This window comes from Solanum dulcamara, chromosome 10 (assembly GCF_947179165.1).
Source record: "Solanum dulcamara chromosome 10, daSolDulc1.2, whole genome shotgun sequence".
Taxonomy (NCBI): Eukaryota; Viridiplantae; Streptophyta; class Magnoliopsida; order Solanales; family Solanaceae; genus Solanum; species Solanum dulcamara.
In genome coordinates, this window is record NC_077246.1 from 19,908,873 (window position 1) to 19,980,961 (window position 72,089).

Below are 72,089 nucleotides of genomic sequence, written 5' to 3' on the forward strand. Positions count from 1 at the left end.
CCAACTAGCCACAAAAAAAAAGATGGAGCGCCTATCCCTATATTGTGATATAATGTAGGAAATGAAGTATGCGTTAGTACATTTGAATGTTCTAAGTATGTAGGAAATGCAATACATAATAAAATTATATTGTGCAAATAAACTTTTCAAATAGCATGATAAAATAATTAGTAAATTCATAAGTAGTCATAAGAAGGATCTATGCACAATAAACCATAAGAGTGTCATATAAGAGTAAAGGATAGGATTACTCATTTAAAACATCATAAAGACCATACATATTTATAGTATTAGAAGTCATTTTGAGAGTCATAAGTCTTTGTGAGAGGTACCGTTAACCGACATATAAGACCATGTAAGCTATAATACGAAATTCTGATGTAACTCCCACATTGGGATGAGAGAGCCTACTTGCTAAGGTAGACTCCGTGATGCCCAAGTGGATCAACTAAGCTATTAAGGAATCAAGCCTCAACTAACAGGTGACCCTTTCTAAAGAATCAAGCCTCTACTAACGAGTGATCCATCTTCCTACGGTGGCACGTACTTATGGAATAATGGAATTTCTACTAACGGTCTCATGCCTCTACTAACGGATGCGCCTCTATCCAAAGGTCCACTCTATGCTAGGTTAACTTTCAATGGAATATTATGCATAGTATATCATAGGTTTGTCATAGATCATAATTCATAAACTTATTCATAATAATAGCTCACTATCATGTGATTCATGTAATATGGGTGTAAGCCTTCTATCATTACATATCCTTTTTCCATAAAGAGTATCATTAGGGTCTGAAGTCACCCTCTTCATAAATCTTGCTTGAACCATCATTAAAACATCATTTAAGACCTTGCATGAGTCGTTCATAATCATTCATTGAAAATCCCTTAAAATTCCATGATCATGACTTAAACTTGAAAATAAGGTAAAAACATGAATATATGATCAATTGGCTTGAAAATCATGAAATTTGATTGAAAACATGAATGATTATATACTTTATCTCAATCCATACATAATTTATGAAAATAATATCAATTGGACATATAATTAAAAATATCCATAATCCATAACATAAATCCTAAAGATCAGTGTAGGAAAATTCATAGAAAAACTCTTCAATTCTATGCAATAACAATTAATTTATATTAAAATAGATGCATAATCATAATTTAAATTATAATTCATGTAATTGAAATAGAGATCATAAAACTCATAAAAATACATACTTAAATTTATCAAAAGGGTGAGAATTTGTTGGGCTCCATGGGTGAAACGCACCCTTGGATGAATTACACACATACCTTGAATGAGAAGATCAAAGAAACTTAAAGAAATTTGTACTTTTGATGGAGATCTTGAGAAAATTCCTTGAATGACTTCAATGGAATTTTTAAGAGCCTTTGTAGAGAGAGAATTATTTGAATAGGTGAATTGTGATATAATGAAGAAGAATAGGGGTTTAGGGTAATTTATAGGGTCGAATTAGGTCCTAAAAATATCCAAGTTCATTAACCAATAGTTAGGGGAATGTCTAAAGTGTCTCCACCTAAAAATTGAATTTGGATAAAAAATTTAAACCAAGTCCGCGATACAGACTTGTTCCTTGATAGGTCAATTTTGAGTGAATGAGAATTTGGCCAAATTTTAATTCAGAGAAAATTTGTACTATGGGGGAGTAGGTCCGCGACGCGGAACTGTCACACACCCTAGTGGAAAACAATTTTTGGAAAGATTTATCTTCCAGGATTATTGACCTAAAAATCCACCGATGCTATTTTTGTAATATTTAACCTTATTATACATATTCCCATCTTCAAACGCCCGAGGTGTTACATTATACCCCCTTTGGAACATTCTTCCTCAAATGAGACTCAAGCTAGAATGAATAGAGCATGGAAAGAGGACTATCAACCCAATATGAATACAATGACACCTTTTAAAATGCATAAACTATGAAATTTTCAACTCAATCATAAAACATAGTCTAAAATCGATTTCATGAACATTCATGCATATGAAAATATGAGGAGGACCGAAATGTACGGATTCGTAAGAGTAGACGGGAGGATCCATCACTTCCACTAACATGGAAACTCAACCACTTAGGCTCTAAAGTGAATCATGGCAAAGAGAATCATGAAGTCGATCCATACTAAGGGTAACATCGAATCGAAGATCTCAAAACATACCGGATAAAGTACCATACTAAGTTAGTTGACGAATATTTCTTCTTCTATTATGTCGCTGGACAATTCTTCCTCTTATGTCTAATTTCTCCACACACATAGCAACCACCCTTGTCGGCCATACACTCTCCTAGGTGACAAAGATGTCTTTTCTTTTTTAAATTTGGCACCGTATCACTAGCAAAGAATGAACCACTATCAGTTCGATCCCTCTTAGCTTCCCTCTAGACCTTTCTTTTAAATTTTTTTCCTCTATTTGCTCAAAATATGTCATGAGCCTAAACATTTTCATCTCCTTGATAAGCAATATGGTTCAGCATTCTTTCATCACCAATTCTGACACTCTCAAAATAAGCTTATTCACCCGGGCAAGGGAGTCGGCTACCAAATATGGGCGCTTACTTAGACAACTTTGTGAACCTGAGAGCATACTCCCTCAAACTTATATTACCTTGTTTAAGATTAATAAACTCCAACACTTTCGCCTTCCTCAATTCTAAGTGGAAAGAAGCGGTCAAGAAATGCAACCTTGAAGTTCTCCCAACCTATAAGACCTCCTTCAACCTTTCGTCATTCCATTGATTAAGTAGGCCACCAACTCCGCCTTCTCTAGTGAAGACACCCCCGTAATAGTAACAATCTTATGCACCTCGTCAACAAAGTCTTAGGGATCCTCATTAATATTGGACCCATGAAACTCGGAAGGGTTCATCCTTGTAATGTCCCTAAACCTTGAGGCCGGTGTAACCATATTTGGAGGAGCCACAACCCCTTGGTTCACTTGAGTAGTCATCGCATGGGCTAGCATAGACAAGGCAATCTAGAATTCATCATGGTTAACTTGATCGGCAAGAGGATCATTAGGATCTTGAGGATATTTTCCCTCATTAGCATCAACCCTTTTTTGATGCAGAGATCCTCTTGGAGGTATTTTTTAAAAATTGCAAAGAACAATTGTTAGGAGGGAAAGACTTAAAGTACACTCTACCACACAACATAGATCATGAAAGAAGTGAAGATTTCTTAAAACACCTCATAGCCCCCTATTCATAGATGTGGAGCGCTTAACACCCATAAATAAGACTCTACTTGATGCGGCATGTTGAACTCCCTAGGACACTTCAAAATCTTATGCTCTGATACCAAGTTTTTCATAATACAAACTAGGGCCTAGATGTGATACGATGACTAGGAGTTCTGAAGAACCCTAATCAAGCATCTTAGCATATCATAACCATACATAAGGTAACAAATAAGTGGAAACTTATAAAAAGTCCAAGAACATGGCATAGATAAAAAGAAGTAAGACGACATAGACTCCATAAATATATATCCAACAGGCTTTTATAAGACTACATAGGTGGGGACTAGGACATGTTCCTAACTCACCCTCAAAGAAAGTAATAACATAACATTTAATAGTCTCAATTTACCAACATAGTCTAAGAATGACAAAAGGAAAGATAGACTCAATTTGTCCTCGAAGCATGAGAAATCACCACATAATCTTCAATGGATTACCAACTAGCCACGAGAAAAGGATGGAGCGCCCATCTCTACATTGTAATATAATGTAGGAAATGAAGTATGTGTTAGTACATTTGAATGTACTAGGTATATAGGAAATGCAATTCATAAGAAAACCATGTTATGTAAATAACCTTTACAAATAGCATGATAAAAGAAGTAGTTAAATCATGAGTAGTCATAAGAAGGATCAATGCATAATAAACCATAAGAGTGTCATATAAAAGTAAAGGATAGAATTAGTCATTTAAAACATCAAGAACCATACATATATGGGATATTAAAAGTCATTTTGAGAGCCATAGGTTTCTATAAGAGGTACCGTTAACCGATATATAAGACCATATGAAATATAACATGGAATTTTAATCTAACTCCTATACTAGGAAGAGAGATGTTGCTTGCTAAGGTAGACTCTGTGATGCCTAAATGGATTCACTAAGCTATAAAGGAATCGAGCCTCAACTAATGGGTGACCCTTTCTAAGGAATCATGCCTCTACTAATGGGTGGTCCCTCTTCCTACGATGGCACGTAGTTATGGGATAATGGGATTTCTATTAACGGTCTCATTCCTCTACTAACGGATAAACCTCTATCCCAAGATTTACTCGGTGCTACGTTAACTCTCAATGGAATATGATACATCATATATCATAAGCTAGGTTAACTCTCAATGGAATATGATACATAGTATATCATAAGCTAGGTTAACTCTCAATGGAATATGATACATAGTATATCATCAGCTTGTCATAGATCATAATTTATAAACTTGTTCATAAGAATAACTCACCATCATGTGATTCATGTAATATAAGTGTGGCCTTCCATCATTATAAATTCTTTTCTATAAAGAGTATCATTAGGGTCTTAAGTCACCCTCTTCATAAAACTTGCTTGAAATATTTAAAATATCATTCAAGACCTTGCATGATTCGTTCATAATCATTTATTGAAAATCTCTTGAAATTCCATGATCAAGACTTATACTTGAAAATAAGGTAAAAACATGAATATATGATCAATTGACTTGGAAATCATGAAATTTGATTGAAAACATGCATGATCGTATACTTTATATCAACTCATACATAATTTATGAAAATAATATCAATTGGAAGTATAATTAAAAATACTCATAATCCATATGATGAACCCTAAAGATCAATGTAGGAAAATTCATAGAAAAGCTCTTCAATTCCATGCAATCACCATCAATTTATATTAAAATAGATGCATAATCATAATTTGAATCATAATTCATGTAATTAAAATAGAGATCATAAAATCCATAAAATTACATACTTGAATTTATCAAAAGGATGAAAAATTGTTAGGCTTTATTGGTGAAAGGTACCCTTGGATGAATTACGTACATACCTTGAATGAGAAGATCAAGGAAACTTGAAGAAATTTGGGCTTTTGATGGAGATCTTGAGAGAATTCCTTGAATATCTTCAATGGAGTTTTTCAGAGCCTTTGTAGAGAGAATTATTTGAATAAGTGAATTGTGGTAGAATAAAGATGAATAAAGGTTTAGGGTAGTTTATAGGGTCAAATTAGGTCCTAAAAATGTCAAAATTTATTAACTAATAGTTAGGGAAATGTCTAGAGTGTCCCCACTTAAAAATTGGATTCGGACAAAAAATTTATACCAAGTCTACGACGTAGACTTACTCCCTAATAGGCTAATTTTGAGCGAAAGAGAATTTGTCCAAATTTTGATTCAGAGAAAATTTGTAGTATGGGGGAGCAGGTCTATGATGCAGACCTATCGCGCACCTTACTAGAAAACAATTTTTGGAAAAAATTATTTTTTGGGATACTTGACCTAAAAATCCACCTAGGCTATTTTTATAATGTTTGACCTTATTATAACATATTCCAACCTTCAAATGCCTGGGGTGTTACAAAATTGATTTGAGTGATTATTTTTATCATGTTCTCATCCCATTCATGGTTTATTTCTAGTTGTTCTTTGATCAGTCCAACATTGAGAGGAGACATATGGTCCTCTCTTGTGTGACATGTGTAATTGATTTTAGTCATTTCATCAAGAAACACCGATGCAATGACAAATGGTTGGCGTGTGATACCACCCCTAATAAGTTGATCAACCACACATTTGTTCACCGTATCAAGGCTATGATAGAAATACTGCAACAACACATTATTCAATAGCTTATGAGTAGGATATTGCAAGAGAAACTTTTGGAACCTTAGCCAAGTCTCATAAATCGTTTTCCCATCAACACGCTTGAAGTTTTGGATGTTATCCCTCAATTTTAGCATCTTGGAATGAGGGGGAAAATGTTCATAAAAGGCTTTCGTGAGCTCATCCGAAGAAATGATTGAATCCCTCAGTAGCTCGGCTAGCCACATAGTTTCTTCCACTATTAGAGAGAAGGGAAACAACCTCAACTGAATAGACTCTAGTGAGATATTCTTAGTAGAGAAAAGGATGCACACATACATGAAGTTTTAGATGTGGTCATGAGGGTCCTATTGAGCGAGTCCTCCGAAGAAGCCCTTCATTTGTAGCAATTGCAACATCTTACCAGTCATGTGGAAGACTGCATTACCTACGGGTAACCATTATTGCATCGACACTACCTATTTGATCAATATTGAGATCATTCATGTTCTCGATGTCATTATTATGACCATGCAGACTCGCAGTGTTACTCCCATGAATGCTCATATCATCACCTATCAAATACAATAAGAATAAAATAATAGTAAAGGAGTTCAATGACTACAAACAAACTAGATCACAAACAAACTTCAATAAAAGAACTCTACATTGTTCCTTGGCAACAACGACATTTTTTATAACGCTCAAATACACTTTTTATAATTCAAAGTATAGGCGATCATTGTCAATAAAAACACCTAACTAAGAGTCGGGGTTGAATCCCACAAGGAATGATTTTAGAAAGGAATGGTTTTAGAATAAAATTCAAGTATGAAGTACATGAGTGCTCTAAATTGTTGTAGAGTTGGAATAATTAAAATGTGACATAATATAAATTCATAAGTTTCAAATATCAATTAAAAGAGTTTACTAGATTATCGCTAACAAGAACAATAGTAACGGAGTTCAAATAAGTTTTAGGAGACTTCTTGGGTAGGTGCATAGTTAGACATGTAGTATGAATGTGGGTAAATGCACAACTCAATATTGTTAAATATCAATAGATATGCTAGGTTAGATAATCAAACGACAAGTATTTTTCAATCACTAGTTGTCTATCTATGTAAGCCCTCTCGAACCTAAACATGGGTACGAACGTAAATTAACCCAATCCTTAGCATAATATCCTCTTAAGAGAGAGATTTACAATTGAAAAGAATATATAAATAGCTATTTTCTAATTAACCACTTCATATAACCTTCTCAAGCCAATATGAAGACACAACATAGAATTACGTTTGCAACCATAATTTGTAAATGAATACATGTTAAATTAACAAAACCCATATCGAATTAACAAGTCTTGTGCTGATACAAAAATCCAAATTCAAAACTACAAGTCAACTACATAAGCAACCCCTAGGAGGATGGGGTTTAGCTATACATTGCAAAATTAAAATAAGTTTTACCAAAATAATTGTCTCTCATTGATTTCAACAAGATTTCACTTCAAATTCCAAATGCCCAAGCTAGATTTCCCCAAATTCACCCAAAAAGAAATATCAAAACCCCAAGAAAAAAGAATGTTCTATTCACTGAGTTCACAGTAGTGGCAGAGTACCATATTTCCTCTTTTTTGGAATATTTATATGTTCCCCAAAAATAGGATAAAAAGTCACACCTGGACCACTTTGGGACGTTAGTTGTGCTGCCGAAGTGGTCAGTAAGTCACCTAAGGGAAAGGAATATCGCACTTCAAGTCAACAATCCTTCAGTCCTTAGGCTGAATGGTTGGCGAGCTCGATTGAGACCGTAGATAGATTCAGCGGGTTGCCAACTAGAATTCCAATTTACCATTTTCCTGCTTAATCTACTTAGAATTTGCAGAACTTTTGAGCGAGATCAGTTGAGCTCGCCGTCCAAGTTGGTGGATCGTCTTCTTTTCATCTTACTCGTTGTTTTATTCCTTTACTTGAATAAAAATCTTCAAGTTCTTTCTATGAGCATGATCAAGCTCGTCTTCTACGTTGGCGAGTTGCCTTTTAGGCTTCTAGCTCACCGACCTTGTTTGACAGTTTTCCTTAACTTTCAATCCTCTTTGGCGATTAGAAAGTTCACTTAGCGAGTCGCCAAAGGATTCTTTATGAGTTCTAGTTCTATTTTTCCATATTTTTGCCATTTTTGGCTCTTTTCTTCAAAGTAGTTTCAATGCCTTGTCCTTGATCCCTTATATCTGCAAATCAACACTTTAATGTCAATTTTGGAAACAATATAGGCAAAAAGGACACTATTTTATTAGATTTTAAGGCCTAAATGAGTTGAAATTCCCAACTTATCAGTAGTGTTCATGGAGTTGATGAATGGAGTGTTTCATCCGTATCTAGACTCATTTGTGATTGTTCTCATTGATGATATATTGGTGTATTCTAATACAGAGGAGGATCATGATTGATATTTGAGGTTGGTGCTTCAGAAATTGAGAGAGCACAAGTTATATATGGAGTTCTCCAAGTGTGAGTTTTGGCTTGATTCTGTGGCATTTCTGAGACACATGGTATCCAATGAGGGTATTAGGGTGGATCCAGCCAAGATTGAGGCAGATAGAGGTTGGATTAAGCCTACTTCCCCTATTGAGATTTATAGTTTTATGGGGTTGGCTGATTATTACAGATGCTTCATACAATGATTCTCTCTTATTACAGCTCCTTTGACTTGACTGACTCAAAAGGTAGTAGATTTCCATTGGTTCGATGAGTATGAGGCGAGATTTCAAAAGCTCAAGACTTTATTGACTTCAACTCCTGTTTTGACTTTACCCGAGGAGTGTGTGGACTTCACCGTGTATTGTGATGCTTTCGAAGTTGGTTTAGATAGAGTGTTAATGGAGAAAGGGAAGGTAGTTGCCTATGCTTCTAGACAGTTGAAGGCTCATGAGAAAAAGTACCTTACTCATGATTTAGAGTTAGCGGCGGTGGTGGTTGTATTTAAGCTATGGCGCCATTACTTGTATGGTGTGCATTATGAGGTATTCACTGATTATCAAAGTACTCAGTACATATTCAGTCAGAGGGATCTGAACTTGAGACAGCGTAGATAGCTTGAGTTACTGAAGGACTATGACTTGACCATCTTGTACCATCCAAGAAAGGTCAATATGGTGGCTGATGCTTTGAGTAAGAAGGCTCATAGTATGGAGAGTCTCGATATGATTAGTGTTGACAAAAGTCTCTTGGCTAGGGATGTTCAGAGGTTAGCCAACAGCTTCGTTCGATTGTAAGTTTTTGAGGAGAGTGGAGGTTTTTTTGCTTTTATTGAGGCTCGCTCTTCTTTAGTAGAGCAAATTCGTGAACAATAATTTGATGATAAGAAGTTAGCAGATTCATGAACGATAATTTGATGATGAGAAGTTATATCTCATTCAAGACAAAGTGTTGAGGGGTGAAGCCAAGGAGGCTAGACTTGATTCAGATGGTGTTTTGAGGATCGAGGGTAGGATTTGTGTACATAAGGTGGGTGACTTGATCAGATTGATTCTACAAGAGGCTCATTGTTCTCAATATTCTATTCACCCGAGTATGGAAAAGATGTATCATGAATCTTAGCTAGCAAACTGGTGGTGTGGGATAAAAAAAGACATCACAGAGTTTATTTTCAAATGGTTGACCTATCAAAGGTTCAAGTGTGAGCACCAATGGTTTGAGGTGTTACTCAGAGGATTCATATTCCTACTTGGAAGTGGGAGAAGATCACCATGAATTTTCTTATGGGGTTGCCTACCACCGTGAGTGGTTATGACTCCATTTGGGTGATTGTTGACAGACTAACCAAGTTTGCCCATGTGATTCTAGTTTGGGTGAAGTATAAGACAGAGAAGCTAGCTAGTTGTACATTAGTTAGATTGTTCGGCTTCATGGGGTGCCTATATCTATTGTTTTTGATCGGGCTTCGTTTCTTACTTCATACTTCTAGAGGGCATTACATCATGTTTGGGTACTAGGCTTGATATGAGTACAACTTTTCACCACACACTGATGGAAAGTCCGAGTGGATATTTCAGGTATTGGAGGATATGCTTCAAGCCTGTGTTATTGATTTTGATGCTAGGTGGAATCAACATTTTCCCTTAGCGGAGTTTACCTACAACAACAATTATCACTCCAGCATTCAGATGGCCTCATTCAAGGCGTTATATGGTAGGTAGTGTTGATCTCCCATTGGGTTATTTGATTTAGCTGATATGGACTCTTTAGACACGGACTTTCTTAGAGATGCCATGGAGCAGGTTCATATGATTCAAGGTAGGCTCTTGACAATCCTGAGTAGAAAAAAAAGCTATGTAGATAAGAGAGTTCAACCATTGGAGTTCATGGAGGGTGATCATGTTTGGCTCTAAGTGTCTCCTATAAAGGGCGTGATATGGTTCGAGAATAAGGGCAATCTTCTCCCTCGATTCATTAGTCCATTTGAGATTGTGGGGTGGGTGGGAGAGGTGGCTTATAGATTAGACTTGTCACCTAGCTTATCAATGGGAGATCCTGTGTTCCATATTTCTATGCTCTAGAAGTATGTTTCAGATGAGTCCCATCTGATCTCCCTTAATTCAATAGAGTTGGGCCCAGCTTTGACTTTGAGAGGAAGAGTCTATAGACATTATAGATAGGTATGTCTGTAATATTAGAACCAAAGAGATTGCTTCAGTAAAGGTATAGTGGAAGCACCATTTAGTCAGAGAGGATACTTGGGAGTCGGAGGATGATGTGCATGCCTGATATCCCTAGATTTTTGAGGTTCCAAGTACTTTCTTTTACTTTGTGTTCGAGGAGGAACATGGTTTTGAGTGGTGGATGATGTAATGATCCTGAAGATCATTTTTGATAATTTTAACAAAATGATTATTTTACCCCTTCGAGTAATTATCCCAAGTCATGTTTGATCAGTATTCAAAGTTGGTTTTATAAAATTCTTTGAAAAGTTATGGTTTTTGGAAAGATTTGAGTTTTAAAGGCTTAAGTTGGTAAATAGTGGTATTCGGTGTCATTTGAAGTTTCGAGTCTCAAAATTGGATTCAATCGATTCCATCAGCTCTAGAATGTGGAATTTGGTCAGAGTAATATCGAGGATTTGAGGTCTTAAGTTGAAAATTAATTATTGAGTTTTTGAGTTTAGAGTTGACTTTGGTCAACATTTGGAGTTCGGATGCTTAGATAGTATTTTTGACAATTTCATTTGATTCAGGGGATGATTTTAGGCCTAGAAAGAGTTTCTATGTATTTTTCAAAAACTCTAAGGGTGTTTTGGTCTTTTTGAGGTGTAAAGTTAGTTTGGTTGCGACTTATTAGATTTTGGGTCATAGAGACCTCAAATTTGATTTTCAATGGTTCCATTGATCTAGAACACTAAATTTAGTATAGTAACATATATGGTTTGTGTGTACGAGATTTCTAATGAATTCCGAGGATCGATTCAGAGATTTTGTGACTTGGTGAAATTCTGGGTTGTTGTGTTCTGGTGCCTTCGCTTTTGTGATGGGGTGTCGCTTTAGTGAACTCCGCTTTTGTGGAGACCCTTCCCTTTAGAAAAGAGGGTAAAACTTTTCGAGGCATCGCGATAGCGACCCAGGTGTCGTGAAAGCGACGGTCGCAAAAGCGGCATCTGAGAGGTTTTGGTTCATTTTCACCATTTTTGACTTTGGGAACACCAGAGAAGGTGATTTCAAGTGATTTTTTTTGAGGATTTTATTGGGTAAGTGTTCTTAACCTAAAATCTATATTACCCATCGTTTATATCATGATTTCTACTTCGAATTAAGAATTTTGAACCCCAAATTTTGGGAATTTCTTCAAGAACTTCAAATTTCTTAAAATGGTGATTATGGGCTGTTTTGAACTCCATTTTTGAAATAGTTTTCTCTAAAAAGTTCCAAATGCTTTGAGGATCATTTTCATCCAAATTGTTTTTCAAATTTAAACCCCATTTTCGAAATAGATTTTTGAGCCATTTTGACCCTTTTACTTGAATTTCATGATTTTGGTGCCATTAGTTCCGTAATTTGAATGTGAATCATTATTTGAATAGATTGTGATATTTTGAACTCTTTTTGGAAATAAAAATCTCAATTTAGTGATTGCTCGAGTATCGATTAAGGTAAGTGAACTTCTAAAACTCTGTAAATCTTGTAGATTACTTGAACTTGCTTTCGTATATGTTTTAGGGAGTAATGAGAATAAGATTTTGGATGATAATCATGTGAATTGTGCTTAATGAAAGATCGTGGTAATCAAAAGTACTATGTGTGCTATGATATTTTTCGGAAATGTGAACCTCTTGACTTGAACTTGATATGAACTTGATGAAATGCTATTGTAGCCTTTATGTGGTTATGAACTTGATAAAATTGTCATTTGCTCATTGTTGATTATGGGAATTGACTTGGACATACTTGTTCACCGATTGATCCTAATTATGAGTGAAGCTGAAAAAAAAAGCATAAAATGATTGAACCAATACATCACCCATTAACTGTCCAATAATTACTAATCTGATACTAGAACAATCGATATCTTATTGGTTGGCTAGTGAATCACTATATTTAAAAATCAATATCCGATAAGGCAAATCGTTAAGCATAATTATTCACCCGATCCATCCTGTTACACCTCACCCTTTTAAACTCAGAATGTTTCATAAGTTCCTTGGACATTACCATATGAACTGGATATGCTACGACACTATCAAATGACTCCAACGAAGGGAGGATGTGATACCCCATGGTAGAGAAGGTTGGAAGGGGAATCATAAGAATCCGGAAGGAATAGGAGGCCAAGTAACGAGTCGTAGGACTCGACTTATCTACGCAAGCTACTAATTTAGAAATCTTACATACGTGAGTTACTTGATTACATACCAAACTTACGTAGCACGGATTACATAGGTACATAAAATAAGACGAGATTACGAGCCCACGAGGAAGGGAAAAAAAGACGACACGTGGTAGCCAATGAAGAAGAAACACATGGCAGCACCTCAAGCAAGCAGGTGACCCACCTGCTTGGGGGTGGTGGACCCCACTGCCATGTGGCAGCCCATAGTTGGCAGCATGATACGGTGGCCCAATAGGGGCTGGACACGTGTCACCTCTTGGGGTTGACATGTGTCACACCCTAAAGCCACATATATATGTTGATATATATCATATACTTCAGTTATCCATCAAAACATCAGCCAACTTAGAGAAAAAAAAATGTGAGGGAGAGAAATAGAGAGGCAGACATGGTTCTTGAAGTTTAAAGGTTAGTTTTCCAATTTTCTTCCGTGAATTAATTATATACGGTGTACCTTAAGTACATGGATATGTATATATATATTTTAAGACCTTCATGGAAGTAAAACTCCAGCTTTGCAATTGGAATTTGGAAGAGAAAATAGGAGAAAACGCTAGTTAACAAACCCGTTTTTGGAAGGGACAGTGGTTAGTAATGTTGGTATAACTTCTTGTGTATAGATTCGTTTCGAGTGATTTAATATGTTTTGGAAAGGTATTTCGTGTTTCTATAACTTTCATTCAGACTCCAAAATCCAGTTCTACTTGTATCAGCTCGACAAATGGTGATGAAGTGTAGAGGAGGTACTGCTCAGATTTGGTTTTGGAAATTCTACAAGGACAGCTGTAAGTATTTTGGTCATATCATTTTGTACAAAATTGATGTAGGGATGATTTGAAATTGTTTGCGACCCTAAGACATATGTCTATAACTTTCATGAAGGACGTAAATCCTGTTTCCCTCCATTACCCCTTTGAAATAAAGCGACAAGGTAAAACAGTAAGCTGTCCAGATTTCACATTTTGGATAGTTTTGGCAAGTTTGACAAGTGTAACGTAAGGTAAGGCCTTTCTTTTCAAAATTGGAGTTTATGGTATTGTTATATGGTGTATTAAACCCCTTGTATGCTGCTGGAAGTTTAAGAATGTCGTAGAAATACTCGACGTTCGAAATAAACTAAATTGGAGTCGCTAGAAGTGAATTGTCATCAAAATAAAGTGTCGTTCTTGTGAGTTGCTGCTGCAGGGGTGTGGCTTGTTGTTGTAGGGCCTAAATATGTCCTAATTTGGGTTAGGGTGCTGCTGGTAGAAGCCACATGACCCCTCGTTATGTATAATTAAAGGTGTCACAAAATAAAGGCTAGACGCCCTATTTTGATATCGTATTTTTAAATAAGTCGTTTGGAGTTTATGTTGTATATTGTTGGTATGAATTGCTGCAGGTTGTTGTTGTTGGTTGGCTGTAGGTCTTAGGGACCTGATTGGAAATTTGGATAGGGCACATTACAGGGGAGGTGCTGCCCAATTTTCATCGACGCCTTAGCGAATAACAAAACTAGTCGGGGAAACGACTAAGGAAATAGATTCCATTGATACTAAGGTGTAACCTAAGATGCTGGAAAGTTAAGAGGGGTTGATATTTATATTACTTTCATGTTGAAGAGGTTCAAAGGACGGCGAAGCAAGCAGGATAAGGAATAATTCAGATAAGGTATGTAAAGCTTTCTCTTGGCATGTTTAGGTATAAGCTCGTACAGCTATCTTTCTTTCCTTTTAGCAAGTTTTAGCCTTAAGTGAATTGTGTGTGGAATGTGGGAATAATTCCATTCCCAAAACTCCAAGTACGCCTCATAACCCCTATCCACTGCTTAGTTTTAGAATTTCGGTAAGGATTGAGTATTGCCTGGTAAGGCTTCTACGTGTTAAAAAGTAGTGTGTGGAAAGCTATCTCTCATTTTCCTTGATACGTACTTGGTACAAAAATGAGATTATGATGCCATAATGATTCACCGAGCTCTATAATGGGCCGGGTATGAAATATGTGTATGAAGGTCATCTAAAACAAAGTACATACTACATAAAGCTTATTCTATTTCTTCTTTTGGGCATGTCTTTGTCTCAGTTGTAAGTTGAATATGATCTGAGCTCTTGGGTAACTCCATCCTCAAACATCTCTTATTTACTTCTGAATATAGAACTCCTACAGTAGTCGAACTATTTTCCTGGAACTTTTATATGTTAAAAAGGTAACAAATATACAGGCTTCAAGTCTTACAGACTATTTGTTAACAAATATTTCTGGTTCCATAATCAATTTGGCTTTACTTTAGTACATGTCTAGGAGCCCCGAGATTATAATTGATATTGCCCATAATGGCATTTAGAAGTCACTCGACATGACTACACTACTACTCGAGTCCTCCGACAAAATTTTAATCTTCTTATACGGTCAAGTCTCTAATAATGATTTAAATTGCATATAGTTACTCACTACTCTACTCGTGTATATCGTAACACTTCTTTCCCTGAGTCCCGGGCCAGGATATGTTCTCGTGCACAGTTCACTGCATTATTCCCTGAGTCCCTCAATAGAGGGCCAAGATACGTGTATAGATATATGATGATGTGTTGTAATAAGGTGGTGATGGCACTGGGGCCATGATGGTTTTACAGAGATGATTTTACAGAGAGGATTCACCGGACCCCCGAAAGGGACGGCTATATGATATGACTCTAACATGCATGTTTTTGTAATTCACAAAGTACAGGTACAGGTTTCTGAATTGATATCTTATCCCCTGTTTCTCTATCTCAGATATGCTTCCAGTTGTATTATATTATGTTTTACATACTTAGTACATATATCGTACTGACCCCCTTTCTCGGGGGGGCTGCGTTTATGCCCGCAGGTACATATACAGATTTTGGGAGTCCGTCAGCTTAGGATTCCATGCAGCTCAGTTGGAAGCGGCTCCATGTATCGCGGCCTAGTTTTTGGTACTGTCCACAGATGTATAAAAATTATTTCATCTATTCAGGGGTACGGCGGGGGCCCTGTCCCGCCATATGTTGTCATTTATATGTTTAGAGGTCTGCAGACATGTATATGTGGGTTGTGTATGTCAGTTTGATTCAGCTGGGTCTACATGATATATGATGTATATTATTATGTTATGGCAGCCTTGTCGGCTTGCGTGCCCTGTCATGTTGTGATACAAACGAAAAGGGCTACAGTTTATGAAAATGTTATCGCCCAGTGGGGCTCTGTTACATGATATTGTCTTATTTACGATTCAATGTGACCTCAGCTAATAGATATGTGTACGGGGGGTCCAGGTCGGACCCCAGTCGCGACCTACGGGGTTGGGTCATGACAGAAGTGGTATTAGAGCAGTTCGTCCTCGGAGTGTCTGCAAACCGTGTCTAATAGAGTCTTGGTTATCGATGTGTTGCGCGCCACATCTATAAACAGGAAGCTATAGGACATTTAGGATGTTACCTTTCTTCTACATCTGAGATCGTGCTTTAGATCTGAGTCATAGGAAAAATTCCTTATACTAACCTTGGATCTTAATAGAAGGACGACACCAACAGAAGAAAGTAATTGATGACATGGAAAGTTACAAAGCATGCAGCTAAGTAAAGTAAAGCCACGAAAGATATTCGTCGGGTAAGGTATTGAAATATAAAGTTGAAACCTGAAAGGAAAGCAAACAGAAAGATCAACAAATGTAGTTTGAAGTTGGACATATGAGGTAAGTCCAATATTTTTATATTATTGTTGACGTTGAAAGCCCTGTGTGGCTGTGATATGAGATGACATTGAAAGCCTTGTGCGGCTGTGATATGATATGTGTATATATATATATATATTGGCCCTGTGAGGCATTGTTGGTATTTTCTATGTGCAGGTTTTGGCATAAGTAAGAAATGTAGAGGAAACTCTGTCGAAATTTTCCCAGAACAAGGAAAAGGGAATAAAACATAGTTTTATAACATGTCTGAGAAGTTGATACCAAGTACCCCTACTGTGTTCAACTAAAGCTGTAAGAGGTACCCTTTAGGTGGTCGATAAAGGGCACCCTTTCCACTTGAAGAATTTTATTTCGGAGGAACAAAGGCTTAATTAAGTAGTAAAGTTCAGACTACGGTATCTTCAGCCATATTTGTATTGTAAGAATATACACAGAGGGCTCAGGGTGAAGGATAAGATGTCCCGCGAATGATTTTCACTCTTTTTGAAAAAAAATACCAAGCCCTCAACTCCTAATTGTAAATTAGATGAGTTGTTCATAACTCGAGGATAAACTCTGAAGGAGACCAGGTAGGTCAAGTATTAGAAGAAGTACTGTGATGTTTAAGAGGTTCTGATTTCTTCCAACAATGGTTGGAAAATGATGTACGATAATAGTTTATAATTTGCCACCGACTAATTGGGGAAAGAAATTCTAACAGAAGCACCTCAAAGAGATGTCAGGAACCAAATATATATACGAGTTAAAAGGGGGATATGTAAGTATGAACTGAACAGTGTGATACGAGTATGCAGGGATAAAGTGGAACCACTAGTAAGACGCACATAGTACGCGTTGCCTAAGTTAAAGGCCTGCATTGAGAACACAGTAAGAGCATGGGGCTTAAGATATAAAAGAAATGACGCGTGTACACAATGTCGCCCCAAAAATAGTGGAACCCTCAAGGGACGAGGATGGCAAACTTAAAGAATAATTGGAACAACTTCCATTCATCCCAAGAAACAAAGGATATAGGTTAGGACAAAGCCACTACTTTAAGAAAACCTGGAATAGTTATTCCCAAAATACTAGTACCGCCTAATTGAAATTGGAATGACTACAAGTACATACAGAGGAAAGCACGAGTACCTTGTAAAGGGGGGAAGTTAATGAGAAAATGGCAAAAGTAAGGTAAAGGCAATCGATATGGTAATATATTTGAGATGGACGTCTAAACTTCAATAAGATATCCTGCCGAACCAAGTTAGAAAGGTCCGGAAGCTACCAATAATTGGATGGAAGCCAGAATGCTATATAAGGTAGCGTTAAGAAGTTTGTGACGAGACCTTGAACAACATAACACCAGAAGGCGGCTGCGTATAAAAACAGAAGAATGTACCAATGAAAGGATATCGAATAATTCAAGAGACACTACAAAGGATAACGACAGTATGCTATACCAAAAGCCAAAATGTTGGTTATAGAGTTAGTCACAAATAATGTTGCGATAGATAAATAACGAAAGAAAAAGGAATAGAAAGCCTCCTGTGGTAGAAAATAAGGAGAACACAAAGTGAATAAAGGATCGTGGAGCTAAAGGTCTACGCCGATACTAGATGCAAGATAACAGACGAAAGGACAGGGCAAAACATAAAGACTCGCGAGACAACGCTGAGGTAAATCTGGAGCTAAGTTGAGTGCCCGCACCTCGTGGAAAAGGTTCCAATGAAACGCGACACAAAGACTGCCCATAGAGGTCACCCATCTCAATATTACTCTCGCCCCAGCACGCTTAACTTCAATATTCTGATGGAACTTAATGCGTTAGTGCTGGTGGGATCGGGCGAGATAGAGGAATCTGAACTAGTGATGGAGAAACGATATGAGATTATGTACCCAGAGTATTATAAGATACGTTAAGGAAATTGTAACAAGGGTTTAAGCAAAACAAGAAGGATTAGCTAATTGCTAATTGATGACGCACTCGAATGCCACAACTCATCAACATAGAGCTAGTTAATGGGAGGGAAACTGCGGAATAGCTATATGGGCCAGTGGGCGAGGGAATTTTGATACCACTTGGTAGCCAACTCTGAGGGAGAAAAAGCAGGATCCAAAAGATCGAATGTCAGTTAAAGTTCTGAAAGAAGTCGAGAAGGACAATACGAGGCTAACGGTTCCCAGATTATCAACGTCATTATGAACCTATTTTGTACTTTGTAAGAGTAGGGTGCTATGTGGGTTATTGTGAGTAGGCTAACGAATCAGCTTATTTGCTTCCAAGCAAGACCACCTATGCCGCTAGAACTAGGTGAAGTTATATGACAAGGAAGTAGTAAGGTTCCGTGAGGTTTCCTCATCTAATATCCCATATAAAGGGACTTCAATTATAATTAACGCCTTGAGATCAGTCCAAGAACAGATCAGGAGCACAGACGGGTCTTAGTACCGCATTCCTCCCTCTATCTACTAAATAGACTAAGTGTACTATTAGACGCTAGAAGATATGTCACAAGCCGGGAGACTAACTTCGAAGGTAGCCGGAATGATTATCCCTCACTTATCAAGTTACCTACAATAATAATTACTACTCCAGTATTCCAATGGCCCCGACATGATTAAGCAAGCTATTGACTAAAAGTCCAGAGTCGGCAAGAATGATATACAGATAATCGACATCGACATACGGAGTTCAAGTTGATGATTGGATGTTCATAATGGGGTCACCTAGAAAAGGAACTTGACCCAGAATATGTTAGACTGTATCAGGTTGCGCGTAAGGTGGGCAACGCGGCTGGTAAGTTGAGCTTACCACTTGATTTGGAGACCATACGCCCAGCCTATCAGATATAGATATTTCGTGAATGTACTAGAGATCCACCCATATAAAGTCTTATAAATGAAGTCCATGAGATAAAAGAGTTATCCTATGAGGAGAAACTTATTGCCGTCTTCGATTGGCAAATTAGAAGGTTGCGAACTGAAGACGTGCCTTCCGTCAAGGTACTGTGGCAAAATAAAAACCAGAAAAGGGGATGACCTAAGAAATTAAAAAGAGGACATAAAACACCAGGTAAACAGGTAACCCCAACTCCTGAAACTCGTATACTAAGTACTTCGATGGAAATATGTGTAAGGAGATAGAAACGAATCCCCCGATGGTCTGTATAAGTTCTAAGGGAAGTTTTGTTTAACATTTGGGGACGAATGTTCTAAAGGGGGGAAGGATGTTACACCTCACACTTTTAAACTCAGAATGTTTCATAAGTTCCTTGGACATTACCATATGAACGGGATATGCTACGACACTATCAAATGACTCCAACGAAGGGAGGATGTGATACCCCATGGTAGAGAAGGTTGGAAGGGGAATCATAAGAATCCGGAAGGAATAGAAGGCCAAGTAACGAGTCGTAGGACTCGACTTATCTACGCAAGCTACTAATTTAGAAATCTTACATACGTGAGTTACTTGATTACATACCAAACTTGCGTAGCACGGATTACATAGGTACATAAAATAAGACGAAATTACGAGCCCACGAGGAAGGGAAAAAAAGACGACACGTGGTAGCTAATGAAGAAGCAACACGTGGCAGCACCTCAAGCAAGCAGGTGACCCACCTGCTTGGGGGTGGTGGACCCCACTGCCACGTGGCAGCCCATAGTTGGCAGCATGATACGGTGGCCCAATAGGGGCTGGACATGTGTCACCTCTTGGGGTTGACATGTGTCACACCCTAAAGCCACATATATATGTTGATATATATCATATACTTCAGTTATCCATCAAAACATCAGCCAACTTAGAGAAAAAAAAACGTGAGGGAGAGAAATAGAGAGGCAGCCATGGTTCTTGAAGTTTAAAGGTTAGTTTTCCAATTTTCTTCCGTGAATTAATTATATACGGTGTACCTTAAGTACATGGATATGTATATATGTATTTTAAGACCTTCATGGAAGTAAAACTCCATCTTAGCAATTGGAATTTGGAAGAGAAAATAAGAGAAAACGCTAGTTAACAAACCCGTTTTTGGAAGGGACAGTGGTTAGTAATGTTGGTATAACTTCTTGTGTATAGATTCGTTTCGAGTGATTTAATATGTTTTGGAAAGGTATTTTGTGGTTCTATAACTTTCATTCAGACTCCAAAATCCAGTTCTACTTGTATCAGCTCGACAAATGGTGATGAAGTGTAGAGGAGGTACTGCTCAGATTTGGTTTTGGAAATTCTACACGGACAGCTGTAAGTATTTTGGTCATATCTTTTTGTACAAAATTGATGTAGGGATGATTCGAAATTGTTTGCGACCCTAAGACATATATCTATAACTTTCATTAAGGACGTAAATCTTGTTTCCCTCCATTACCCCTTTGAAATGAAGCGACAAGGTAAAACAGTAAGCTGTCCAGATTTCACATTTTGGATAGTTTTGGCAAGTTTGACAAGTGTAACGTAAGGTAAGGCCTTTCTTTTCAAAATTGGAGTTTATGGTATTTTTATATGGTGTATTAAACCCCTTGTATGCTGCTGGAAGTTTAAGAATGTCGTAGAAATGCTCGACGTTCAAAATAAACTAAATTGGAGTCGCTAGAAGTGAATTGTCATCGAAATAAAGTGTCGTTCTTGTGAGTTGCTGCTGCAGGGGTGTGGCTTGTTGTTGCAGGGCCTAAATATGTCCTAATTTGGGTTAGGGTGCTGCTGGTAGAAGCCACATGACCCCTCGTTATGTATAATTAAAGGCGTCACAAAATAAAGGCTAGACGCCCTATTTTGATATCGTATTTTTGAATAAGTCGTTTGGAGTTTATGTTGTATATTGTTGGTATGAATTGCTGCAGGTTGTTGTTGTTGGTTGGCTGTAGGTCTTAGGGACCTGATTGGAAATTTGGATAGGGCACATTACAGGGGAGGTGCTGCCCAATTTTCATCGACGCCTTAGCGAATAACAAAACTAGTCGGGGAAACGACTAAGGAAATAGATTCCATTGATACTAAGGTGTAACCTAAGATGCTGGAAAGTTAAGAGGGGTTGATATTTATATTACTTTCATGTTGAATAGGTTCAAAGGACGGCGAAGCAAGCAGGATAAGGAATAATTCAGACAAGGTATGTAAAGCTTTCTCTTGGCATGTTTTGGTATAAACTCGTACAGCTATCTTTCTTTCCTTTTGGCAAGTTTTAGCCTTAAGTGAATTGTGTGTGGAATGTGGGAATAATTCCATTCCCAAAACTCCAAGTACGCCTCATAACCCCTATCCACTGCTTAGTTTTGGAATTTTGGTAAGGATTGAGTATTGCCTGGTAAGGCTTCTACGTGTTAAAAAGTAGTGTGTGGAAAGCTATCTCTCATTTTCCTTGATACGTACTTGGTACAAAAATGAGATTATGATGCCATAATGATTCACCGAGCTCTATAATGGGCCGGGTATGAAATATGTGTATGAAGGTCATCTAAAACAAAGTACAGACTACATAAAGCTTATTCTATTTCTTCTTTTGGGCATGTCTTTGTCTCAGTTGTAAGTTGAATATGATCTGAGCTCTGGGTAACTCCATCCTCAAACATCTCTTATTTACTTCTGAATATAGAACTCCTACAGTAGTCGAACTATTTCCCTGGAAACTTTTATATGTTAAAAAGGTAACAAATGTACAAGCTCCAAGTCTTACAGACTATTTGTTAACAAATGTTTCTGGTTCCATAAGCAATTTGGCTTTACTTTAGTACATGTCTAGGAGCCCCGAGATTATAATTGATATTGCCCATAATAGCATTTAGAAGTCACTCGAGATGACTACACTACTACTCGAGTCCTCCGACAAAATTTTAATCTTCTTATACGGTCAAGTCTCTAATAATGATTTAAATTGCATATAGTTACTCACTACTCTACTCGTGTATATCGTAACACTTCTTTCCCTGAGTCCCGGGCCAGGATATATTCTCGTGCACAGTTCACTGCATTATTCCCTGAGTCCCTCAATAGAGGGTCAGGATACGTGTATAGATATATGATGATGTGTTGTAATAAGGTGGTGATGGCACTGGGGCCATGATGGTTTTACAGAGATGATTTTACAGAGATGATTCACCGGACCCCCGAAAGGGCCGGCTATATGATATGACTCTAACATGCATGTTTTTGTAATTCACAAAGTACAGGTACAGGTTTCTGAATTGATATCTTATCCCCTGTTTCTCTATCTCAGATATGCTTCCAGTTGTATTATATTATGTTTTACATACTTAGTACATATATCGTACTGACCCCCTTTCTCGGGGGGGCTGCGTTCATGCCCGCAGGTACATATACAGATTTTGGGAGTCCGTCAGCTTAGGATTCCATGCAGCTCAGTTAGAAGAGGCTCCATTGTATCGGGGCCTAGTTTTTGGTACTATCCACAGATGTATAAAAATTATTTCATCCATTCAGGGGTACGGCGGGGGCCCTGTCCCGCCATATGTTGTCATTTATATGTTTAGAGGTCTGCAGACATGTATATGTGGGTTGTGTATGTCAGTTTGATTCAGCTGGGTCTACATGATATATGATGTATATTATTATGTTATGGCAGCCTTGTCGGCTTGCGTGCCCTGTCATGTTGTGATACAAACGAAAAGGGCTACAGTTTATGAAAATGTTATCGCCCAGTGGGGCTCTGTTACATGATATTGTCTTATTTACGATTCAATGTGACTTCAGCTAATAGATATGTGTACGGAGGGTCCAGGTCGGACCCCAGTCGCGGCCTACGGGGTTGGGTCGTGACACATCCCATGACTAGCCTTATTGATAACGATCAAAATAGTCTTCAACTAATTGGGAGGAAATGAAGGAATATATATCTGCAAGTTACAAAATACTATATTTAAGGAAAAACTATTTTAGTTCATTTTCATTTTTTTAAAATTAATTACAAAAGATAATATTTACGGAAAAAATATTGGTCATTAATTTCATTAGAATTCTTTTTCGATTTTAATTTTGTATATCTAATTTGTTACATATTATTAGAAATCTTATATTATATATCAAAAACTAAAAAGTTCCTATTAAGACTAATAATAACAATTCTTAAATGCATTATTTATTAAATTTTCTCTAAAATAATTAAGAAGAAGATGATGGATGGGGAGAAAAAGCTGAACAAAATAAATTTTGTATGAATTTACTTATATTTTGGGTATTAATGAAACTTTTTGAGAATAAAAAAATAAATGGGAAAAGGGTCAAAATGCCCTTAAACTATGTGAAATGAACAAAAATGTTATCCGTTTATAGTTTGATTCAAAAATGTCTTTGTTGTCAATACTTTGGTCCAAAAATGTCTTTGCCGTCGATAGTCTGATTCAGAAATGCCCCTATTATTACTAAATGTGTCAAAAATGCTTTTTTGGAATAAATATATTATTTTTTTTCATTTTAAACACATCTTGTTCCGAGTAAAAAAATTCTTTTAAAAAACTCTTTTTTAAAAAAAACTACTTTAACTGAATAAAATGTAGGAAATAATTCTTTTTGTTCTTAATCTCATTTTATCAATTAAAATAGAATAATTTTATGTACCTATATATATAAGATCATAAACCCATCATTAATTTTTTATTTAGATAACAATAAAAAAATTATTTTAATAAACTATGAAATATTTTTATATTATAATTTTTTCTAAATTAAAGTAGGATAAATATTTGATAATAGAAAAACATTATTAGGAAAATTATTTGTTCAATAAATAAATAAATAATATATTTATTTGAAAAAAGCGCATTTTTGAACTATTAAGTAATAATAAAGACATTTTTGAATCAAACTATTGACGACAAAATATTTTTAGACCAAATTATAAGCGGATGATATTTTTGTTCATTGGACATAGTTTAAGGACATTTTTGACCATTTTTCAAAAATAAATATAGGTTTAAATCGGAAGAGAGAAAATAAGATATTGAGTGTAATTTTTAGGAAATTTTCAGATATGACAAACCTTCTAAGCATAATTACTCTATATGGATATAATTTTCCTAATTACTTATAATGAAAAACATAAATTTGCCATTATACAAATGTTGTAGCGAATTATTCAAAAGCTGTAGCGAATTATACAAACTTTATACCCACAAATTATTTGTATAGCGAAATATACAAATACTGGTATACATATATATTTGTATATCTGGAAAGAGAGATTGAGAGAGAGGAGGAAGGAGGAGATCAAGATCGAGAGAGGGAGGAGAGACGCGAGCGAAAGGCGAATTGTATATGTATATCTGTCGAATTGTATTTGTATATTTATCAAAAATTTGTATATATGTATCTAATATACATATGTATTTGTATATCTAGCAAGCGAGATTGAGAGAGAGGCGAGTGAGTTTGAGAGAGGTGAGCGAGATAGAGAGAGGGAGGAGAGAGGCAAATTATATATATATATCTATCGAATTGTATATGTATATTTGTCAGAAAAAATATATAATGATAACTGATATACACATATATTGTATATCTAGTAGCGAAATTTGTCATATCACGTAAATATGTTTATTACGAGCCATAATTATTTTAAACTATACCCTAAACAGGTAATATAGCAGTAAGGTTTGTCGTAGTACTTAATTTTCCGTTTATTTTTTCCAATCTAATGGCTGAAGCCCAAACTTAGCCCAAACACAGAGAGAAGGTTTGGAGTTTAAACTAGGGTTCCAAATTAAGTACGATTTTCCAAATTTCATCAATCTTTGCCGAGAGTCTCTGCCAGCTCCTGCCGCCTCCACCGCTCGCCAGGTGAGTTTCGTCGTTATTTCTTTTCGTTTTCAAAAGAAACAACTGAAGAATAAGAAAAATCAGCTGAAAAGAACTCAACTAAACACACTATAATGGAACAATCAAGCTAATAATGGAATCCATTGATGGGCTTTATCTTTGGTAATAAAGTCTGTTTGGTCTAAGGGAAATGTACAGGCCTGCGTTCTTTGTCCACCATGGATTCTGAAATTTTTGATACTATATTTCTGTGCCCCTTAGTCTCCAAGGTAAATATGGAATTGATTATTTGAGTTTTTATTTGATCCGATCCTGGATATTTTAGTAACTTTAGAAAAAGGGAAAAATGTATTGGATATAGATTCCGAAATGTTGATTTATCTTTTTGTCACGATTTGAGCTGTTGAGTAGCTCAATTTGTGATGAACACGAGAAAAAAAAACAGAATTTAGGAAAGGAAGAGCAGAATTGAGAAAGAAATTGGATATTCATATATTTGATAAAAAAACAAAAATCCAGTCCAGCTAATAAAGGCAATGACTAGCTATCGTACAGGTGCGACATTGTATTCTGTGAAAAAGAAAAGGACAATACATGGGACCATTAAGCAAATACTAAAATTAATTAGCTGATTTAAAATATCCATAAATAAGAATTTATTAATGCTACTATTTTGGTCTCCACTTCAGCAAACTTGAGACTCCACTTCCATATTGGGCTCGAATTCACTCCCCTTCTACTAGTCCATATCATGATATTCCACCCCTTTAGGATCCTTGTTCTCAAGGATCACAATTTGGAAACTGGGATATTAGGAATTTGTAGTCCTTTCAAGTCGACTCCTCTGGAAGTAGATTAGCCCACTGCACAAGCACTTGTGTAACTACTGAATTGCCTTTCTTCACTATTCTCCATCCCTAAGATGGCCACTGGTTCTACCATGGATTGTCCGTCCTTTGAACACATTGGAGGATCAATAATAGAAGTAATGTGAGGACCAAGTTTTTTTTTTTTGGTAGAGAAATGTGAAAAACTGGGTGGATCATTGCTATAGAAGGTAGTTTTAATTCATAAGCCACAATACTTTGCTTCTTGATCACCATGTAAGGACCATAGAACTTAGAGGCCAACTTCAAATTGCTCCTCAATGCAATAGTAGCTTGTTTGTAAGGGTGCAATTTAAAATATACCCAATTTCCAATTTTTCAAATTCCCTTTCAGTTCTTTTCTTCTGAAATTCCATGCTGAGCCTTTTCTCGATTTTCTTTAAGCACTTTGGCCATAAGCTGCCTTTCCTGAAGCCATTGGTCTACTTCAACCATTTTGGATTGAGACCAACTCAAAGGATAATTGTGGTGGATCATAGACATATAACATCTTGAACGGTTCTTCTTAATGGCTGAATGATAATTGGAATTGTACAAAAACTCAGCAAGTGAAAACCATTTATGCCACTCCCTTGGCTTGTGGTTGCTCATACACCTCAAGTAGTGTTCTAAACATTTGTTCACCCTTTCAGTCTTTCAATCAATATGAGGATGGTAGGTTGAATTGAAATTTCAACTCTGTATGGTATCTTTCCCTTCAGACTTGGTAAACCTTCCACAAAATCCATAATGATGTGGTCCCAAGGCTTATTTGGTATAAGACGTGGCAGTAGTAGGCCAAGATTAGCCACTTGTTCATCCTTACACCTCTGGCAAATGTCACATGCTAGCACTATCTTATGGATGTCAAATGACATGTTAGGACAATAAAACACAACTTTAATTCACACCTGAATGACTCCCTATGCCTGATGAGTAATGTGATGAACTAACTGTTATCTCAGATTGGTCTTGCTGCCTACCGAAATTCTTCCCTTGTATCTCAGCAAGCCTTGTGTCATAGTAACATCAGAGACTGTAGAAGGGTCAACTAGCACCTGAGCCATAAGTTGAGTCATTTCAGTGTCATCTTCATAACTTGTGCAAATATCTTCCACCTATTTAGGTTGAACCTGAGAAATTATACAATAAGAGGTAGATATAGATTCTTCTTGGACCCTTGATAATGCATCAACTAGTGTATTTTCAACTCCCTTTTTATAATGCATCTCAAAGCTCAAACCCTCCATGAGTTTAGTTACGCCCTTATGTTGTAATGAAGTGGTTAGCTTTTGCTCCTATTAGGGTGCAGGTAGTGCCTCCATTAGTCCACTGCCACCAACAAGGCTATGAGCTCTTTTTCATATGTAGACAAGCCTTGATGCTTAAGGCTTATTGACTAACTTATGTAAGACAATGGATGGCCATCTTGCATGAGAACAACACCTACCCTGTGCCACAGGCATCCACCTCCACTCCAAATGTCTTGTTGAAGTCAGGTAGTGCCAATGATGGTTTACTAGACATAGCAGTCTTGAGCTCCTGGAAAGCTTGAGTAGCCATTGCATTCCACTCAAATGCACCCTTCTTTAGTAATGAATTTAATGGTTTGTTGATTAAGCTAAAGTTCTTGACAAATTTCTTATAGTAGCCTTTGAGTCCTAGGAATCCTCTCAATTCTTCGAGATTCTTAGGTATTGGCCAATGCACTATAGCAATCACCTTGGTAGGAATAGTGCCTACACCTTGACCAGAAATTACATGCCCTAGTTACTCTACTTGAGGTTGAGCGAAGTTACACTTGGATCCATTAGCAAACAACTGTTTCTGCTTGAGTAACTCTAAGACAGTGTTCAAGTGGTCTTTGTTATTATCTAATGATTTGCTATAGATGAGGATGCCATCAAAGAATACTAGGATGAATTTCCTTAAAAAAGGGCCAAAATCTTGATGCTTCATGGATTGAAAAGTAGTAGGTGCATTGGTGAGGCCAATATGCATCCCTTTGAACTGCCATAGACCATGATGGGCCCTGGAAGCAATTTTGTGTTCATCCTTAGGTTTCATTCTAAGCTGATAATGTTTTGACCTTAAATCTATTTAAGAGAATAGTGTAGACCTTGATAGCTCATCCAACTAGTCCTATACCATTGGAATGTGGTACTTATTTTTCACAGTCAATGAATTCAATCTTCTGTAGTCAACACATGACCTCTAGGAATTATCTTTCTTCTTAACCAATAATGCAGGAGAGGCATAACTAGAATGACTAAGTATAACATTCTGAGAACTCAACATATCACATACTATAGCTTCAATGGAATTCTTTTGATCAAAAGAGTATCCATAGGGTCTGAGGCTAGAGGGTGGGTATTGCTGATCAGGGGTATGGTGTGGTCGCATACTCTTATAGAAGGCAATCCTTTAGGTTCCTCAAAACACATTTTGGAGTTCTTCAAGCATTGCAAAAATTGTTCCAGGAATCTGAGCATTGGTTGACTTTACAAGGAATCTCTCAATCAGGCAGATATCATTCATTTCTCCTCTACTCTTGCTCTACATTTTGTACAACCCATGATCATCCCTAGTAATCATTCTAAGTTCTTCCTGATGCCCTCACAGTGTCACCCAATGATCATCTTTATAGAAAAGTGATGCTGTGTGGCCTAGTATGAAGAATGATAGGAGAATACAGATCCAACCAATCCATTCCCAGAATGAGATCTACTCCTCCCACTTTCATAGATCTCATATCAAAACCAAACCATTCTTCTTGCATTTCCACCAAAATTGTGGACAGTAACCCTCACACAACATTTCTTGGCCATTGGCTAATCTCTTAGGACTGGGAAAGGGTTCAATGTCCATTTTCAATGTTTTGGCTATGTTAGGATCCACAAAACTGTGGATAGATCCTAAATCAATCATGATCTAATGGCACCCTCTTGATATATCCTAAGATCTTAACAGTTGAAGGTGAATTATCAAAGGCCAACAACACACACAAATATTTCCATCACTTCCTTATCACCTCTTTGAACATCTTCCTTAACCACACCACTGGTGTCCCCTTCGTTTATCAGTGCTTGAGTGGTCTCTTCTTGTTGGTCTTCATCTATCAGTGCTTGAGTGGTCTCTTCTTGTTGGTTTTCTGTGCCTTTCCAAGTAATGGCATTCAATGATTTAGGCTTGCATTGGTGTCCTGGAAAGTACTTCTCATGGCACCTATAACACATACCTTTTTCTCTTAGATCTTCTGACATGGGGTTTGGTTTGAAGGGAGCTAAGAAGATTGACCAGGTCCATTATAGGGAACTAAGACCCTTTGGTTCTGGGAGGGTTGTTGATAAGGAACACTATGACCTTGGAATCAGGTGGGAAGGACCTAAGCTGCTCGAACTCAGATGTGGGTGTGTCCAATACGGGTGTGAATCTAGAGGTCGGATACAGATTCATGTATGGATACGAGTGCGGGGATTCGGCTAAAATTAATTCAAATATCTAAAATAGAGTTGTAAAACCTAAATTATGAGATTATGTGGATATCTTGTGGAAAAAATATTGATCAATAGGAGAATATTGAAAGGAGATAAAAGGAAAGGGAGTGACTAGAAAAATTTATACATACAAGGTTTTTCATTTTCTTCAATTTCACCTTAGTTTTTGTTTTGATTACATAAATCATTGCATGCCCAGAATTTCTCCCTCGAATTCGGTTGAAGTAACCAAAACTGGGTCACCAGATCGGGTACAGATCCCACACCCTCACCCACACCCATGTCGTGTTGACACGGGTGCAGCACCGAAAGTGAAGAGTCCGAGCAATTTAGGGAAGGACTGATATGAGGGAGTTCCGGGAGTAATTGACCTGGATAAAGCCCTAAAGGAAGTTCCATAGGCTTTTGCAATTTTGAAGGCATCCATCAAAGAAGTGGGGTTTGTCATATCAACCAAAGGTATAATTTCAGATTTCAACCCACTGATATAGCTATGAAGTGACTTCCATTAAGCAAGGGATTAATCAGCAACATATAGGATTTCAGTTCATCAAACTTCTCCCGGTAACTAACTACTCTACCAGTGTGTTTAAGGGCAGCCCGGTGCACTAAAGTTCCCGCTATGCGCAGGGTCCAGGGAAGGGCCCAACATTTGTGGTTGTTAAATTTATCCACATTGTCCATAGGTCTGACATTGCCAAATCTGCGAGACACTTCTACACAAAACACACTTCTACACAAAACGTCGACCAATTAGTACTACTCTTCTCTAAGATGTGGCTGTTGAACCACACATAAGCCTTCTCCCTCATTGAACTGATACATAACTCTGTTTATTATTTTGGTCTGGGACTTGGTATATTTTGGAAAACGGCTCACATTTACGTAACCACCCCTTGGGATTTGTCCCATTGAACTCTGGGAAATTGATTTTGGCATTTGAAAGAACTAAGAGTATTTCGTGGTTGTGGACAAAAGTGTTTTGCATGGGTAGAGGAAGCAGAGGGGGGTTGTTGGGATTCGTATGGACCATTGGGGTTACCGTAGTAGCTATGGAGGGAGAAGTCAACACCAATGAGACAGTAGTCACAACATGTGGACACAGGTTGAGCTGTTTGGGGAAAGTAGTCCAACTAGATAACTAGTAGGAATCGAAAATGGGGATACCTGAACTCGCATGTTCGATCCTTGGCCAGTATCATAAACAGTCATGTGACCTTGAACGCTTGAAGCTACGGACTGTGGAGATTGTGGTAACTCAGGTGGAGCCTCAATGCGTCGAGCTCCTTTGAGGTGTGAAATAATCAGCTCCAGCTTCTTGTTCGTCTCCTGTGTTTCCTGCAGTTGAGAGGAGAACAATTTCTGGTTTGTTTTGAGAGATTCGAATCGTTTTTATCAGCTGCCATGGATTGAAGCTGTCTCCAACTTCTTAATACCCTCTTCTAAACCTTTGAATTTCTGCTTATCAATCATCTTTTGCCTGAGAATCGGAATGGCTCTGATACCACTCTCACGATTTGAGCTGTAGAGTAGCCCAATTCATGAAGAACACGAGAAAAAACAGAATTTAGCTAAGGAAGAGAATAATTGAGAAAGAAATTGGATATGCATATATTTGATAAAAAGCAGAAATCCAGTACAACTAATAAAGGAAACGACTAGCTACCTACAAGTGCCGCGTGACATTCTGTTGCAAAGAAAAGGAAAATACAAGGGACCATTAAGCAAATACTGAAATTAATTAACTGATTTAAAATAACCGTAAATAGGAATTTATTAATGCAACTACTTGGGCCTCCACTTCAGCAAACTTGAGACTTCACTTCCATACTGGGGCTCGAATTCTCTCCCCTTCTACTAGTCCATATCATGACACTTGTTTGTTCCCTTAGTCTCGAGATTATTATAGGAATATCCTCAAATTGAAGCCTAGAGTAATTAGACAAGCAGCTCTATATAAACTTTTGTAGTTCTATATCTGCAGCTTTATGTTTCCTATTATATTTGTTGTAATTGTTAGCTGAACTATCTCAAATTTTTTAGGTGCAAGTGAAGACCATGATGCAAACTGAAAGTGCTTTGTCAGTTATGGGGCCAAGGCCGATGGAGTTGTCTGCTGTGCTTCCTAGCGGTCCCCAAGGACTTGGACCAAATGGAAAACCACGGACATCAAGCTTGGAGTCACCAATTATGTTGCTTACTGGACATCAAAGTGCAGTATATACTATGAAGTTCAACCCAGCAGGAACAATCATTGCATCTGGTTCGCATGACAAAGAAATCTTTCTTTGGAATGTACATGGTGATTGCAAAAATTTTATGGTCTTGAAAGGGCACAAAAATGCAGTTCTTGATGTTCAATGGACTACTGATGGATCAACAATAGTATCAGCTAGCCCCGATAAGACTATTAGGGCATGGGACGTAGAAACAGGGAAGCAAATAAAGAAAATGGCTGAACATTCCTCATTTGTTAACTCATGCTGCCCAGCTCGGAGGGGCCCTCCTCTTATTGTCAGCGGATCTGATGATGGCACTGCTAAACTTTGGGATATGCGCCAAAGAGGAGCCATTCAAACATTTCCAGACAAATTTCAAATTACAGCCGTCAGTTTCTCTGATGCCTCTGATAAGATCTGCACAGGTGGTATTGACAATGACGTGAAATTGTGGGATTTACGAAGGTGTGAAGTAACTATGACTCTCCAGGGCCATCAGGATACTATCACTGGTATGCAGCTGAGTCCTGATGGGTCTTATCTTCTTACTAATGCGATGGACTGCACACTTCGCATATGGGACATGCGCCCTTATGCCCCCCAAAATCGATGTGTTAAGATCCTGGAAGGCCACCAACACAATTTTGAAAAGAACTTGCTGAAATGTAGTTGGTCTCCTGATGGAAGTAAAGTAACAGCTGGGAGTTCTGATCGCATGGTTTATGTCTGGGATACAACATCTAGGCGCATCCTGTATAAGCTCCCTGGACACACTGGATCTGTTAATGAATGTGTTTTTCATCCTAATGAACCAATCATTGGATCTTGCAGTAGTGATAAACAGATCTATCTTGGTGAGATTTGATTGGTGTTACTACCTTCTCTAACCTTCAGCTAAATATCCAGGATGTGGTGTAAGTATCTACTCGCAGATTTGGGAACTAGGTGAGGCTTTATGAGTTGTAATCAAAGTTTGTAACCTTCTGTTGTCTATGGGAAGACATCTGAACTGAGATATCATGATATCCTAGCTTCATTTGGAGTAGTTGATAGATGTTATTGGTGATCGCTGCAAAACGTAGGAATTGCACTGGGTAGTTGCTTTGAGCACCCTATTTAAAGCGTAGCCAATTTTTTTTTGAAGTATTTAAACTTTAGCCTGAAGTCTGAAACTTCAGATAAAAGTGTTACTGCTACATCTTCCCTCTCCTCCTTAGGTAATGCGATATTCTGAGTAATATATATTCCACCGTATTAGATGACAGAAGAGTTGAATAAAACATTAACTGTAAACTGTGAGTAAACAGCAGTACACATCTAGTGCAGCATTCAAATCAGAAGTTGACCTACGATTTTGAATTCAGTTTTGCATGTTTGAGGTTAAATTTATAAACTTGAAAACTATTTTTACAGAGGGGTCCTAAATGCAACTATGTATATGCACTTGCCCTCGTAAAACTATATTTTGCCTTGTAGACAAGAAGCTCTGAATGTTGCAACTTTCATGATTCAAGACATTGCTTTGTTTAGTTATCTAAAAAGAAGATATTATGTAGTTGCAAAAGATTGTGGTGATCAGCGGATGGCTTGCATTTTGATTTAAAGTGTTCATATTGGCTTTGTAGTCGTGTTTGAAAGAAGCAAAATGTGAAGTTGAGGTTCACAGTTTGGTTGGATTTTTCGGTTTTGGGCCTGTTAAATTGAGTTCTATTTTCACTCCAAAAAATTATCTCATAATTTTGATATTTACAAAATTTACGTTCTTTGGGAGCTACTCCTCCGTCCATTTTTACTTGCTTACTATATTAAACATAAATGTCCATTTTGAGTTATCCAGCTTAGAAAAACAATAGATAACTTCTGATATAGTTCCTAATTTACCCTTATTATCAACTATAATCATTTTCCAGTGCATTTAACGAGCACATTCAATTTGTTATATTCAAAGGAGATCATAAAATTGTTGTTCCTATTCACGGCTCCTTATGAATTGTACTAAGATAACATTAGAAAAGTAAAAGTAGACGGAGGGAGCAACATTTAACCTCCAGTTGCTTCACTCATCAGCAAGAAAATTGAGCTCCAACGCTTTAGTTGGATTCACTTTCCAAGAATATAAAATTTGTCCAGGCTTAGAAAAAACCTAGGAATTATTTTCAGATAAAGACGTACGCAATCAGCTATTTATGATTCAATTAATTAGCTACTAAATAACTTTTATATAATATACAAATAAAATCCTAGTAAGTGTATTTGTGTAATCTGGTCTGGAGAGCTGGAGTATAAAAGTAATAAGAATAGTTACAGAATTATAAAGGGAAAACGGCCAATCAAAAGCAAATTAATTACTTTTTTTTAAAAAAATAACTAAAATATGGCCTAAATGGCCTTAATTGATCTCAAAAAGAAATAAACAATGTACACAAAAGCTTAGACAAAAAATCGCCCAAGCCAAAAAAATAAAAACACATAAAAGACAAAACCGAAAAGGAAATAAAGGAAAAGAAATAAACTAAACTTCATATCTCCAACAATGGAGAAAATCCAAAAACTTCTCCGACCCATCGTCTTCCTCTCTATCTCCGGCCATTGAAGATGACCTCAATCTCAACAGCTTAAGGGTCCGATGCAGATGATGAAAAAGGGACGACTTCCTTCATCTTAGCAAAGTGCAGAGCTGATGGAAAACGAGCTTGGATAGACTACATCTTAGGTGCTAAAAATTCTCACTAGCGCAATGAAATCTTGTCTAGTGTAGACTTCGTCAACTAGTTTTAGCTTAGATTTGCTTCGGCAAGATGAAGGTACCCTCCTTGACTTCTACAGGTTGTCAGTTTTGGTGAGGAGTTCTAACAACTTAGATCTTGTTGCAGTGAACCCCTACTAATGCATTGACGGATCTTCAAAATTATTCAAGCATACTCTCCGATAAGTGACTCCTACCCTTTCACACCTTATGAACTTGTACTTTCCCTAAGTCTTTGGAATCTGACAGATTGATCTCCTATGGAACTGATACCACTGCCTAAATTCCTTCGATTTAAGGTCCATACTATTCTATGTTGGTAGATGTATTGACATACTATTTGCCTTTGTTTCCTTGCCTCCACATGATACACTATATTCCTTTATTGCTTTACAGAGCAAAGGATTTGTTCTGTACTTTAGTAATTCGTATGTTTGGAACTTGTTGTGCATCTAGTAATATTAGTGCCTTCCCTTCTCTCGGAATCTTCTGAAATGAATTGAATATTTTAACCTCAGTTTCTACAAAAAAGAAGATTATGTTAGTGAAAAAATCAGCCACTATGTTACGCTCCCTCTTCACTTGCTTCACCTCCACATTTCCATTTCTCATCAACCACTTAATCTTCTTAATGAGCAGACTGATGCACCAGGGACTTCCCATGTTACATCCAATATTTTTGCCAGAGTGAGTGAGTCAGTTTCCAGCATGACAAGGGTTAACTATTGAGCCAAATAGTATTGTAAACCTTTCTCCAAAGACGTAGCCTCAGCCTCCAAGCTAGTTTTAACCCCCAAATTATGAGTTTCTACATAAATGAATTCACCATTCCAGTTCCTAATACAAAATTCCCCAGCACTTGGACCTGGATTTCCTTTAGAAGCTTCATCTGAGTTACACTTATAGCATCCTACATTAGGAGCCTTCCAATAGATCACCTTTGGAACGATACATGGCTTATACACTTCTAGAAATCTAACCAAACTAGGTCATTCCTTTGGGATATTTCTAAGCCAAGGATATCCAATAGTGGCAAGTTGATAAAGATTCTGGTTTATTTCAGACAACATACTATAGACATACATCTTATACCCATGTTTCAATTTGTTCCCCCTCTTCCAGATTTTCCACCAGATCATCCTAGGGATAACATTAAAAAAGGTTTCAGCTTAGGTACACAATCAACCTTCCACCATTTATAAATTGTGTCCTTAAGTTGGATAAAAGGTCCATCAACCCCAACACTAGCAAACATTTTCCATAGCTTCTTTGCACTTGGACATATTACAACAGGTGTTGATAACTCTCATTAGCCATTAGGTTACAACAACACTGCACCTCCTCTGCAATATCCATCCTGATTAAAACTTCACCTATGGAAAGTCTCTTTTTTTACTAACCTCAAGAAAAAGAGAGAAATTTTGAAAGGAACTCCTTTTTCCAAATATTCAGATATTCTTCCTGTTCAATCATTGGAGTCCTCAAAGCATTCCATACTGATTTGACCGAAAACTTGCCAGAAGAGTTTAGCATCCAGTATGGCTGATCCCTTTCACCAGATTCTTGCACTATACTAATCTGGCTAGTGTCAGGACCCGACCTAAGACCTAGTCATAACACGACGATCGAAATCCCGAAGGGGCTCCAACCAAGCCTTTTGTCATATCACGCGACATACATAAGGTAAAATAGATGCGGAAAGATCATAAGAGAGTCTAGAATATGAAACATAATGAAGAATGTCACTTGACAACATAAACTCAAAACATTTGTCTAACTAGATGCCCCTACTCATGAATATGGGCGGGGCCAAGACATTCCCTAGCTTACCCTCATAGTAAAGAAAGAAATGTCTTTTGAAAGTAAGAAAACAACAACTCAAAGCTAGTCCTCGATAGATGTGGACTCACCACAACTCCTTTGATAAGCAAGCCCAACTAGCCACGTGGATGAATACAATACTCAATCTCAACCCCTATATTATGAGATAATGTAGGCAACAATATGCATTAGTATGTTTGAATGTACTAAGTATGTGGGCATGATATGCAATATAAATCATAAGATGCAATGATTTAGAATATGCATGATAAAGAGGATAAGTAAAACCATGAGGAATACTATAATGATCAAAGCATTTAACAGACGTAACCGAAGATCATACAATAACATAATACTCATATACATATGTAGGATAGAAATAATAACCGACAATAAGACCATGCGTGCTATAACATGAAATCCCGATATTACCCCTAACATGGAATCCCAATGTTACCCCTACATCAGAAGAAATCTACTTACCAAGGTAGACTCTACCCCGCTAGGCGGGTGATGTACTATATGGATCCAATAACTAAGCCATAAGACAACCTACGATGGCACATAATTTATGAGACATGAGGTTGCTACTAAGGCTTTTGGTAGGGTCCCCACCTCAAGTCCACTCGGTGCTAAGTCAAATTCAAGAAATACATAATATAGGAAAAATACTTAGCATATATCATAACTTGTTCATAAACTTCCTAATTCATTGAATAGCTCATTTCATTACATAATTGCAATGTGAGAATTGACCTTTCACATTACAATTCATACATACATAATTCATATCATTAGGTCCTACGTCACCACATAGGGCCCTAAGTCACCTATCTTCATGAGGATTATAACTAGATCATAATTCATACTTTAATTTAGACTAAAACTCATATACATAATGAATTTGATTGAAAACTATAAGGATACCTTGAAAACATTGGACTCCTTGGACATAATGCATGTAATTCATCATAGGAAATAGCTTTATGCATAGGCTTTCATAATCTGAAATCATGTAATTTACGTAGAAACATACTCATAATTATAATAAACAATGATTTAAAATAAAATTGAAGCAGCCCAACATAATTCATCAAAATTGAAGTTCAAAAGTAATGAGATTTTGAGATTTAAACCTTGGACTTCATGAGTGGAAGGGACTCATGAATCAATCCACACATACCTGCATTGAGATTAAACTTGAATTTTAGAAAGGAGTCTTGATCTTGAAGAAACCCTAATGGAAGTTTGATGAACTCTTGAGGAACCTTGGGAGAGAAGTCTAGAATTTGTTTGGGAAATAATGAGGGAAAATAAAGAGGAGTATCTAGGATCTAATTCGTAATGAATCTAGTCCTTAAAAACATCCACATACATTATTAGAATGTAGGGAAAATACAAAACTACCCCTCCTTAAAATTCCAATCGGGCAATCCTACGACTTAAGTCTACGGGTCGTTAGTATGGTGACGAGTCATCTTTACGGCTCGTCCTGTAGGTCTTGAGAAAGGCCTAAAAATCGAGCCTCAGTACTTTTATTACAAGCCGTGTTTGCGACTCATCGTCGTCTTTACGGGTCGTCAAAGGGGTCCGTCTTGCATGTCTAAAATCCTGCAAGTTGGATAGAGTCTGAAGTTTCATCACGACTTGTTTCTACGGGTCGTAAGCTTCTCTACGACTCGTCCTGCCAAGTCATAGACAAAGTCCTGAGGGTGACACCTGTAGGTCATCCTACCTTGCCTTGATGACTTATTTCTATGAGTCGTCATTTTCTCTACGAGTGTCAATGGACTTGTCAACCCAACTTTTGCCTTCGCCAAATTTCCAATTACCTTTTACGACCCGTAATAACGTATACGAATCGTAGATTGACTCATGGACTTGGGTTAGTTTCAAACTCCTTTGAAAGAAAAATTTTCTTTCGTTTGTCTTTTCGTATTATGGGGTTTACAATATCTTCCCCTTAGGAACATTCGTCCTCGAATGAGATTCAACTAGCATAGAAAATGATATGAAAAGAGGACTAGCAACCCAACATGAATATAGGTACATCTTTAAAATGCATAAAACATGTAAACATCATACTTATCATAAAACATGGTTTCTAAAACTTTATTTTCATGAGCATGCATGCATATGAATGACATATGGAACTTAAACGTACGAGTTTAATCGATTTGATCATGAACAACTTAGTACCTTTAGGATTGAGTGGAAGGAAATAGATATAGATAACGCTTCATCATGTCCACTTACGCTTCCCACATAGTACTCTCTACTTGTTGATTCCTCCACAATACCTTGACGGACACAAAATCTTTATTCCTCTTCACTTGTCGGTCTAAGATTTCCACCAGAACTTCCTCATAAGTCAAATTCTCTTCAATGTTCACAATTTCCAAAGGCACAGTGGAGTTTGGATCATCCACAATTTTTCTCCACATTGATGCATGAAATACCAGATGAACCATACCCAACTCAAATGGCAAATCTAACTCATATGCCACTTTACCAACACGCTTCAATATTTTATAGGGTCCTACATATCTAGGACTCAACTTTCCTTTCCTCCCAAATCGTGTTACACCTTTCATAGGTGAAACCTTTATATACACCCAATCATCCACATTAAATTCAAGCTCTCTCCTCCTAGTGTCCGAATAGGACTTTTGACGACTTTGAGCCGTCTTCAATCGTTCTCTTATGAGACTTTAATTTCACATAGCATCAACCACCAAATCGATACCAATTAATGCCATTTCACCCACTTCAAACCATCCTACCGAAGATCTACATCTTCTCTTATACAAGGCTTCAAAAAGAGCCATTTGGATGCTAGAGTGATAACTATTATTATTATAGGCGAACTCGATTAATGGCAAATGCTCATTCCAACTTCCTTTCAGATCAATCACACATACTCATAACATATACTCCAAAGTTTGGATCGTTCTTTTAACTTGTCCATCGATTTGAGGATGAAAAATGGTACTTAGCTTAACTTTAGTATGAAGACCTTTTTGGAATGAATTTCAAAAATATGAAGTAAATTGAGTACCTTTATCCGATATAATCGACAAAGGAACACTATGAAGTTTCACAAGTTCACGAATGTATAACCAAGCATAATCTTCAGCACCATAAAAAGTCTTAACCAGTAGAAAATGTGCCGACTTAGTCATTCAATCCACAATGACCTAAATAGAATCATGTTATCTTCTAGTGCGAGGCAAACCCGTTACAAAGTCCATATTCACATCTTCCCACTTCCAAGTAGGAATCTCTATGTTTTGATCTAAACCTCCCGGTCTTTGATGCCCAACTTTAACTTGTTGACAATTATGACACTTAGCCACAAACTCCTCTATGTCATTATTTATGCCATTCTACCAATACACCTCCCTCAAATCATGATACATCTTGGTGGATCTCGGATGAATTGAATACTGAGAGCTATGGGTATCATTCAATATTAACTCTCTAATCCATAAACATTAGGAACACACAAATGTCCTTGATAACGTAGTACCTCATGTCCCTCTTAGAGAAAGACTCAATGGCTTTTTCGGCAATCGACTTCTTCAATTCAATCAACACCGGATCATTGTCTTGTTTGGCTTTAACATCCGCCACAAAAGACGAATCCGAGCCATTATATACTAGGACACCTCCATCATTGGAGTCAACCAAATGCACACCTAAACGTGCCAATTGATGGACGTCTTTAACCAACTCCTTCTTACCTTCCTCAACATATACAACACTACCCATGGACAACCGACTAAGAGCATCGGCTACAACGTTTGCCTTACTCGGATGGTACAATGCACTTATGTCATAGTCTTTTAGATTTTTAAGCCATCTTCTTTGCCTAAGGTTCAAGTCCCTTTGGCTAAACACATATTGCAAACTCTTATGGTCAGTGAACACATCAACATGCACCCCAAAAGATAGTGATGCCATGTTTTCAAAGAAAACACAACTACTGTAAGTTCAAAACGATGGGTTGGATAGTTCCTTTCATGTATCTTAAGCTGCCTAGAAGCATAGGCTATCACCTTACCATATTTCATTAAGACACAACCCAATCCAACACGTGAGGCATCACAATAAACCACAAACCCATCTGAACCTTCTAGTAGTGTCAAAATATAAGACATTGTGAGATGATTCTTCAATATTTAGAAGATCTTTTCACATTCATCTGACCATTGAAATTTCACCTTCATGTGGATTAACTTAGTCAAAGGAGAAGTAATAGATGAAAATCCTTCAACAAATCTTTTATAGTACCCGGCTAGACCCAAGAAACTTCTAATATCCGAAGGGGATAATGGTCTAGGTCAATTCTTAACCGCCTCTATTTTTCTTTGAATCTACTTTAATCCCATCACCGGACACCACATGGCCATGAAATACAACTTCCCTTAGCCAAAACTCGCACTTACTAAATTTGGCAAATAATTGCTTCTCCCTCAATGTTTGCAACACAATTCTTAAGTTACCCATATGATCTTCTTCATTTCGAGAATAAACCAAAATGTCATCAATAAACATCACCATAAACATGTCCAAGTATGGTTTGAAAATACAATTCATCTAGTCCATGAAGATAGCGGGAGCATTAGTCAAACCAAACGACATTACTACAAATTCAAAATGATCAAACCTTGTTCGAAATATCATTTTGGAAATATCACACTACCTTACCTTTAATTGATGATAACCAGATCGAATATCAATCTTAGAAAAGTAACTTGCTCCTTGTAATTGGTCAAATAAGTCATCTATCCTTAGAATTGGATATTTGTTCTTTATGGTGACCTTATTCAATTGTCGGTAGTCTATGCACATTTGGAGTGACCCATCTTTCTTCCTATCAAACAATATGGGAGCACCCCACGGTGAAATACTTGGCCTTATAAAACCCTTATCCAACAAATTCTTCAATTTCTCTTTCAACTCCTTAAGTTCTACTGGAGCCATATGGTAAGGAGGAATAGAAATAGGTTAGGTATCAGGAAGGAGATCTATACCAAAGTTAATTTTTCTTTCGGGAGAAATACCGGGCAAATCATCGGGAAACACATCAGGAAATTCATTTACTATAGGGACCAACTCAAGAGTAGGAGTTTTGGAATCAATATCCCTAACTCGCACAATATGATAAATGCACCATTTGGAAATCAATTTCCAGGCCTTAATACATGAGATGAATCATCCCTTAACCACGAATCATTACCCTTCCATTCAAGGATAGGGTCGTTAGGAAAATGAAACTTAACCACACGAGTCCTACAACATATAGATGCATAAGTGGCATGTAACCAATTCATACCAAGAGTGATGTCAAAATCGGTCATGTAAAGTTCAACAAGATCACATGAAATAAGTTTGTGCAAGACCGACTTGGGACAATTTCTATAAGCTCGCTTGGCTAATATCGAATCACCCATGGGAGTATAAACCAAAAAAGGTTCTAAAAACACATTGGGGAATAGATTAAATCTCATAGCCAGGTAAGGAGTAACAAAAGACAAGTTGGCACTCGGATCAACCAATGTATAAACATCAAAGTTAAAGATCCATAATATAACCATGACTACATCAAGAGTCTCATCCACATCTTGCCTAGCATGAAGAGCATATAATCGGTTGTTGTGTTGGCCACCCTTAGGTTGAGCTTGGGGCGCCTTGTTGCACTTGGCCTCCTTGTGGACGACTTTCTCTACCTTTGTTAGTGATATAAGGGACTCAGATTGCTTATGACCCGCCTTGCCACACCCATCATAAGCACCCGTTCCCATAAAGCATTTCCTTCCATGATTCTTTCCACACTTTTCACATTTATAAAAAGAAGGGCTACTAGCAATCATACCTATCCTCCTTGAGCTTTAGGGTATGGGACCCTATCCTTAGCAAACTTCTTCCCCGAACCTTGGACTTGTTAAGAGTGGCCATTACTACCACCACCGGTCCTGGTATTAGAGCACCTACCTTCATACCCGACCCTCTTAGAATCCTTCATTCTCATCTCATTGAGCTTTTCTCCATTAATTTGTTCAGCGAAAGTCATGAAACGAGATATGTCCATTTCTTTCACAAGCATGGCTATATGACATTCTTTAGCAACCAAGTCGGACACCCCCAATATAAATTGACTAATTGGGGCACGTAGATCGGCAATCAATGAAGGAGCATACTTGGATAGCTTAGTAAACTTGAGGGCATATTCCTTCATTCCCATATTGCCTTGTCGAAGATTTATTAACTGTTACACCCCACACTCTTAAGCTCGGAATGCCTTCTAAGCTTATTAGAAGTTATCATGTGAGACGCATAAGCTACGACACTATCAAACAACTCTAAGGAAAGGCAATATGATACCCCATAGTAGGAAATGTTGGAAATAGGGTCATGAAAAGTCGGAAGGAGTTGGAGGCCAAGTAATGAGTCATAGGACATGACTTACGTGTGTAAGCCATCACCTCGGAGGTCTTATATACTTAAGATACTTGAGTACACATCGAGCTTACATAGAAAGGATTACATAGGTCCTTAAAATAAGACGAGATTACGAACCCACGAAGAAGAAGTAAGCAAGTGATTCACCTACTTGGATTAAGTAGGTGATGCACCTACTTGACACATGGCAGCACGTGAGAGGTACACATGGCAGCGAGAGGGGGCAACACGTGGCAACAAGAGAAGGCGCCACGTGGAAACCTAGGAAGGTGACACGTGACAGTAGGTGATCCACTTACTTGGGGGTGGTCCCTACTAAGGACACGTGGCAACCCCTAATTGGTTGCATGGTTACATTGGTCCAATAAGGGTTAGACACGTGTCACCCTATGGGAATGACATGTGTCACCTCCTAAGACAATCTATATATGTATGTATTGTGACTAAGTACTTCAGTTCTCAGCCAAAACTTCAGCCAAAGAGCAAGAAACAAAAGAAACGTAGAGAGGAAAAAGAAGGCAGCCATGGTTTGGAGATTTCAAAGTAAGTTCTAATTTTCCTCCGTAAATTAATTATCTACGGTGTTCCTCAATAATGTGGAGGTGTATATATGTATTTTATGATGCCTACGGAACCATGTCTTCAGCCCTACACTTGGAAAAGATAGGAGAAAGTTGATGAGAAAAATGCTAGGGGCAAGAAAGGAGGGCTACGGGTTTGGCCACTTTAAGGTGAGCCTCCGACTTTCGTTTCGTGAATTAATTATTTAAGGTGTCCCATTGTTATATAATGGTGTTTGATAACATAAAATTCCAATTCGGGACAACGAGGAAGCGATACAAATAGTCTGCTAAAGTTTCAGCACGACAAGGAACTTCCGAGGCTAGTTTGGCGAGTTTTGGCCAATTTCAGGTAAGGTAAGACCTATCCTTTCAATTTGGAGTTTATGGTGTTGTTATGAAGTGTGTTAAATGTTGTGTAAGTGTTTGGAAATATGAAAATCCAATAAATATGCTTGACGTTCGAAACAAACTAAATTGGAGTCTCTATAATTAAATTGTAGTTGAAGCAAGGTGTTGTGCTTGTGGTGTGCTGCTGCAGGTGTGTGGTGGTGTATTGCAGGGCATAAAATTATTCTAAAAGAGGTGTGGGGGATGTTGGTTTCAGCCACACGACCCCTCATTTCGTATAATCAAAGGTTTTGCGAAATAAAGACTAGAAATCCTATTTTGGTATCGTAATTTTCAGCAAGTTGTTTGGAGCTTATGTTATGTAATGTTGCCATGTTTTATTTGTATATGAGCTGTAGGTTGTTGTTTTTAGTTGTCTGTAGTGATTAGGGATCTAATTGGAAATTCGGATAGGGCATGTTATAGGGGAGGTGTTGTCCGATTTTCGTTAACTCCTTAACTAGCTAAAGAACTAGTCGAGAAGACAAACGAGGAAATGAGTTCTATGAATACTCGTGTGCAACTTAAGATGCTGAAAATTCAGGGATGGTTTGTATTCGTATTGCTTCCATGTTGAATAGGTTCAAAGGACGACGAGACGAATGTGATAAAGAGTAACTCGTAAGAGGTATGCGAAGCTTTCTCTTGGCATATTTTTGGCATAGGTATGTAAAACTATCTTTATTTCCTTTTGGCATGTCTTAGCCTTAAGTGAATTGTATGTGAAATGAGGGGATAATTCCATTCCCAGAACTCCAAGTACATCTCATAATCCCTATCCACTGCTTGGTATTGGAATTCCTGCAAGAATTGAGTATTGCCTGTTAAGGCTTCTACGTGTTAAAAAGTAGTGTGTGGAAAGCTATCTCTCCTTTCTCTTGATATGTACTTGGTATGAAAATGAGATTATAATGCCATAGTTGTTCACCAAGCTCCAGGATGGGCCGGGTACGAAATATATACATAATGACCACAAGAAGGAAAGTACAGGCTATATAGAGCTTATGCTCTTTCTTTTTTGGCATGTCTTAGTTGTAAGTTAAATATAATATGAGCTCTGGGGTAATTCCATTCTTAAGCATCTCTTATTTATTTCTGAGTATTGAACTCCTGTAGTAGTTGAACTATTTCCATGGAAACTTCTATATGTTAAAGAGGATACTCGAGATGAACACACTACTACTCGGGTCCTCAGACAAAAGCTTAACTCTCTTATTTTGTCGAGTCTATGATAATGTTTTAAATTGCATATAATTACTCACTAATATACTCGTGAATATTGTAACCCTTCTATCACTAAGTCCCAGGCCAGGGTATGTTCTCGTGCATAGTTCACTACATTATCCATCGAGTCCCTCACTAAAGGGCCGGGTACACTATACGAGGATATGATAATGCAATGACATGAAAAACTCACTGAGTCCCTCACTAGAGGGCCAGGGTACGTATGTATAAATATAATGATGTGTTGCAATAAGATGGTGATGGCATCGGGCCTATGATGGTCCTACAGAGGTGATTCACCGGATCCTCGAAAGGGCCGGCTATATTGTATGACTTGAGCATGCATGGTTTTATGATTCATTGAGTAAAGGTACAGGTTTCTGATTTGACATTTTATCCCCTACTTCTCTATTTCAGATATGCCTTTAGTCGTATTATGTTATGTTTTACATACTCAGTACATATGTCGTACTGACCTCCTTTTTTCAGGGGGGCTGCATTTCATGTCCGGAGGTACATATACATGTTTTGGGAGTCTGTTAGCTTAGGATTCTGTTTGGCTTAGCTGGAAGAGGCTCCATTATATCGGAACCTAGTTTTTGGCACTGCCACTTATGCATATCATTATTTTATTTATCCAGGGGTACGGCGGGGCCCCTGTCCCACCATATGTTGTCATTAATATATTTAGAAGTCTGCAGACATGTATATGTAGGTTGTGTATGTCAGTTTGGTTTAGCTGGGTCTACATGATGTATGGTATATGTTATTATATTATGTCAGCCTTGTCGGCTTGCATGCCCTTTCGTGTTATGATACAAATGAAAGAGGCTACAGATATATGAAATGCTATGACCCCTTGGGGGTTCTCTTGTACGTGCCATATTGTTTGTAGTCCGATTTGACTACACTTGATTTATATGTATTACGTGTCTATAATTCGACTTGACCACAACTTATAAATATGTATACACCTGGACCCCAGTCACGGCCTACGGGGTTGGATCGTTACATTAACTCCAACACCTTAGCTTCCCTTAGTTCAAGAGGGAAAAAGAGATCAAGAAAAGCAAGTTTGAAGGCTTCCCATTCAATAGGACCTTCATCCACTCTCTCTATCTTCCATTGGGTATGCCATACTTGTACAACACTCTTAAGTTGATAGGCCGCTAACTCCGCTTTCTCTTTGAACGACACCCCAATAATGCTCACTATCTTGTAGACCTCATCTATGAATTCTTGTGGGTCTTCATCAACCTTTGAGCCATGAAACTCCAGAGGTTCATCCATGCAAAGTTCCTCACTCTTAACGCTGAAATAGGAACATTGGAAAGAGCCGCAACCCCTTGGTTGGCTATCATTTGGGATAGCATAGTAATGGAAATCCTGACCTCCACATTAATCACTTGATCGGGTAGGGGACCATTGTCTTGAGGAGTCGGAGGAGCTTGGGCTTCATTAGTATTATTTCCCCTTTGCAATGGTGTTCGTATTAGAGACATGATTTTGAAAATCGCAAAGGAAGAAATTTAGGGAAAGGAAATCTTAAGGGAAACTCTGTAGCATGACATAGATCATGAAAGAAGGGAGAATTTCCTAAAATTTCTTATAGCCTCATATCCATAGAGGTGGCACGCTTCATAACTATGAATAAGACTCTACTTGATGCGACATGTTGGACACCCTAGGACACTTGAACCTTGTGCTCTGATACCAAGTTTGTCACGATCCGACCTAGGACCTAGTCGTAACATGGCGATCGAAACCCCGAAGAGGCCCCAACCAAGCCTCTTGTCATATCATGTGGCATACATAAGGTAAAGTAGATGTGTAAAGATCATAAGTGAGTTTAGAATATGAAACATCATGAAGAATTTCACTTGACAACATAGACTCAAAACATTTGTCCAAGTAGATGCCTCTACTCATAAATATGGGAGGGGGCCAAGACATGTCCCTAGCTCACCCTCATAGTAAAGAAATAAATGTCTTTTGGAAGTAAGAAAACAACTCCTCTAAACTAGTCCTCGATAGATAAGGACTCACCACAACTCCTTTGAAAAGGATGCTCAACTAGCCACGTGGATGAATACAATCTTCATTCTCAACCCATACATTATGAGACAATGTAGGCAACAATATGTGTTAGTACGTTTGAATGTACTAAGTATGTGGGCATGATATACAATATAAATCATAAGATGCAATGATTTAGAATATAGATGATAAAGAGGATAAGTAAAACCATGAGGAATACCATAATGATCAAAGCATTTAACATATATAACAGAAGATCATACAATAACATAATACCAGTGTACATATGTGGGATAGGAACCATAACCGACAATAAGACCATGTGAGCTATAACATGGAATTCAGATGTTACCCCTACATCGGAAGAAAGGGGAATCTACTTGCCAAGGTAGACTCTATCCCACTAGGCGGGTGATTTACATACGCTATATATGGATCCAATAGCTAAGCAATAAGGCAACCTATAGTGTCGTTCATGGGACATGAGGCTGCTACTAAGGCTTTTGGTAGGGCCCCCACCTCAAGTCCACTCGGTGCTAAGTCAAATCCCATGGAATACATAAATATAGGAAACATACTTAGCATATATCATAACTTGTTCATAAACTTCATAATTAATTGAATAGCTCATTTCATAACATAGTTGCAATGTGAGAATTGACCTTTCACATTACAATTCATACATACATAATTCATATCATTAGGTCCTAGGTCACCACATAGGGCCCTAATTCACCTATCTTCATGAGGATCATAACTTGAACATACTTATAATTCATGATCATAATTCATACTTGAATTTAGAGTAAAACTCATATACACAATCAATGTGATTGAAAACCATAAGGATACCTTGAAAACTTTGGACTCCATGGATATAATGCATGTAATTATTCATCATAGAAAATAGCTTCATGCATGGGCTTTAATAATTCGATTTGAAATCATGTAATTTACGTGGAAACATACTCATAATTATAATAAACAATGATTTAAAACGAAATTGAAGCAGCCCAACATAATTCATCAAAATTGAAGTTCAAAAGTAATGAGATTTCATGAGATTTTGAGATTTAAACCTTGGACTTCATGAGTGAAAGGGACTCATGAATCAATCCACACATACCTGCATTGAGATTAAACTTGAATTTTAGAAAGGAGTCTTGATCTTGAAGAAACCCTAATGGAAGTTTGATGAACTCTTGAGGAACCTTGGGAGAGAAGTCTAGAATTTGTTTGGGAAATAATGAGGGAAAATAAAGAGTTTAGGAGTATCTAGGATCCAATTCATAATGAATCTAGTGTTTAAAAATATCCACATACATTATTAGAATGTAGGAAAAATACAAAACTACCCCTCCTTAAAATTCCAATCAGGCAATCCTACGACTTAAGTCTATGGGTCTTTAGTATGGTGACGAGTTTTCTTTATGGATCGTCCTGTAGGTCTTGAGAAAGGCCTAAAAATCGAGCCTCAGTACTTTTATTATAAGTCGTGTTTGCAACTCATCGTCGTCTTTATGGGTCGTCAAAGGGGTCCATCTTGCAGGTCTAAAAACCTGCAAGTTGGATAAAGTCTGAAGTTTCATCATGACTTGTTTCTATGGGTCGTAAGCTTCTCTACGACTCATCCTGCCAAGTCATAGACAAAGTCCTGAGGGTGACACCTGAAGGTCATCCTACCTTGACTTGATGACTTGTTTCTACGAGTCGTCAAGTGTCAATGGACTTGTCAACCCAAGTTTTGCCTTCGCCAAATTTCCAATTACCTTTTCCACCTCTATGAGTAGAGTTTACGACCTGTAATAACCTATATGAGTCATAGACTGAGTCATGGACTTGGGTAGGTTTCAAACTCCTTTGAAATTTTTTTTTATTCTGTTCGTCTTTTCGTGTTATGGGGTCTTACAGCTAGTAATATTTTCAACCACATAATCAGGAAATTTTTGATGTAATAATTCTTCATTCCACCATCCCCATTCGATAAGTATGCTAATATCATCCTACAGATAATTATTAGTATAAGAGACAGGAAGATAGTACTTTAAAGCTCCAAGTTGTGTCCTATTGTCAAACATGATGCTAGAATGTCCACAATTAGGTTGCCATTCTTGATCAATCTCATCCCTAGCCAATAACATATGTTTCCAAGTTTGTGAGTGTCACGATCTGATTTCTCAGGTCATGATGACACCTACTATGACCCACCGGTAGGCAAGTCGACCTATATCCCGGAAGTGTGAGTAATAGATGTCAGGGTAGAAGACCAATAATACAACTAAAATAATACTGAAATACAAGATCACAAGAGAATGCGGAAGCACAACAAAATATGTAAAAATAAAAGATCCCTCCCAGAATCTGGAAGTCACATGTAAAGAGCTGCTACAAAATAAGTACAAGTCCCAAAAGTGGACCACTAAAACAAGGTTGTCTCAAAAAGCAAAAGACAGACAAATATATTTACAGAGGGAGATAGGTAAATCCAGAATGCTAAGTGCTTACCCTCGCCTCCAAGTAAGATTGCAGCTGGCTTGAATCAACGCCGATAACTAGTACTCAGACTTGCATCACGAAAACAAATGCATAGTGTAGTATGAGTGTCAAAACAATAGGTACCCAGTAGGCATCATAGGCCGACTGAGCAACATAAGCAAAAGTAAACTAAAATGTGAGAAACTAATCACAACTAAAGAAGAACAAGATGTCAAGGTAGGTATGTACACGAGCGTACGCAACACACACAAAGAGAGAGAAATTTACTAAATCTACTGGGCTCCCATAAACCTGACTGGTATGCTTTGCACAAGTCTAAAAGTAATAACATGAGCGGACTCCCATAAGCCCGATAGAAGCAAAGATAGTCGAAGTAAAATGAATGGGTCTGATTAAGTTCCAATAATGCCACAACTTCCCACGGACTTGAACCGAACCATCTCGAAAGCTAGAAGCTTTAACCCAAAGATGAAAATGGTTAAGGACTTGAGCCGAAGATTCATCAGAGGATCAGAGACTTGAACCGAGATTTAAAAATAACCAAGGTAATAGATAATCATGGACTTGAACCACGTGTAAAAGAGACCAAGGACTCGAACCTTAATAATAGATAATCGTAGACTTGAACCATGTGCAATAGAGACCACAGACTCGAACTGGGTAATGGTAGCTAATGACTCGAATCAAAGCTAGTGAGTAGCAATGGACTTGAACCAAGGCTGAGAACAGCGGTGGCGTTAGGTCGTTTTGAGCGCTAGAACTATTTTGACTCTTCATGTAAAATTTTAAATAAGAATTTTGAACTATCCGTTTAACTATGGTTATTTAGTTGAAGGGTATTCTTTTAATTAATTAATTTATGTGGTGATTTAAATTTTTATATAATTAAGTATTAATGGAAGACAATAGTTTTTTTTTTAAAAAATGTGTCATACCCACTACTCTTTAAAGTCCATGTAACTACGTTAGATAAAATAAAAATAGTATTTTATAATCTGTATTTTTTGGGGGAGAAATAAAAGAAGTGAGGGAGCGAGAATATACCTGCGGCGTGGAGGTATATGCAGATCAAAAGTATTCCCATTTTTACCTGCTCAAGTAAACATTATGTTGATTGTATAGTGAATATCTTAAGGATATAAATTATTCTTTATACTATTGAAAGATTGTATTGTTTCAAGGGATAAAGGGTGATGCATACTGACATGTTGGGGGTGAGTTACTGGTCAAGAAAAGTATTTTGGCTTTTTGTTCCAATTAAATATCGGTTTTGTTTTGTTCCTATTTACTTTGCAGTTATGGTAAATTAGTGGATCTAGTACTATGTTCTCTTTCTTCTATTTTTTTGTTAACATTTTGTAACGGATAACAGTAAATTACATCTACAACTTAAGTTAAGTAATTGGTTATTTAATTAGAAGCAGTAGGTTGATAATATGTAAGGTTCCTATAATTTGTTGGTGAATTAGTAAGTTTTTCGTAGTTAAGTTGGTCTTGATATGTTGGTCTATATTTAATTATTAGGGGCATGGTATTATACGAATATCATTAGATTTATGATAATGGAGAAATTGAGACTTATCCCTAGGCTGAGACTTAGGTAATTGGTTGTAGGTTTGGGTGAGTTTCTGGTCTAGGCTAGACATATAGTAATATGGGTGTCCACGTATTCGTTTACTTATGAATAATGCATATTTGATAGATTGAGAACGTTCCGAAACCTTACGAAAGGGAAAGCCAACATCTTGAGGCTTTGTGACACGTGTTCGGCATTTGAGGTATGTTAAGACTTTGTTGAAGGATGTTTTTCTAATTAAAGATTAAAATTTAAAATAGATAACGGGTAAGGGTGAAAGATGGGGGTCTCATACCAATGGTGTGATGGGCATTGATACGAGTATTTGTGTTATAAAGGAAAAGTTTATTACTATAGAATGAATGATTGTAATCCAAGAATGCCCAAGCATATGGGCATTAACTGATGTATTATTGATTTGGTTTCTTTTGTGTGATTGTGCTTCTTATTTGAACCCGTATAATTGTGATAGTTGAGGTGATTATATGTCATATTGATATTTGATTTATTGAGATGCATTATCATCCCCTATATTGTTGATATTATATTGTGCACATACATTGACATGAGATTGAGTATGAGTAAAGGTTTGACATGTGGAGATCGTCCGTGAGAGATCATTTTATGGTTATAAGTTGTGCACGTGGGGATCGTCTGTGATGGAGGTGTTTGATTTTATGTAGTGCATTGAGATCGTCTGCACAGACATGTAGAGATCATCCATGTCAGTATATGGACCTCGCGAGTCCCCCATGGGACACAAACTCTCGAAGTGTATTTCGAGAAGTATTGTGTATATATGGTTGTGAGGTTACTTAGTATTTGAGGCATTTCATCTCATGGTGTTGCATTGCATCTTATTATCTTCTTCATTTTTACTTGATTATGTGTTACATATTTGTGACATTTGATTATTCCTATTTTGGTGAGACTTGATTGATAAGTATAATGTAGAATTATAAAATTGGAGAATGAATTTTATATACTCCTGTCACTACTTCTTCATTGTCGGTTAATGAGACACACTGGGTACACGTGGTTTCGTACTCATACTACACTTATTGCACTCTTTCGTGGTGCAGATTCGATTTTGAATACGAGCGCATCTCGTGGAGCGTTTTGAGTACGAACTTGGGTTATCTTGGAGTTATGGTGAGCTGCTTGGTTGTTCCGCAGCACACATCTCCCTTTTTCTTTCATTTATTCTGCTATTTTTAGTATACAGATGGGATATTTTTACATCTAAACTGGTCATTTTAGTTTCATATTTGAATCCTATTTTAGAAGCTCTTTTACTTATGACATCAAATCTTGAATGGTATTTTAGCTTTTCGCATTTCATACTTATGGCAGACTTAGTGTGTTGGATATTTCAATTGTCGCTTGTCTCCTTACTTTATTTATTTTATTGAATTCATAACAATGTTTGAGTTGGCTTACCTATCGGTCGAGAGCATATGTGACATCACAACTTGTGAATTTGGATCGTGACAGGTGAACTCAAACCATGACTAAGTAAGACTAGGGACTTGAACCGAGGCAAATAATACCAAGGCAAGGACATGAACCCTGCCCAATGGAGTGAATTGGGGACTTGAACCATGAACAAAGATGAATCAGTTAGAATTAGGATCGACGGCCAACTGATTGTCACAAGGAGTACCCCCAATCCAAGTGCCATCAATAAATCACTCCATCCCGAACTGCATCCAACCAGAATTGACGAATAGACTTCCGAAACCAAGAACCAAGTGATACGGGATCGACAGACGAATAGGACATTATAGAGGTAAGGTTTCAAAGCTGTGTTACTGCCTAGCTAAAGCTTAGACAATGAGACTCAAGTCTGCTATATCAGTCTACACGGAGCTAAGCTGTCCGAAATGACGTGGGAGAAGTTCTAAGGCCCAATAGGACCAAAATTGCGTTAGTCTAAGGAAACACTAGTCTAAGCCTAGAGTAAGGCCAAATATGCTTCCATATACAAACCAAAGGTACATCACACTCCACAAAGTATGAATGATCAACAATAGTAAGAGACATGCTTTAGCAGTATGAAAATTTTCCGAAAATAACACTTAGGACATGAATTCTAGAAATTTAGCATGCTCGACGCACAAACTCCTCTAAGCTCACACAATTCAGTAAAAAAATGCCTAAACATGCTTAGTCTAAAAAGGGGGAAATGGTAGCCTACCTGTAGGCTGACCGGGTGCGCTCCAACTCACGCAACTGGAGCTTTTACCTTTCGAGTAGCCTCTAAATGCTGCCACACTACCAATAATGGAATCACAACGTCAATACAGTTGTTATGGCATTCAAATTATTGAATTCAGAGATGGGCTAGTTTCGGAGTCAAAAATCAAGAATTGTGGGACCCCTCTTTAACTCATGGAATTGACTCCAAAAATAGGTCCTAAATGCTACCCCAAGCTAATGTTAAAAAAAGGAACATAATTCATACACTAGAATCAACTACAATCGAACATGCAACACAATCCCAAGCTTAAGCTAAAAAATGAAAAGGGACAATATTTAGGGACCGAGAAATACCAAAAATGAAGCTCCCACGATCAAAATAAATTGCTTAAAAGGCATACTCGCAAAAGTCTATCGTGAACTCTGTATATGGTGGGTACCATAACCTACCATAGAACTGCCTGGAACCTGAAGTGCTCCTGCCATGGGTCTGGTAGGTCTAGAGTGAGGCTGACCCTCACTAGGATGATGCCTACCTTGGGGTGAGATGCTGGTGGTGGGGCCTCTTACTGCTACTTTCGTAACTCTTAATATACGCATGCCCCATGGCCCACGCATTACTTACCACTTAGGGAAAAGTAGATCCAGCTACGATTAAGTGCTCTGATGCTAAACGGAGGGGCAAGCTCAATCCATTAATAAACCCCTGAACCAACTCTCACTTAGTAGGAAACAAGGTGGGAGTCTACACGGCCCTCTAAAGAAACCCAACCACATACTCAAAATCGAGGAAGAACCCTACTGAAGACCTACATATCCAACTATGGGTTGAGAACCAGTCTATGCACCTGAAACCACATATGTCTACGGTGTATCCTCGAATAGGCTCGGAGTCCCCAACACGGAATCTTGAGGAGTCATCGGGGACCACTAACTCTGTCGGAGCCTAGGCTACCCTCATATCCTCATGCTGCAAATAAACGTCACTGGTGTCCTGACCAAGCATCGAAGCCCTAGTTATCTGAGTAGGCATCCCATCTGTATCCATCAAAAACTTTGTGCTATCCATCTAAGAGAGAGTGGGTCCAAAGAAGCATTTTAGAGGTCTTGTGAAACAAATACACATGATAAGGAGTCAAGAATGGAATTTCTTAAGAATGCCCTATAGCCTCCCAAACATAGGATACAGACTTTTTCCACCGATCCACAGGACTCTACTAGGCACTAACTATCATACCAACTCTACCGGCGAATCTAGAGCTCTAATACCAATCTATCATAACCCGATTTCTCAAATTATGATGACACCTATTATAACCACCGGTAGGTAAGCCTAACCTATAGGCTGGAGCCAGAGTCAACGGTCTATCCAATAGAAGTGTAGAATGCGGAAGATAATAATGACATTAACAAATAAAGGAAAGAGAATAAGTCAAATCAATAAAGAAAATAAACCCCCAAGACCTAGTATCAGTCGGTAGTCGTGCTTCTAGTCAAAACAAGAGTACAAGCTTATACAAACAAGATATAAGTACAGACTGTCTCTAAAAACAAAATAAAGACTAGTCTTATCTAATACTGAGAGAGATAGGCAACTCTGAATGGCAGGACCTCACCCAAGTCTTCGAATCAGCAATAAGGACCCATACTATGATATGCAGGGTGCAGAAGTGTAGTATGAGTACCAACAAGTGACACTCAGTAGACATAGGCTGACTTAGCTCCAAAGATAAAATAAGCATATAAGATAGGAGCATATATCACAAGTAATAACGAAAAAGGAAACTCATAATAAGGAACAAGATGGAAGCACCGAAAGATAGTAAAGAAGGCAGCTAAAAGAAGTAAAGGCCGAACCTGGATGTGCTAGCCCATCAACCTATAGACGACAAAGCTCTACTGAGGGAGACTGCTAACCAAAGGGATACCAATAGAAACAACCACAAGTAACACATAGAAGCTAAGAAGGCTATTCTAGAACACTCCTGCATAAAAAAGTTATATAGGAGAGAACAAGGGCAGTACCAACCTTCAAACAAAATATCCACCCTTCATACAACCACAAGTACATAAATAGCCAACCAAACCTTACCGAGCCCCATATACCTAGCAGATAGATAATCACAAACTAAAAACCTGTACGGCCTCTCTAAGGCCAACAATCCCACATTCAATTATATTGGCGATAGGCAATGCATATGAATGAGAGTAATGCAATAAAATCAGCAGTGATATAGTGTCAAGATAGGACCCATGCGCAGCTTCTTCTTTTCGTTTTAATGGGTCACACGGATAGAGGAATCCACGAGGGACTCGGGAGTGTCCATATATACCTGCCTAGTCTCGATCCAAGACTTTCCGCTCCATCAGTGTGACATAAGATCATTAATATAACCAAGAGAATCATCCCAATGGCCCACGAACTCCGACCGATCAAGTAAAACAGCGAGTACATCCCAAATGACTCTAATATTTCAAGTAGAAAAAGAGTACGTCCTTGACGCCTCGTAAATATCCAAAATCAGTTTATCAAAATGATCTAGGTGGTACGACTCTAATTAAAAGATAAGTTAGTAGTAAAAAGGGCAACAATTTTATTTCCTCGAAAAATGATGGTAAGCCAATGGATGACAAAGATCCTACCAAAAAACACGTGTATATGAGGAACCAATACAATGCATGCCATCACCAACATCCAAACAACTCAAGAAGATAGAAACACCATATACATAACAAGTATCTCACTCCAAAAATGTAGAATCTAACCTGGAATCCAGCAAATCCTTGATCAAGGCCTCGGGCCCAAAATATTCCAACCATCTCAACAACAATATCACAAATAGGCACATCTCGACTAAGATAATGAAAGGAATAGCAAAGAGTCAACAAATGAATGTGTAACTTAAGAACCTCAACTACTACCTAAAGGTAATATTCAAGGACAAGACACCGCTAACTCCATCATACAACAACAATACAGATTGAAGGATCCAAGGTCTAATCACAAGGTAAGGATATCATCATAATCAAAGGATTAAGTAGGGTTGAACCTCACAAGTCCTAACACAATTTTATGATCCCCGCACTAGTTAAAGGCACCAACCCAATGAAATACTCACTGAAAGAAACTATACTTGCAGGAATCACTAAAACTTACCTGAAGGTGCAAAACCTATTGGGTTCTATAAAGTCTATCAACAAAAGAGAGGCTAACAACCTTATACTAAGGTAAAAACTTGGAATTTCCAACCAAAATTAAGGTCATCACAATATTTAACTATCCTAAGGCTCATACGAGAATCAAGAAAGAGGGATATGGAAAGAAAATCCTAAACCCTCCACATACAATCATAACTCACATGCAAATATGCTATATAATATCTTATGAAGCACAATCTAAAATAAGTAGACTGTATCCTACCTCAAAGCCGATCTCGTGCGCTTTAAATTCTCTAATTTGAAGTTCTCGACCTCCAAAGCACCTCTAATCGCTACCACACTAACAAAATAATCGTCTCATTAATACGGATGTTTTGACACAGAAATCGCACTTTTTGAAAATGGACCCAAAATTTGGTCTAAGATGGGATTCTGGAACCTGCATTGGAAATCCTGAAATTGACTCAATAAAAAGGTGCATTTGAGGTAAATGAACTTGTGTACCAAGTTACAACACGATTCCATGCTCGAAAACAAAGAAACAATCCATGTAATACTTTACCATCGATAGAGATAAGCAAGGAAGAGGGCAACCCTTTGGGAAATAAATTACCTCAATAAGATGGTTTTTGAAGCTCCTCAAAAACGTCCACACGTAGCCAAGATCACCATGAACACTCAGGACTTGAAATCACTTCAATCGGATCTCCCAGGCTTAAGAAATCGTATTTTGATGTTTTGCCATAAAACTAAAAAATTCGGGTCCTAAAAAGACCCTCAATATTCGCATAAGCGACCCCGAAGTTTGCTTAAGCGAGCCCTGGCCTCTTAAGTAAGCATCGCTAAAGCAAGACCTGGCTGCTTAAGCAGCAGGCGCCTTATAGGCATGCCTCGCTTAAGCGATACCCTAGCCGCTTAAGCAAAGGTCGCTTTAGCGATGCCAGGGTCGCTGAAGAGACAACAGTAGCTGCTGCTGCAACTAAGACTTTGGCAAAGCCCAAAATTCTCCAGCGAGGTGCTCGGGATTCATTCGAAATGCTATGCGCACAAATAAACTATGTTACCACACCAAATTTGACATTTCAAACTCAATGGTGTACACGAAATTTCCATCTGAGGTTATCTCGACAAAAGGTGGGTCCCACACTCATGTACCATTTTAAGCTAAAATCCACAAGGAGGCTCGAAATGATACCGAAACCCTCAGAAATCACATAAAAGGTCAGTTTAGACCAAACTCGACATTTCGGAGCTAACCGCACTGACAAAATTTTAATCCAAGTGCGTTTATCAAGAATTTTAAACAAAGTCAACCTGAGGATAAATTTTAAAGACTAAAGAGCCAAATGACCCAAACTCGCACAGATTGCCTCGATACTCGTGTCAACAATGCTACTAGCCTAATTTTACCAATCTAGAGCTAATGAAATAGTCAGAATTCTATATTTAGATCATTTTCCCAGAGTTTTGATCGAAGTCAACCGTTCAAACTCTAAGAGCTCCAAAATGGGGAAACAGGAATAAAACCCAAATAAATAATCGGGCAACTGAACTATCAGTGTCAGCAAGTCATAAATGACTTGGGTTGCTATAGGAAAGACGAAAATGACCTGGCGGGTCATTAAAAATATTAATGTGTATAATTTTTTTTATATATTTAAATATTTTATTAGTTATTCAAAATGTGTTGGTTTATAATGCAAAAATGAAAAGTTGTTAGAATATATTAAAATTATGAATCATATATTTAAAAAAGAACATTTATACAACAAAATAAGAAATTATACATTAACAAAAAGTAAATAAAATACCCCTTCTAGAAACAAATTAAAAATTAAATAAAGCTTAATAGGATTCATATTAAAAATATGATATAATTACATAACATCATGGATTCTTCTCCTTCTTAACAACTTTGCAGGCCATATTGCTAGAGAGTTGACAATTCAAGTCGTCATCCACTGTGACTGATTTCTCTTTATTTGAGGATCTAGTTCTCTTGTCATATTTCTTTAAAGGAGACATCATGTGATTGTCGTCCGTAGACTACTATAGAATAAATAAAGTTTATAATTAGAACAATAATCATATATCCATCCAAATTTATAAGTAAAAATAGGAGTACTCATCTTTGTGTAAACTATTAAAGGAATTCTATGTAATTATCTTGCACTCAGTCTCTCCATCTAAGCCTTGAGTAGTGTTGAAGTCAAGGCACTATGAAATATGATAACAAAAATTAGTTTTAAAATGCATATGCATTATAAGAGTAGCATAAATGCACTAATTAATTTAGTTTGATTCTTTTTAGAAAAATATGGCATACAATGAAAGCTTCAGATTCTTTAGGTGTGTATTTCTTTATCATCTCCTCATCATCTATAAGCTTAACCACACTGTACACTCCATCATGATTATGAACGTTTGAGCTCTTCACAATCAACTTAAACATGAGTTTTCTGTGTAGAATATTATCCAAATTCGATAGATATGCAAGGTCATCATCAATGCCGGTATTCTATAGAAAATATAATAGTGCTAGATTTTATTTAAATAATAAAAAATGAATGTAATTATTAATTATATATACCTCAAGTAATTCCTTTTGCAATTCATTAGCAGATTTGCCAATACGAGACAATGCGTCAATGTCCCAAATCATGAGTGAAATAGATCCAGTTCCGTTCATGACACTAACATTAATCCTGTATCTAAATATTTATTTATTTTTAGTAATACATATTGTTTTGAGGAATTAAAAAAATAAAGAATATATTATTACCTAATCACCGCTGAAGAATGTTCATGTCAACATTTTATGTTCATGCAAACGTAAATATTTTCCACTTGTTTCATTTTTTTCTGACACTTGTTGCAACCCAAATATGACTACCCTCTATTGAGTTGTATCAATTTAGCAGTTGTGACAATCCAACAATGACTACCTTTCTGTTCAATATTTGCATTAATTCATCACATACGTGTATAATTGCACGAACAAATAAATATTTTCGAAACACAAAATGACAATCATAATTTAACACATTCTTTATATCATAAATATTGAATTTTTCTTAATATATTTTAAGTGAAGAAGATAATCAGTAGAAAAAATAATTAAAATCTATACTAACTTCCGTAATCTCCAATAATTTGGAAATTGCTTTAACTTGAACAATGCCTTTATCTAATTCATCCGATAGGGAGAAACTTTGTTGTGAGATGGTGTGAGTCAATCTGTCAGAGTTTAATCCCAAACAGGTAGTAATCAACATATAAAATAGATTAAAATTAATACGTAAAATAAAATATAATATTTTAGTTTAATGGAAAATATTTAAAAAGTATATTAAACCATTTTTTAAATTCTTCAGATTGATGATCTGTTGGATTAATCCAAAGTTTTGATGCATTTCAAGTATTGCTCACAGAATATAAACCTTCCAAGTATTATGTGTGTTAGATATAATGGTTTTTCCTTCTAAATAGATATGAATACATAAGTTTTACCTTAAAATTTGTGTGCTTGTATAAGTTGAAGAACCACAATAATAGGTTGATTGTCAGAACTTGAAAGTAAAGGTACAATTTCATCAATAAATTCTCCCCAAAATGTGGATGATAGCTTGTTGTTTCTTCCAAATAAAATAGATATAGAACTTGTAGTAGATTATATTATAAATTCCACATGTAATATGTAAATAATTATTATTCTTACTCATCATCTTCTAGTTCCACATTCATAAACTTTCTAGAATTTCCACCTATGTTGTGCGTTTGAACTTGACTAAAATTGACTATCTCGGCGAACACATCTAAATTGTAAAATATGTTTAAAACAATGATAGAAAAGAAAATATCTAAAAATTTCATGTGTTATTTTTTTGTCACAATCCAATTTCTCAGGCTGAGATGGCACTTGCTAACACCCATCAGCAGGTAAGCCTAACCCTTAGCCCGGAACAAGAGGAAACGGGCTATCAAGAGGAAGATGAATAAATAAAGAGAAAAGTAAGTAATAATGAGAAGAAAGAGAACAGCTAAAACAAACACAAGAAACCACCCCAAGACCAGGCATCAGTCAGTAATCGAACATCTAAATCAAAATTGGAGTACAAAGTTTTTTTAAAAATACAAAATAAGTATAGACAGACTTTGAAAATAAGTAAAAACTAGTCCTAGTCTGTCATATATGGAAATCGACAACTTCGAATGTCAAGAGCTCACAAATCTCCAACCAAAAGCTTCTCCGCACCGGTCCAAATCAATGGTGAAAACCCATACTATGATCTGCAAGGGGCAGAAGAGTAGTGTGAGCAACAAACGAATGGTACTCAGTAGGCATAGGCCGACTGAGCTCCGCAGATAAAGCAAGTATAAATAACATATAAACAGGTGAATATTGCACCAAGAATTATCACAATAATGACAGGAAATAAGACAAAGAGACTAGAGACACACTTGAAACCCAATCCAAAAACTTCTTTAACAAAAAGAAGGTATCATAGGAGTTTACTAAACATGGAAACAGTACCAACGGGCAATGCTAACCACGTAATCACCTAAGAACTAATCTAACTGAACCTAGCAAGAAGTACCAACCACAATCCAACTTACAGAATGCCCATACCTCTGGAAGGTACAAATAATGACAAACATACCCCCGACCCCCATAAACCGGAGGACCACACCATACAACTACATTGGTGAAAGGCGATGCTAATGAATGTAAGTCTGTAGTAAAACTCATAGTGTCGTCTGTAACTAGGGCCTTTAACCCAAGGCTTCGTCTATAATCAAGGCCTTTAACCTAAAGTGTCGTCTATAATCAGGTCTTTTAACCCAAAGTGTATAGACCTACCCCGTCCTTCGGCCTACTAGGTGGGACCCATGTAGCTCCCTCATCCAATACAAATACTCAAGACTAGAGGGACACATAAGGGATGCGGAAAGTCCATATATACTGCTTGGGCCCGAACTAGGTCTTATATAAGTCATATTTATTGATGGAACTGGAGGAATGTGTAGCCAGACTAGGTCAAAAGAGCGACAACACGCCGGATATCCAAGTAAAACTGAGCACATTCCAAATGCCTCTAATGCCTCAAGTAGAAAAAAGAGGACGTCCTCGATACCTTACAAGTTTCAAAACCAGTGACCAAGTAATATACGTGGTAAGACTCTCATTAAAAACCATTTTAAAAGTAGTAAAAGCATGAGAAAGCCTTATACAAAAATAGTAGTGAAAATCCATAAAGAATCCAGAATCATACCATAAAATAAGTGAATATGCTCAATCAATGCAAGCATGTCATCACCAGTATTCAAACAAGGTAAATGCAGTCTAAATAGTACATCAAGACATACCATACTAACAAGGAAAATGAACTAACTTGGGTCCAGTCACTCCTCGAATACGGCCTCGATCCCAACAATAAATAATAGATAAGAAGGCATCATAAGCCTAACGCTAACAAAAAGTGAACAATCGACACATGACTCAAAATCAGATAGCGGGAGAAATATCTCTACGAGCGACACCGTACCCCAAAATATGTCATCTCAGCTCCCAACGAGCACAACTAAGCCAAACCTGCGGCTACGACGAGCCTCAAAGGTCTCCAGCACTAGCACTAAGTTAGACCAACCATCACAAGCCCTATCGAAAGCTGGTCCTAGCTATAAGGGCAGTGGAACACAAACTAAAGCATCTAAGGCTCAACCCTAGCCTAACTCCATCAATATCGATCCTAAGAAGGATAATCTAACCCAACCATAATGCAATCGAAACCACAAGCCTAAAATAAGGATCTCTAGAGACTACGCTAGTCTAAGGTCCAATCGGAGTCAAGAAAATGAGATAAAAGGAGGAAGGCCATAAACCCGACCAATGTCAACCTACATCATATGCAATAGATATTAGATGATATATAAAAGAACTTAGTCAAAAGGGGGAGATTGTAGCATACCTGTAGGCCGACCGCGGGTACTCCAACACTCGAAACTGGAGCTTTTTCTTTCCAAATAACCTCCGAACGTTGCCAAGCTATCAATAATAGAATCATAATGTTAATATGATCGTTATGACACTAAAGTTATCAAAATCGAAGCCGGGCCAATTTCAGAGTCAAAATCAGAAATTATTGGACCCACTCCATAACTCATTGAATTGACTCTGAAAATAGGTCCCTAACGCTATCCCAAGCTTGTATTCCGAAAAGAAACACAATTCACACACTAGAATCAGCTACAACCAAACATGCAACTTAAACCCATGCTTAAGCTAGAAAAATGAAAAAGGACAACATTTAGGGATGGTAAATTACCAAAACCGAAGATACCAAGATCAAAAAGTATTGCACCACGATGTTCTATATGGAAAACCCCAAAACTTAGCCCCAAGAATTGCTGAAAACAGAGCTATAATGGTCAAGAAACAGAACCTCAAAATTCAACACACTTCAAACTCAAAAATATCAGAGACAACAACTAATTTTGTAATCCTACCGTACACGAAGCCTTCCCTCAAGATTTTGAGCTCACAAAAGGATTCTTCACAAAATATCCTTGATATTAGACCCTTGAATTGCTAAATTCGGGTTTATATAAACCAAGAAATTAATTCCCAAATTTCTTTAAAAATTCACTCCGAAAATTATCCAATGAAACAGCTAAAATCAAGATTTTACCTCAATTAAATACCCCAAATCACTTTTCGATCTCACCAATGCATTATCCTCGAAAAATATCAAAATTGAGCCTTTTGAACCACCCAAGTTTGAGTTCTAGAACTCAGGTTATGGGATTTTGAATTTGTAGAAAAAGACCGAAAAGGGGTTACAGCAGCACTGCTGCAACGCCTCTTATTGGCAAAGTCCAAAATCTCCAACGAGGTGCTCAAGATTCGTTCAGAACCCCATGTGAGCAAACGAGATATGCTACCCTACCAAATTCGATGTTCTGGACTAAATGGTGCACTCAAAATTTTCATTCGACTTTATCTCTATAAAAAATGGGTCCCATACTCAAGCACCTTTTTGAGCCAAAATCTGCAAGAAGGCTCGAAAAGAGATCGAAAGTCTCGAAAATTGCACGAAAGGTCGGTCTAGACCAAAATTGATATTTCAGAGCTAACCGCACTGATAGAATTTAATTCTGAGTATGTTTTCCAAGAATTTTGACCAAAGTCAATCATAGGCCAAATTTCAAAGGCTAAAGCGCCAAATGACCTCAAACTCACACCAAATACCGCAATGCTCAGGCCAACCATACTACTAGCCTAATTTTTCCATTCAAGGGTTGGTGGAACTGTTAAAATTCTATCCTGAGATCGTATTCCTTGAGTTTTGAACAAAGTTAACTATTCAAACTCCAAGAACTCAAAAATTGGAAAACAGACATAAAACCCAAATGAACGATCAGGCGACTGAATTGTCAATGACAAGTTATAAATGACTTGGGATCGCTACAAGAAAGCTCTACATACTGAAAAGATCTAAAATGGAGAAAATGACCTGAAAGGTCATTACAACATCCTCTACTAAAAAGGACTTTCATCTGTGAAAGTAAAAGTACAGTCACAATCTAGAGGCACGAAAGGACAAGGTACCTGACCCGCATGCTTTGTAGGACCCTCGGTCATTCTCTCGGGTCGAACAATGCCAATACAGAACTCAGACTAAGAGTAAAATCCTCAAATTTACTTCCAACGTCAAAAACTCCTCTAGTCCTTTCTTGGGCTCCAACTGTCGCTCGCTTAGTCCAAACTTGACCAAAAACTCTGAATTTCAACTGAGGACAACCAAACTAAACCAAAACCACTAAAATGAGAAATACAAGACCATGGTAGATACAACTCACTCAAAATTCCAAATACTTGTCTTATGCTTCTAAATCCTTTTCTCCAAGTCACTAAGGGCATTCTGCCAGTCCTTAGCTATCCTAAAAACATCGAACATCATCTGAAACCTTCCTACATAATCCTGAAACACCAATCCTCGAAGTAGTTACTTAATCTATCTGAACATCGGTGGATGAAAACAACAAAAATAAGGAGACAACCCGGGGTAAAGCCCAAAACTCCAATCTCATCTTCAAAACCCATAATTCAAGCGGAAAACACAATCTTCTAAAATTGAATACTCAGTTCCGAGGGATGGTTACCCTAGAAATATCAAGGCCACACTGAGACCATCCCTAGTGACTTACTTCACTATAGGAACTTATATAAAACTGGCATCATGTGCCTATAAATCGCTCTGCCTCCTTAAGTCTGTGCCGACCATTTTAGTCCAAGAGAAACCAAGCCGGTAGGCGATGCACAAAAGTGGAAAACAGATTGGTAATGGTCCAAGGGCACCAACTTCCATCCATAATACCACAATCTACCAAATACGACAATGGCAAACCTCACATCCTGAACAAATTTAGAATCACAAAGAATTACTTTGACCCTATCTTGTAGATGAACTTTCTAACCAACTTCTCATCTTCCAGCTTAGGCTACATCTGGAGCTAATCACGAACACTGCTGCTCCAACTCTATTTGAGACTCAAGCCTCGAGAGCTACCAACAAAACCAGAGGGAACCAATAACAGCAGTAACAAGGCACTTCGAAGATCACACATCCCAAATTTTCAACTCGCTGTAGCCAAGCACTAGAACCTTCAGAAGAGACCGCTCCCAAAATATTGAACGAATGGACCACAACTTTTCAACTGAGATCAAGACTAAGGCAAACGAGAAGAGACTGCCAATTAGGATTACTACAAAGAATCCAACCTGGTAGGCTAAAAAAGCAAACCTCAACCCACAACCTAAAACCGAACCAAACAATACCCAGCAATGAAGATAGCTGTCTAAGCCAAGAAACTAGAATGGATGAAGAGAAATACTAGTCAAGACAACTCTAGTAATGCACAAGGATATAAGGACCCATTCAACCATTAACCAAATGAGACAACACACAACTAAGGCGACCCTCATAGCCAACTAGACCCTCTAGTATCACAACTCCTAGAACTAACACAACTGGTCTAGCCACCTATCTAACAAGGGTCAGCACTATAGAAAAATCAATTATATGGGAGGCAAAAGAGAAAGCTAACTAGTCTAGTCACAAACTCAAAATAGAACCACAAGACAAGCCATGAGGAGTTACCAACCACTACTCTCCAATATAGGAACATGACCTAGTCGATCCATTACTAAAATAAATCAACTACGGAGCTAAAACACATACACATGAGTCCAGATAAGGTAACCACAACAATCAGGAGGCAACTAACAAGACAAATAGATACATATGGGTATGAACCCTAAAACCACACAAAATGAACAATATAGAGCAAAACAAGGAAATCAAGCAATTACAATAGATACATGGATCCTCGGCCTCAGACTGACTCATAGAAGCATGAAATAGATCATGACCGAACTCGACCTAAGCATCTGAAGCATAACCAACAATAATCTGAGCACTACCTCTAATTAGAGGTGGCATAAAACCATGATACTGACCTGGCTGAGCAAACTGCTCACGGGTCCTACGTTGGGGCACCCTCTAGACTAATGACCAATCTCTCCACAGGTACAACACAGTCCAAAGGCTCTGGCCTGGTGAGAAGGAGGAGTTTGAAATGTCTGAGATATCAACCCTCATTTGAGGCATCCCCTGGACTAGTGGTCAAACTTCCCACAGTCATAGTATCCTCTGAAGTCTGAAGCTCAGCATGAAGAATGTGACGAACTCCTCTGGTGACCCCTAACAAAATGTGGTCCATCTCTAATGCCACCACCTCGCTGCATGTCACCACTGTGCTGATGAAGAGGCCTTTTGCCACTATCTCTGTAAGCCCCAAGACATGCCTCCTCTACGGATCTTGCATGAACAACCACCTAAGAGAAGGTAGACCCAGCCTCTATCAAGCGCTCTGATGCTAGTCAGAGTGGCAAAGACAATCCCCTGATGAACTCCCGACTCATATCTAGATCCGTAGAGGATGATATGGGGTTATTCCCAGCCCACTCAAGAAATTCCATGACATACTCATTATGATGAACCCTGCTAGGGAACACCAACCCATCTCTGGCATAAGAACCATCCGCCGAAACTCTGGTAGAACCTGTTGACACTCCTACCATGTCAACCAAAAAACTCGTGTTATCCATCAAATATAGAATGGATTCCAAATGATTAGTTTAGAGGTTATTCAAAGCAAGGACACACGTAAGGAGTCAAGATTAAATTTTCGTAAAATGCTCTATATAGCCTCCTAAAAATAGGATACGGACGTCTCTTCATTTATCCACAGGACTCTATGAGACATTGCCCTCATACCAACTATGTCTGTCAACCTAGAGCTCTGATACCAATTTGTCACGACCTAATTTCTCAGGTCGTAATGGCACCTGCTAACACTCACCAGCAGATAAGCCTAACCCTTAACCCTTAGCCCAAAATTAGAGGCAATAAGCTATTAAGCAGAGGATGAATAAATAAAGCAAAAAGCAAGTAATAATGATAAGAAAGAGAACAACTGAAACAAACACAAAAAAACACCTCAAGACTTGGCATCAGTCAGTAATCGAGAATCTAAATTAAAATAGGAGTAAAAGGTTTTTTTTAAAATACAAAATAAGTATAGATAGTCTTCAAAAGAAATTTAATACTAGTCCTAGTCCGTCATAGATGGAAATCAACAACTTTAAATACCAGGAGCTCACCAAATCTCCGAACTAAAAGTTGCTCTGCACCAGTCCAAATAAATGGTGAAAACCCATACTATTATCTACAGAGGGCAGAAGTGTAGTTGAGTACCAAACAAATGGTACTCAGTAGACATTTTCCAACTAAGCTCCACAGATAATGTAAGTATAAATAACATATAAATAGGTAAATATTGCACTAGTAACTAATCAAGAATTATCACAATAATGGAAGGAAATAAGACAAAGAGACTAGAGATATAGATAAAGGAGTAGAGTTGAAGAATGCACCTGAAACGCAATTCAAAAACCTATTAAAAAGAAGAAGACATCATAGGAGTCTACTAAACAAGGATACAGTACCAACGGGCAATGCTAACCATGTAATCACCAAAGAACTAATCTAAATGAACCTAGCAAAAAGTACCAACCACAATCCAACTCAAATACCTCGTAGACCAACTACAAAATACAACCAAAGATAAGTACAAGTAAGATCAAATATTAACTGACCAAACTCCCATACCCTTGAAAGGTACAAACAATGACAAATATACATCCGACCCCCATAAACCGGGAGAACACACCATACAAGTATACTAGTGATAGACAATGCTAATGAATGCAAGTCTGTAGTAAAACCATAGTGTCGTCTGTAACTAGGGCCTTTAACCCAAAGTGTAATCTGTAATCAAGGACTTTAACCCAAAGTGTCGTCTGTAATCAGGGCTTTTAACCCAAAGTGTATAGACCCAACCTGGCCATCGGTCTGCCAGATGGGTCCCATGTATCTCCCTTATCCGGTACAAGTACTCACAGTCAAAAGGGCCCATATAAGGGATGCAGGAAGTCCGTATACACTTCATGGGCCCTACCAGGTCTTAAATAAGTCATCTTCGTCGATGGTACTAGAGGAATATGTAGCCATATCAGGTAGAAAGGGCGACGACGCACTGCATATCCAAGTAAAACTGAGCACATTCCAGATTCCTCTAATGCCTTAAGTAGAAAAAGGAATATGTCCTCAATTCCTCATAAGTTTCAAAAGAAGTGACCAAGTAATCCAAGTAGTACGACTATCATTAAAATCGAGTTTAAAAGTAGTAAAAGCGTGATAAAGCCTTTTAAATAATAGTAGTGAAAATCCATAAAAAATCGAGAATCATACATAAAATAAGTGAATATGCTCAATCAATGCAAGCATGCCATCACCAGTATTCAAACAAGGTACACACAGTCTGAATAGTACATCAAGTCATACCATACTAACAAGGCAAAAGAACTAACCTGGGGTCCAATTGCTCTTCGAATATGGCCTCGGGCCCAATAATGAATAATAGATAAGCAGGAATCATAAACCTAACGCTACCCATAAGCAAATAATCGAGACATGACTTATAATCAGATGGGGGGAGAAATATATGTAGCAGCGATGCCTTGCTCCAAAATATGTCATCTCAGCTTCCAATGAGCACAGCTAAGACAAACCTACGGCTATGATGAGCCTCAAAGGTCTCTAGCACTAGCACTAAGTTACACTACCCATCACAAGCCCTATTGGAAGTTGTGCCTAGCTATAAGGGCAGTGAAACACAAACTAAAACATCTAAGGCTCAAATCTAGACTAACACCATCAATACCGATCCTAGGAAGGATAATCTCACCCAACCATAATGCAACCAAAACCACAAGCCTAAAATAAGGATCTCACGAGACTACGCTATTCTAAGGTCCAACCAGAGTCAAGAAAATGAGATAAAAAGAGAAAGGCCCTAAACTCGTAAAATACCAACCTAAATCATATGCAACAGATACTTGACGATATCTAAAAGATCTCAGTCAAAAAGGGGAGATCGTAGCCTACCTGCAGGCCGTACGCGCACGCTCCTGATGTACCGTAGATTTATGGTACTTTTAATTCTTTAAAACTTAATAACAAGTTTGCCTTTTAAGCATTTGTTAGAATATTTGATGTTGGTTGTACTTATTTTGCAGGAAACTAAGTCGGAGATTTAGTTAAGGTATCACAGCACTGAAGAAAGGTATTTTTAGGGTTTATGAGCTCATCCTACGACTCGTCATTAGTTATACGGGTTGTAGGTATCAATTGTCAAAAGATAGGAAAAAAATAAAAGTTGAACTGAAGATCACAAGTAAAGTGAATGACTCGTTCTTAGGTTTACTGGTCTTCAAAAGTAGTCATTAAAGCAGCAGTGAATGAATAAAGGCAAATTGAAGAAGACGAGTAAGTTCCATGACTCATCTAAGTTCCTACGAGTCATAGAACTCACTCGTAACTTGAAGTTACAGGTGATGAAGAGAGGTAAGTATCTACGAACCCATTTGACGAACTATCTTTACTGTTATGAGCCGCAGAGAATGTTCGTGAAGAAGAAGAATTCTCAGTGTGAAGTGAAGTATTACAGCTGGATCTAAGACTTGTCTAAGTTGTTACTATCCGTAGAAGCTAGTCGTAGACCCAAACCAACTTTTAGTTTCCTATGGTTTCGAAATCCATATTTATTTAGGAATGTTTGTCTATAAATACACTTCCTAGGTTCAAATTACTTTATGCATATTTTTGGGTTTGAGAATATATCTTAAACTACTTTTGAGCTTTTATTCTTGAATTTGGGTTTTTGTTATCGATATTTTACGTTCGGATTTTATTGAAGATTTTTGGGTTTTCATAATTCTCATTGTAAGTTTATGATTTCGTTTAACCTAAATATTATAGATTGTGAACACGTAGTTATGAGTATCTAATTCCACAACTAGGGTTGTGGGAACCATGAAGAATTAACGACGTAGAACTTAATAAAAAGTAATTCTTGAATAGTGTACATGCGTGTATTGTTTTTCCCTTCGTTTTGATTGCTTTTAATGGTAGCCAACGTTAGAACCGCCGTATACTTACTTTCCAGATCAAGGAGGTAACGGATGGGAATAGGAATTAAACAATGGGATTTGGGGCTAATCATCCTTATCTAATTAGCTTGAATGGATCAAGGGATAACTAAATTTGGGATCATTGGTAAAGGTTAGTAAAGCATACACTCGTAGACGGATCAAGTTGTGTAGTGAAATTCACTTATTTTCCAAATCAAGGACTTAGGTGAAATTAACTTACCGATTCTACATGTAATATACTAGGAAAGAATTACTAATAAAAAAGGTCTACTTAGTTAAGGATTCGTGGAGAACACATAAAACCCTAGTTTTAGTTCTTTTTTATTTAAACCATACTTTCATTCGTTGATGTTTGCTATTTGATTTATTGATTAGTTTTATAAACCCCCCCTTTGTTTTCTCTTTTTACCAGAATAACTTGATTACTAAAGCAAATAATAAACGATTGATATAAAGTCTAAACCATATTCCTCGTGGGATCGACCCTAACATTCGTTAGGTTCTATTTTCATTAACGATCACTTTATACTTCTTTAGGAAAGTGTAATTTGAGTGTGTCAAATTTTGGCGCCGTTGTCGGGGAATTGGGCTTTTAGATTAAGATTAATTTTTACTATTTGATTGGTAGTCATTATTTCCTTATTTTATGTTATTTTTCTTTTCATTTGTGCTAAAATAGGTTTGGATTCCTTGTGCATGCAAAATACGAGAAGTCAAGGCATTTCCTTGATTCCATTCAATATCAAAATTGAAAGACCATTACGTAGGATGGCGAACAATAATAATAACATCGAGGGTCACAAACTTGGTGATGGCATGGAACATCTTGGAGATCAACATGACAATGCACCACGACACCTTCTGCAACATCAACCACAGAATGTCCTTAATAATCCACAAGTAGAAAGGCAATGTCCTCCACCTAGACAATGCCCTGAATTCGGCATATAGAACAACTATGGGGTACATCCTGATCCATCGGAATTACGGGTTCTATTGTGTTACCTCCATCGCCACCAGGAACTAAGTTTAGCATCACAAGAGGGCTAATTCAAATGCTTCATAGTAGAGGACTATTTTCAGGATTGCCATCCGAAGATCCACACATTCATCTCCAGAATATGGTGTACGTTTGCCAAAGCAGTGTTGGCGATCCAGGCTTAAATATGGATATCATTGGATTGTGCATCTTTCCATTATCACTTACTAGCAAAGCTTCAATTTGGTTGTCCGAACTCCTGTACAACTCCATCACAACTTGGGATGAATTACGCATACTATCCATGAAGAAGTATTAACCATTATCTAAGAAGTTGAAACTAACAGACATAATCAACAATTTCCAATAGTTGCTCAGAGAGTCAATTTGTAGAGCTTGAGAGAAATTTGTAAAGTATCTACGAAGCGTACCAAATCATAGGATAATAGACGAGTTACTTCTTGAGTTATTCTACGATACACTTGATGATAATGGAAAGGTTGTCGCCTACACCATCACTAGTGGAGCATTTTTGGCTAAAATTTCCAAGAGGCTGCAGAGAGACTTGATCGTGTTACAAAGACCAACATAGATTAGAGCACTAGGGACACAAAAACTTCAATAAGCTCTTTTTCTGTTCGCACAAATCAGAATTCCAACTTACAAAATGAAGAGATAATTCAAGAGCTCGCTCAATTAAAAACTGACATCAGGTTGGTAGTCAAAAGCATGGGACAGGAGAAAATTAATGCAATCGACCATCAAGGTAGGGCACCAAGTTATGACGATTATGGATTTGAGAAAGATGATTATTATGTGAATGATCAAGTGGGGGGGTTCCAGACTAACGTCAAAGCATCCAATCAGGATTCTTGGCGGCAAGGTCAATAAAATCAAGGTTGGAACTATAAAAAGTTCAATCAAGAGGGCCATTACAACCGCGAAAACAACTACAATCATGATGAAAACTACAATTGCAAGAATAATTACTACCAGAATGGATACAATGATCAAAACTGTGGGAAAGATAGAGAAAGTGATTGGAGAAAAATAGATA

At 37.5% G+C, this 72,089-nt stretch overlaps 1 protein-coding gene and 1 long non-coding RNA gene across 2 annotated transcripts; both read left to right on the top strand.

The window, feature by feature from the left end:
- The first annotated feature begins 25,062 nt into the window (after positions 1–25,062).
- On the top strand, positions 25,063–32,807 carry LOC129870857 (uncharacterized). Its single transcript, XM_055945732.1, has 2 exons — positions 25,063–25,201; positions 31,587–32,807. The coding sequence occupies exon 2, from the start codon at positions 31,602–31,604 to the stop codon at positions 32,625–32,627; it is 1,026 nt and encodes a 341-aa protein (XP_055801707.1). The 5' UTR covers positions 25,063–25,201; positions 31,587–31,601; the 3' UTR covers positions 32,628–32,807.
- A 1,405-nt stretch (positions 32,808–34,212) lies between these two features.
- LOC129871611 (uncharacterized) lies at positions 34,213–45,889 on the top strand. Its single transcript, XR_008762277.1, has 3 exons — positions 34,213–34,566; positions 34,636–45,338; positions 45,458–45,889. It is a non-coding gene; the product is annotated as an uncharacterized LOC129871611 (long non-coding RNA).
- Positions 45,890–72,089: the final 26,200 nt, after the last annotated feature.

What these genes read in the sequence shown, in the direction of transcription:
- LOC129870857 (XM_055945732.1), top strand. Translation starts at nt 31,602, where the DNA reads ATGATGCAAACTGAAAGTGCTTTGTCAGTTATGGGGCCAAGGCCGATG.